General features: G+C 40.7%; 1 long non-coding RNA gene across 3 annotated transcripts; it reads left to right on the top strand.

Annotated features, from left to right (window-relative positions):
- Positions 1 to 14505: 14505 nt before the first annotated feature.
- Positions 14506 to 49708, top strand: LOC122462341. 3 transcript variants are annotated; one of them, XR_006284829.1, is made up of 6 exons: positions 14506 to 14517; positions 21767 to 21918; positions 24789 to 24794; positions 28575 to 28584; positions 43546 to 43550; positions 49696 to 49708. It is a non-coding gene; the product is annotated as an uncharacterized LOC122462341 (long non-coding RNA). The 3 variants fall into 3 exon arrangements; XR_006284830.1 differs by lacking the exons at positions 24789 to 24794; positions 28575 to 28584; positions 43546 to 43550; positions 49696 to 49708 and adding an exon at positions 38662 to 38672 and having other exon boundaries at positions 21767 to 21932; XR_006284828.1 differs by lacking the exons at positions 24789 to 24794; positions 28575 to 28584; positions 43546 to 43550; positions 49696 to 49708 and adding an exon at positions 19496 to 19498 and having other exon boundaries at positions 21767 to 21955.
- Positions 49709 to 72089: the final 22381 nt, after the last annotated feature.

Raw genomic sequence — 72089 nt, 5'->3', positions numbered from 1 at the left:
TTTCCACAATTTTTCTAAATAAAGATTTGGGAGATTTTCCATCTTTTTCCAGCTTCTTAAGGTTTTCTGTACCTCAAGTGGCCAAAGCAGTTAAAGTTAATACTTAATGCAACACAGTTTAAGAGATAGGCATTTCTTGCAGTCAGGTCTCAATTAAGAGATAAAAGACAAAAAGTGTAAAGCACTTGATAAAGCTAAGAATACAAGGACCGGCATGGAAGTGCTTGAAGCTGTCCATAGCGATAACTGGATAGTCAGCTGGAATCTTCTTGAAATGAAGTGGGTGCTCTAACTTATCAAATTCCACATATGGGGAAATTACTCGTGCCTACAGGGGTGATTAACACTAACTGAGTGGGTCAGAAACAAGCTGGGATAAAGGTGAAAACTGTATCTGACTATCAACACCAAATACATCCATTTAGAGAAAGATAGTGTGTCTCTCTCTTTCCTCCCCCCTCCCCGCCCATATATCTTCAGTTGTGCAGGTTGTCAGGGTAGTCACACAGTAGAAGCTGCAAATATAGAGGGTTCTGTATAATGCACAAATTGCAGTGCACATTAAAATGTAATCTATTTTAATAAGTCATATCATGATTACATTTTAGATAATTGTGTTTATCTTATACAACAAATATTTTCCCTGCTATATATAATATAAATATATATACACACATTCTCTCTCTCTCTCTCTCTCTCTCTCTCTCTCTCAATTACAGCTATTAACACCACAAGAAAAAGCAACACAGACATTTAAATGATGTTATGATACAAAATCAACAAAGCCTGGAAATTCAAAGTTAGAACTCAGGGATTGCCTGTAAGTCACTCATTGTGCCCAAGATTCCTGAAATAACAATGCATGTTGATCTCAATTTATCTCTGGGGTAACTCCATTAGCTTCAGGAGACCTCTTTTTGGACTGAATTTGGCCTATTAAGAATGCAGGATCAAGAAGTCATACCAGCTGAAAGTAGGCACTACTTCATTGACATCAAATACAAATTATTTGTTTTCACTTTTCCCTTAACTTTGCTTAAATCAGCTTCTCTGCTAGATGACTGGAAAATAGCTAATGTAACGCTGACTTTTAAAAAAGAGTCCAGAAGCAATCCTGGCAATTACAGGCTGGTAATCCTAACTTCAGTACTAGGCAATTTTTTTGGAATTATAGTAAAGAACAAAATTATCAGGCACATGTATGAACATATGCTGGGGAAGAGTCAACATGGTTTTTGTAAAGAGAAATCATGCCTCACCAATCTATTAGAATTCTTTGAGGGTGTCAACAAGCATGTAGACAAGGGTGATCAAGTTGATACAGTGTATTTGGACTTTCAGAAATCCTTTGACAAGGTCCCACACCAAAGCTCTTGAGTAAGCAATCATGGGATAAGACGGAAGGTCCTCTCATGGATCAGTAACTGATTAAAATATAGAAAAATGGGTAGGAATAAGGGTGGTCAGTTTTCAGAATGGAGAGAGGTAAATAGCAGGGTCCTCCAAGGATCTGTAATGGGACCAGTACTGTTCAACATACTCATAAATGATCTGGAAAGGGGGTTAAAAAGTGAGGTGGCAAAGTTTGCAGACAATACAAGATTATTCAAGGTAAGTCCAAAGCTGACTGCGAAGAGTTATACAAGGATCTTTGGGGCAGGGAATCTCTCTTTGTTATGTGTTTGTACAGTGCTTAGTGCAAGAGGGCTGGGGACTGTAGGTGCTGCTACTGCTATACAAAGAAATAATGAAGTAATGGAGTTGCACCCACTCACACTGGGACTGTGCTGTGTGCCTTCACTTTAAATTTTTCCTGTCAGAAATTGGTTTGTTGTCATATAAGCATGTATTCCTTTTCTGTGTGAAAGAAAACCCTTAATAAAATACAATAGTATTATGAAGTACTGGCCCCAAAGCCCTGTAGTGGCACTGCTGTAGTTCCTGAAGGTTCTGATGTACCTTCAGTCTGCCTTTGGTAATGGTGACGTTGGGAGCTACTCTTCTGTGTAGTGTGGAAAGCACAGTGTTGTGTATTTATGCGCTGCAATAATGCCTCATTAATTCCAAGGTCCAACTGAAATGAAATAAGAATCAGAGTATATACTCTTGGGGCTAAATCCTGCTCTTTTGACTCAGGCAGTATTTGCTGCTGAAACCAAAAGGGAGTATTGCCTGAGTAACGAATATAGGACTGAACTCTGTGGATTGTTTCTTTGCTGCTGATCCACCTGAAGCTGAATGGTTCAGATGTTATAGACAAATTCAGACTTTACAATGAGCAGATAACCAGCCCCTTAAAATTGCATAGATTAAAATGTTCACATACTTTCCTAGTGATATTTCAGCCCATTTCTACCATGTATCTTATAACTCTCCTGTTCTCTGTCGCCCCTTAGGCTAATTAATGGTCCTTTTGTATATTACTCTCCCTTCCTTCCTTTTAGCTATTGTATATGGCCCTTTAAAAGAAAAATGAGATTTTACTGATACAGGAAAATTGTGAATGATATATTAGAGAGATGTAAAGAAGTTTGACAGCTGAAGTCTTTCCCTTTCCATGGGAAGGAAGATTGTAATTTTATATACTGCCTATTTCTAGCCTTAAGTGATCATTCACTTTACTTCTAATTCTTCATGTATCCCATTAGAGATGGTCCTGAACCAAATCTCTGAATCCAACCATCCCTCCCTCCCTCTATAGACTTGGGGATGTTTGATCTGTATACCTTGGCTCCATCTTTAATCCTTATGAGGGAAATTCTTTCTCCTCCCCCACAACTGCACCAGAGCTCAGAGGTAGCAAAATCAGCAGTATCACAATCCTGAGTGGTATTCAGGGAGCTGCACCCCCTGTGCACAGCCTTGAAGGGCTCTCTGTGTGGTGTTTAGGTGCCATGGCTGGGTGGGCTACAGGTGGAGTTAGTAGTAGCCTCACCCCTAGGAAGATTTTTCTAGTCATTGTTCCCAATGAAGTGAGAGTACAAGAGTGTCAGGTTTACTGCAGCCCAGTGTTGTAGTTATGGATCCAGGGTCACTCTATGATTTGTTTGGGAGGAACCTCTGTGTCCAAAGTCTGGCTTCTCAAGTATGGCACACAGAATAGGATTTAGCCTTTATAGACTATTACTTTCCTGAACCAACAGTTTTGAAGGCTAATTTATTAAGAACCCAAAGTATCTTCTCCAAACTCAATAAAATCAGGAAATTCACAACTAACACCAAACTGTGGTTCAATGCTCTGTCTTTAACTCACCCTTTCTTGCCAAAGCTAGATAGGCCAGGGGGTCAGAGCAGGTGGTGAGGTCACATATGTTGTGTAGTTGGCTGCAATATCCGTTGACCCAAGAGGTTGGGTTGAGGATACTTAATTCTGAACTTCCTTAATTTTCTGTGTGGGAATCAAGTCTTTAGGGTGCATATGTATTGCATATGTGGTTTACTTATTATTTGAATCACTAACTTTTCCTGTGGTTACTATTGCTCATTGCATTTGTATTTCTTTCTGAAAGTTGCTAAAATGTTTGGTTTTTATTTTCTACATTAATAAAAGAAATAAAAATAGCAGCAGTTGATATCTAAAACATTACATTTAAAATATGTATAGAAAATATATAGTACTCTAATATTCTAGAGTAATGGTCCAGATCATGGGTTTAAAATGGTGTTACACCTGTGTTTTTGACCATTATTGTAGAATTTCTTAATGTGTGCTTTATCATGGTTGGCAAAAGGCAGTGTTTAGATACTGGTGGTTGGAATGTTCTACAGTTGTATATGCCTGTTCCTTAGTGGAACATCACAAAAGTTGGAGCCTGTTGAGAGCTGGAGTTATGGGTGAATACCTCTGTCTTGGGTGTGTATCACAAATGCTCCTAAAGGCCAAGTACGTAACTTACTGAGACCCAGATTCTGCCAGCATTACTCAGGTTTATTATTACCTTACTCTATGAATAGTTCCACTGAGACCATTTGTGGAATGAGATGATACTTACTGCAACTATGTGGCAGAAACTAGACCTCAGAATTCTCTACCCTTTTTGAAATTTCCTAATTACATCCATGTAGATTTTTTTATACCTTCTCACCTACACAGTATTTTTTACTCAAATTGCATTTGTTCAATTGATTACAAGTTTGTCATTTGGTCTAATGAATGAAGATCTGATCAAGTTTAAACAAATGGTTTTATAAGGCTATGTTTTGGCACAATCAGCTGAACAACCATGTGACGAGTTTCATGCACTGAAACGGAGAGTGATATTACACTCTAGTGGGGCCTACCTGTCTATGGTCTTCTATTCTTATGCCAGAGATGCTGCCTCTTCTTACAGCGTCACCCTTTCAAGGCCATGGATGCAGAGGAGCACCTCTGATGTCTCCTTTTACCTCAGGACTGTGTGGGGACTTGCAGAGCATTATGTGCCTTTTCTGCCAACCACAGACAACCCCACAAATTCAGGGAGGTTGGGTAAATCTGCACCTTCACCTCCCTGAACTTCCAGTGATCACCACAAGGATATGTCTTTAGCCCTCTCAGCTGCAGGGGACTCAGGAAGGACTGAATTCTGTTCTACAGGATACCAGCAAGACATGTTTCCCTTTATTAGTTCTCCTCCTCTCCCCACTGTCTGAGAGAGGGGGAAAGAGGAGGTGTTAGTCCCTGATAATCTCATTTCAGTGCAGCACTTCACACCCATCAAATTAGATTCAGATTACTGACTGGACAAAATGTGCAAGAACCAAAGAGAGAGCTAGGTTTCATCAGGAATATTAAATACATTAATTTTATATGTAGCAAACACTGTAGCCCCTCTCCTGATGACTGAAAAGGGGTTCAGATATAAATCTCTATTTTTAATATCTTGTAACATTTATTTTTGTGGTGTTCCTTTTTATCTGTCTTAGCTTCCATGTTTTTTTGCTGTGTGGAAAAACTACTTGAATGTAATGTTAAATTTGAGAAATTAAGCACCCAAAAGTCAAGAGATGTTGGATGAATGTTAACAACCTGATTTTGTGTACTTCATTTATTGTATGTAACATTGCATCATTAACCCCATTACCTCTGATTTTAAAAAATGTTTCAATTAGCTGGAGCTGATGGGGAAAAGAATGGGTGGAAACACTGTCTATACTGCTGTCCCAGCACAATGCTAATGTGAAGCAATAAAATATTAACATCGGGTTTTTATGGAATAATCAATTACATTAGGCCTAGTAGTTACTCAGCACTCAATGTAAATGTAAAGTTTAGCTGGTGTTGGTGTTTGGGGACATACCGTCCCTCCTCCTAAAAAAAGAGAGAACATCTTTAAGCAGAAAACTGTAACACATGATTACTAGCAATAACATGCTGAGTAAGCCAATGGTGAACCAAAGTGATAGGTGGCTAGAAAAGAGGTAGGGCGCTTAGCTGTACCCATTCCATTTGTGGCCAGAGCTGGGGGAACCCAAGAAACCTTTTTGGTATTACTTCAGACATTTGTGAAAGGGAACATTGGTGGTTGCCCATCGGAGGATGTAATTACCCAGCAAATCCATTTGCCATTCACTTACTGATGCTCTCCAAATTCACTCCTACCCACTTATGCACCCCCATATCTTCTCACCATCCAGTACCAACAATACTGGAAGCAAGGGAAAGGGGAACTGTCTAGAGTCTTTTTATCCCCGGCATGCAGGAGGTAGAACTCAGGGGGTATTGTGGGGCTAACCCATGTCTTCATCCAACAAAAATGGGTGGTGAAATAGGAAGCGTCCTTCCCTGCAACTGTCCAATTAGTCCAAAACCCTCAGAGTCCTCCAGCTTGGTTTTTCCAGCCCCTCCGCCAGCCCTGCTGTAGTCTCTGATTATGTCCTTGTCTCCCAATAGCGCCCCATTTCCTCCCCAGAACCCTTCCACCTTTGAAGATCTGGTTGTGGATAATGGCAGCTCTGATAGCCAGCCTCCTGCACGCCGGCAAATATTACATTAAAATTTTGTTTCATTATGCTGCATGGAGCATTGACTGAACAACATTTTAATTGGGGCATTGAGGTCCAGAGAGAAGTTATCAGGCCTACTGCTGATGTGTCCAGAAAGTGGGGTGGGAGGAAGGGAACTGACCTCAAAAACTGATGTGTGGTGTATGGCAGGTTTTGAGGGGAAGGTGAAAGCTGAAGCCCTGTTGAATATTGCCAGGGAAGGGAAGCTGCTGTCAGGAAGATTACAGGATGAAACTCCAAAAAGTTTTCGTGGACTGTTCTCAGTGGTAGCAGATGACAGAACAAGGAGTAATGGTCTCTAGTTGGAGTGGGGGAAGTTTAGGTTGGATATTACGAAAAACTTTTTCACTAGGAGGGTGGTGAAGCACTGGAATGGGTTACCTAGGGAGGTGGTGGAATCTCCTTCCTTAGAGGTTTTTAAGGTCAGACTTGACAAAGCCTTGGCTGGGATGATTTAGTTGGGGATTGGTCCTGCGTTGAGCAGGGGGTTGTACTAGATGGCCTCCTAAGGTCCCTTCCAACCCTGATATTCTATGATTCTGTGATTCCTTGTTAGTTATCTGAACTAATGCCCTTTGAGGTCCATCTGAAGAGTATAAATCTCCAAATGAGCCATCAGGACTTGAGTATTTACTAACACCTGACAAGAGATCTTGAAGTGTCAAGTTCCTGTAATCCACACAAGCCAAACACAGATGGTTTACTCACTTCTAGCAGTGGCCCATGTAAAGAGAGCATATGAAGTAATGAGTAGCTGCGTGCACAAGTGCTATTTTGTGTGCTCGATACTTGATTAGTTAGTACAGATGCATGGGTCATACAATTATTTGCTTTTGCTACATCCACAAAATTTGTGGGAGCAACTTCATCACCAGCCTTTGAAAGTATCTCAGTAATTCAAGGATCCCTGCTATCTGGGACTCATTGCCACCCATCCCTTGGAGAAATAGTGTCAAGCATACTGTTGACCCTGATGGCAAAACTGAACCAGAACAGTAATGTAACTGAATTAGCGCTATAAATGGCCTTTTGGGAAGGTGTCATGGCCTCGTAGTTAGAGCCTGAGACTTGAGTTCTTTTCCTGATATTGCTGTTGTATGACCTTGAATCAAAAACATAACTTATCTGGGCCTCAATAAAATGGGGATAATAATTCTCGCCTTTACCTTCTGTAAAGTCCTTTGAGATCTTTGGATGTATTCATGAAAAGAATTGGGTTAATCTGACAGGTGCTGAGCACAGTGAAGTCAATAGGAATTACAGGTATTCAATTCCAATAAGAATTTTGCCTAATGTTGTTGTTTGTTATCATAAGGGGAACGTCAGACAGGTTGCAACATGTGATATAGATTGCAGGGCTGCTAGGTGCTCACGAGCCTGAGACCAGACCCACTTTCTAGGTGGCAGGTTTCTTTCTTTAACTTTTACTCCTTGGTTTTGATGGAAGTTTATCACTAAAATTAAAGAAATATTCCCCAGCAGATGGAGAAAATAGTCATTTAGTATTTTTTTAAAAGCTAATCTTCCCCGTTAGTGTAACATGCTGTCATTTTTCTTTATCTTAATTATTTATTACTTCAAACAATCTGGACTGGCACTTTTAACATCACAGCTAATATGGAAATCTACATAGGCACTTTCTTTCTTTCTTTCTTTCTTTCTTTCTTTCTTTCTTTCTTTCTTTCTTTCTCTTTCTTTCTTTCTTTCTCTTTCTTTCTTTCTCTTTCTTTCTCTTTCTTTCTTTCTTTCTTTCTTTCTTTCTTTCTTTCTTTCTTAGTGTAGGGCAGAAAGACAACTTGAATTCAAGGGCCTGTTTGATAGCATGCCACAACTCAAGTTAAGCAGGTGGCAGGGTGAAATATAAAAGGCATGCTAAACAAAGAACTTTTATTTCCTGGTTTGTGACTGCAGGGGGGGAATTATGAAAGCAAAGCAGAAACTTGATAGGCAAAGAGCAGCCACAATTTTTAAATGAAGTGTTTTGTGTTTATTAAAAGCTATGCAAATGAATTACAATTTACAAATAAAAGCAGGCCTTTGCGAGCAATGAACTGTTTACAAAAATTAATAATTCATAAAATACTACAATATACTGAATAAGAGCCTGGTACTTATAATGGCTTGGTGTGCACTGTATTTGACCAAACTCATCAAGTGGCTAATCTTGGTGAGACTGCAAGCTTTTTTCTCAAAAAAGTGTGAAATTATATACAAATAATTTGATCTTCTGAGTGATAAAATATATTTTTCAGTTACCCATTGTGTTTGCAATTGTATAGAAAATGTGGGGGCACTTTGGGGACGACTCACCTGCTTAAGCTGTTAGTGCCAAAATCAGAAACCTTAGTTTTATATTCTTTCATAATAACCTAATATACAAATCCGTAACTGCACAGTGATCTCCAGTGTTGGAGCCACACCATATAAGCAATAAGTACCCCTTGCATTTCTGAAATTAATAAAGTTACTTTGAGCCTCAAATGTCACTTATTTGCTTTCCTGTTTTCATAGGTGATTTCACTAAGCAGAAGCACTTGCTAATCCTACGTTCACATAGATAGAAGGTCAAAGTTGGTCAGTGAGCCAAGAAATACCATATCAGGGTTTCTTTCCTCTCCAATTGAAAGAAGTATAAATTGTGGAATTAGTGTATTGATTGAAGGCTACAACTTCAAGCAATCAGTTTTTCTGGCTTGACAAGATTATTTTATCCTACTTTTCTTTTATTATTATGTGTTGTATTTGAGTCATCCTTCAGGCAGATGAAGTGACAGCTTGATTTAACTCAATAAAATCCACCAGTTAGGAAACCTACTGAGCCGAACAAAAGATGAAAACGACTGCAAGGGGAAGGTGCACAGTTAGTGTAAGCAAGCATAGCACTCTGAAAGAAGAAAATATTAACTGAAATTATGCTCTAATCAATGCATTTCTATGGAAACTTGGGAGAAATTTGTAAGACCTTCTTGCTGGGCCAGTAAGCAGATAATGCCATCTTTCTTTATTTAAAAGAACCTCACCTCTGCCCCCCAGTCTTTAAAAGGAGCAAATGTGTAGTGAAAACAACAGTTTCATAATGACTGTGCTTTAGTCTAATGGCAGCAAGTCAGATAGTATTATTTCCTTGGCATGCTGGGAAAGAAAATGCTAAACCACAGATTTCTGATAATTTGGTAATTAAAACAATCATTTGTATATCATGCCTTTTGTTATTGACCCTTTACTTTCCTATAGCTTAACAAACTGGCAGTCTTTGTCTCTAACAGGTACAGGATGCTTCTACATGGGAGTACTATTTCTGGGTCCACTCCTGTGTGTGTGCAATATGGAAGGGGGAAGGAGGAGTTAGGGACAAATGGGGCTTAGGGAATTCTTCCTTCTCGCTCTCCTCCCTTCCAGTTTGCACGCCAACTCAGTACCTGCTGCTTGAGTGTCATTAGCCCGAAGCAGAGTGTGTTGGCACCACCACAGAGACTAGATCCTCCAGTAGGGGCATGTGTGTTTGGATGGGGAGGGGAGGGACATGGGCCCAGCCTCTGCTGCACAGGGATGATTGAGGCCAGTGGAGGAGGAGCACTTTTATCCTTACAGAGTGTTTGTGCCTGTGTGTGATCTCTGCAGTGTGTCTCTGGGGACTGTTTGCCCCTCTGCATGTTTGCTTAACAGTGTGTGGCTGTAAAAGTTATGATTTTACTCTTACTGTTTGAATGACTTCCTTGGGGTAATTTGGGGTCATTTCAGAACTTATCTGTGAGTTTATCCCAATACACACACACAGAGGTTGCCTGTCTTTTTGATCATGGGACTATGAGTGATGGCCCCCTCCACTGGGCCATAAATTGGGAAGGCGGCTCCTTTGTGTCACATCCATGTACACTTGCGCAGAGCCAGCGCCAGAGTGCGTATATAAGGACTCACTCTACCTGTCACTGAAATTCAGCAACCGTTAGGAAGAAATGCAGAAGCTGTTTAAAGGCTCATGCTGCCAGGTGCTGAACATTCCAGTCATGATCCAATGAAGTGTTTCAAACAGGTGGTTAACTTTTAAGCATGTGAGTAATCTTCTTGACCTCAAATCCATCAGAGCCCAAAGAAAGACTTTATAATACCTTAGGACAGGACGTGAAGAAGAATACCATATCTAATTGAAACCTCAAGGGAATTTTAGGTAGGCAGAATGTAACTATCTGTATTTGAATTTTGGCAGGATACCAGGGTGAATAGCCCCAACTTACAGTAAGAGTTACTGGGTCTTTCATGACCACAAGTGATCAGGAGGAACGGCTGCTTTAAAATATATAAATGTGTTACACATTATCTGATCTATCTAAATCAACTTCTAATGAGCATCTCCTAATCTTGAAATATATCCTTGTAGCTGAGAAATTAGAGCTAGACAGATGTATAATATAATGTAAATTTTCTATCTTTCCATGAATGACTTAAAAAAATCATTTTTCTTAACTCTTTGTGAGTTGGGCTTAGTGACAAAATAATGCAGTAAAGGACTAGATAAAGTTATATCCTCTAAATACCTTGCTGGATCAGAATCTTAATTTTCAAATATCTTGTTGAATTGAGAGCTAAATAAATAATGCAATAAATACATAATTTATGTGCATGGGAAACAAACAAGTACTAAAAAGTGCTACTGAATGACACACATCATGATTTAATAGGAGTAATAGAAATTTACTTTGGTGATTCTCACAATTGGAATCTCATTGGTTATCTGTGAGTGGGTGTGTATCTCTGGACAACCTTGTGAGTGAATTGTGGTATATTTGAGCTGGTGCATGCTGCTGAATTCCAATGACATTGCACTGTCTACCCTTTATTGTTGGATATTGCAGTGGGCATGATTAGGAAAAATGTATTGAAGTAAAACAAAAAGTCAGAAAATCTTGTTTAGAAAGACTTATTAAGATAAGACAGTTTGAGACAGATGAGTTTATAATTTTTATCCCATTTGAAACTGTTACATCATGCTTCCAGTGAAGGCCACTAAATAGCTTCCTAATATTGAACTAACAGGATTATTCACTTGGTATTTTTCTCCCTTACTGTGTTGACACCTGTTATCATCTTGTTATCGGCAGGGTAATGTGATTGCTTTCCAGTGGAGTAGTGAGAATAGTTACTTCCAGTTGCCTTTATTTCGTTTAGAAATAATGTCTCTGATAACTGTGGCCTGACCACTTCTGTGGTTGACATCAGATGGTAGCAGGTAAGATAATGTGTGTTGCAAATGTAGCATTTTATGCTTCTTTCCACTAGCTATTAGCAAAGTGCACATGACCTAATAAATCATAATTGTGGTACACATCACATTCTGCAAGCTTTTCCAGATTGCTGGTAGGTTCCTTAGCAATTGGACCTTGATTTCCTTTGGGATCATGTTATTGTTTGTCACAATTATAGAGATATAAAATTTGGCACTTCACTCATCCTAGTTAGAGGTTTTAGAAAGCAGAAATAAGCTTGCAAGCTAAATTCTAACCATTAGCAGAATATCAGTGTCTCACTCCTACCGGGCTAGGGGGACAATGAAATTCTGCCACAAGTTAGACTCAAAAGAACAATGAGGTTTTTTGCTAAAGAACGATAAATAGGAGGGGGCAAATTTTGCTGTTGTTTAGTGGTATCATTGGAGTTAAGCTAGGAATGCTTTTCGCCTTGGGTATATAGTTGTCCAAGGGACCCTAAGAAAAACATCTCACAACTAGTAGCTTTAAGGCATTAAAGCTACAACTTTAATAAATAACATTAAACGCTGCTGTAAGTAATAACTGGTGGGAAGCATGGTCTTTAAAACAAATGAAGCTATAGCTAAGTGCCCTAATCTTAAGCTACCTTTGTTAGTCTGACACCAGGGTCTGGGGCGACTAATTTAAACCATTCACTCCTCCCACACCTAGATGATTGGCTTGGAGTCAGTCAAAATCTTTACCACTACAAAAGGATTAGAGCAGCCTCTGAGCCAGTCTCTGCCAGTGGATTTCACTTCCCTGTTGCAATGACTGACGTCAAGCCCCTCAGTTAATTCTGGAGTTAATGACCCACTCCCCCTAATCCTGGCCCCAAACAGGCCTAAACATTTCCCCCATGTAAAGGCTACTAATTAAGTTGGTAGCAAACTTGGCAGAGCACAGGTTTTAGTTCATTTACTCAAACACGTAGGTGGATGAGAGGGAAAAAAATTGTTACAGCTGCAATGCTAATGTAAAACAACTTTACATTTTCATGGTGGGAGGTGGCAGCTCAGTTGTCTCAGCCAATCAGAGAACTGCTTGGGATCCCATGGTCTAACGCACCTGAGTTGGGAGACAGCCCCCATCCTTTCAGCACAAGCAACCTGACCAGCCATTGCTGCACTCTGTATATTTGAGGCGGAGGTGGTGTAGGTAGGCCAACTTCTCTCTGTTACTCCTGTGCCACACCACTGACTTCAATTTATATAAAATAAGGTAGAATTTGACTAATACCCCTGGCAAGTCCAGAAGCCCCTTCCAAGGCATATTTTCCCCTCTGTCTTCCGAAGCTTAGTACACACACACTGATGACTACTTTTTTGGGGGTGAGAAACACCAAACTGAAATTGTCATGGATAATTAATTTCATCATCTGCCGAGAAGTTATTTTTCAGAATACATGCCATTTGTAAACAGTTTCTAATTCTCTTACTGCTATTTAGTAGAATAGTCTGCTCCTGGACTCTTAGGATAAAAATTTTGATGTGTTAAACATAATTAACTGCTTACATTTGGTAGAATTATTAATGTTGTGTCTTATATAGTATATATAAATGGTTAGTCCCATGCCAGTAGAAAGATATTACTCCCTCCCTGGCCCTAATAATAATACTTTCAAATCGACTGTAAAACATTCATGTAGTACCTGTTACTTTGATGCAAATGATTTTTGGATTTATGGTTTTCTTGCATGTTTGATTTATGTTTCAGTCTTTAAGGTGATGTAAAATCATGAAAAGGACATTTCTCAGTTAAGAGTCCATAGGAAAGACCAGATTGATGTGTGACCATTTTGAAATCATAGCTTGTAATATTAGGGAGGGTTACGGCCATACATTAACGTCTGTGTATAATTTTCCCCCACCCAACACTTCTTTACCATTTAAAGTTGTTTTCATTTTTTGTAGGAAGTGCATATACCATCATGATCTCTTTAAACCACAATTTGGTAAATGACTTGTTTAAATTTAAGGAAAAGGGGTTGTTAATAAGTATAGTTTTCTAGTACTTCCTCAGCTGTCATTTACTTTGACTAAATTTATTTAAACCACCTTAACCTTTCTGAGAAAGGCCAGGAGATGTTTAGAAGAATAATATGTGTCTGACATTCTGGTTTACCAAAAGGACGCCATCATCATTCTGTAGTGCCTCTGTTAAAAATAAGCAAAACAAAGGAAGATAAAAATCTTTGTCTTTATTTTCTGCTTAATTTCAAAAGAGCAGATGGAGATTTGAGCAATAGTGGCATTAAAAAGTGACTTGCAAAAGTAAGCACCAAATCCATTGACTAGTCACTTCCCCAAGGTACGCTGAGTGTCCTTGGTATACAAGTAAAGAGGGACATCCAGCACATTAGTAACTAAGAACATACTTGTTGGGATTATTTTTGTCCTATGATGTTCATCCTTGCCAGGACCCCCATATTGATGGGTTACTCTCAGATACGCTATAACACGAAGTCACAGCTACTCTGGGATCCTGCTGGAGCTTGGAATTGGGCATATTGAGGATTATTTAAAGACACACAGTGGTTTTTGTATTTTACAATTTTTTCATTACTGTTCTTTTATTATTGTATGATTTCAATAATTTTATTATTGATGCATGACCCAGAGCCCTGGCAAATAGAATATATATGATTACAAATGCCTAAAGTGGATTGATAACTGGAACTAATGAAGAGAACACTTTGGAATTCAGCTTGTAAGGTCTTTCTGCAACAAGACTGACTAATAGTTTGCTTAATGTCTTCAATTAGGCTAGAGATTTTTTTTGTCTGCTTTAAGATGGGAATGCAACCATTGTTCTACCAACTTAATAGATAATTTGAACTAGAGTAGCCTGTGCTCAGAACCTTTTCTCTTAATGGATATTCCCAGTTTTCAGGAACTTACAGTCATAAATCCTTGTTCTCTCACTGCTGGAATTGTGCAGCTTCTCTTTTACTCCCTCTGTTGTTCTGGAACAATCCCCCTAGCCCAGCTGTGAATCAACAGAGAGCAGCAAGCACAAAAGTGAAAACCCACATGCTGTGCAGTTATTCAGTCATAAGAGTTAAAGAAAAAAATATTTCAGGTAAATTCAATTAAATTTCCACTATTTTTCTTGTGTTTGGACAGATTTTGGATTCATATCTCATAATAAAAGGAGGGAAAGGTGGGTAAGGAAAAGGAAGGACATTGTTATGAGTTTTTCTGTGGGGATTCCAATGAGTTTATTATCCATCACACTTATAACCAACATAATTGGCAATTTGGATAGCCTGAAGGTGCTCTTCCAAGTGAAAATGCTGCCTTTCTGTAGAAATCCACATGCCATTCCACATATCTTATCTAGATTAGAAGAACATATGTAAGAAAAAAAATAAACACATAGTTACCAGGGACTGCTTCAATTTGTCTTTGGCTCTGAGTTAGACAAGTGTTTGGTGTTCGGTTACAAAAGAAAACTAACACCTTTTAAATGCTTATTATTGCAGATAGTATTGTTTATAGTGGTCCCACGATGTGAGAGAGACAAGGTAAAAAGTTTGAAAGCTTCTCCACCAACAGAAGCTGGTCCAGTAAAAGATATTACTTCACCTGCCTTGTTTCCATTATTGCGGATAGCAGGACAGTTTACCTAATAACGTTGCAAGCAGTCATATATATCTGAATATCCTACAAGAAGATCTGGATGACCTTGAAAACTGGGTAATAGAAATGGGATGAAATTTAATAGCGCAAAGTGCAGGGTCACGCACTTAGGGACTAACAAGAATTTTTTGCTATAAGCTGGGGTCTTATCATTTGGAAGTGACAGAGGAGGAGAAAGACTTGGGTGTGTTGCCTGATCACAGGAGAACTGTGAGCTGCCAATGTGATGTGGCTGTGAAAAATGCTAATACAATCTTAGGATATATCAGGCAAGGTATTTGCAGTAGAGGTAGAGAAGTAACTGCATGGGTCACTTGCAGGTGCAAACTAGTGTAAATGGTGGATACTCTGTAACTTGAAGTCTTTAAATCGTGATCTGAGGACTTCACTAACTCAACCAGAGGTTATGGATCGATTACTGGAATGGGTGGGTGAGGTTCTGTGACCTGCAATATGCAGGAGGTCAGACTAGATGATCATGATGGTCCCTTCTGGCCTTAAAGTCTATCAGACTAGAGGCACTGAAAGCAAAGTCAGATAATAAATGTATCAGAATAGTGGAGTATATTCCTTCCTGCTAAGTGGACTACATCAAAGGTCTTCAAACTTTTTTCATAATGTGGAACATACTTTAATACAGAGATTGTCCTGTGGACCACCAGCCTCCCCATTCATAAGTGAGCAGACCATTTCTTCTGAATAATTATATGATATTCCTACAGTATTTGCTAACATGGAAAAATTCTTATATTTTTAATGGAGTTTAGCAGGTGGAAACAGGAAGGAAAGGTCACTGTGTGACTAGCTAGATCTTCTTAGAGCACCAGCAAGTGCTCTACAGATCACAAATTAGACACTTCTGGGTTAAAATCCCACATGCATGATCCTGCCTCCTGTCTGTACCCAAATTTAAGCACCAGCATGTTAGTTATGTATTTTAAAGGAGCTAAACCTATATTCAGTGAAAAAGATAAAATCAGTATGTTGAAAAAAAGATTACACAAATAGCACCTATATTCTCTCTCACAGTTTGTGTTTGCATGATAAAATGTATCATCTCCAGGTCCAATCCTGCAAACCTAGAGCTTACTACTACGAGCAATCCCATTAAAATAAATAGGGCTACATACTAACTAAGTAGACATTGAGCATGATAGTAAGTGTCTTCAGCATGGGACCCTCTGATTGCATAATTGATAAAGGCTTGTTGAAGGTACTACTTATTTTCATTTTTGAGATGTGTTTCAGTACTCTTCTGTAGCTGGATACCAGCCTGAGAATAATAGGGAGAATACTGACTTTTCCTTGAATCGATGTTTTGTTGTTGTTGCCTTTGTGTGGGGGGGCGTTTTATACACTGTTGTTCCAAAGGCTCAGCTTTGCACATAACATTTTGATTGTACTGTATTTCTTGGGCAAGAGGTTTTATTTTTCATTTCTTTTATAACATTCAAAAGTCACAGTGATGTCAAAGGCACATATCCTATCCCACACAAACATTCACATTATTATTATTTTATTTGTACAGTAGAACTGCTGTAGTGAATACCTTGATATGGTGAACAGTTTGTGAGGTTCTGCTTTTTCCACTGTGTACCTCAGTGAAATAATAATCCTGTTCTACTGTGAAATCACTGGCCAGAAGGCATTATTTTAATGTACACATCATTTCATACTAAACTAAGATTTCCTCATGTGTTCTGCCCTCACTAATAAATGCAAAAGATCATATAATTCATAATTGCATGACAAAAATGAGGTAGAATAGCATGTGTCTGTTCTCTGTGCAGTGCAATCTGTCTCCCTGATATAGTGATATTTTCATTTACTGTAAAAAGGCTTTGCTGTCTTAGAATATATAAATGATTAGCTAGCAGGTGTTTGAATTTGGGCAGAGAAAATGAGTGGGACTTTCAGGTGTTTTGTGGAAATGAGATTGGATGTCTATGACAATGACACAGCTCTCTCTCTCTCTCTCTCTCTCTCTTTTCAAGCATTACTATTTCATTATTGTTAATGTAGGGAGAGATTCTTAAAAACACAAATAGGAATTTGGAGCCCACTCCCTTGGTACCTAACCTGAGTTTTGTTTCTTTGAAAATGTACATTACTGTAGCAACTTGAAGTGCTGCATATTTATACAGTGTCTCTTTGTCCTAGGTGCTGTACAAATATACTGGTAGGCCAGAGAGTTTACAATCTTAATTGAGCAACATAAAACGTGGTGGACAGGAACACAGCTGCATGCACATTTTTAATATACATTTGATCATATACATGTACTGTATTTATGTACCCCCCCCCCACATATTATGGCCATGAGTAAAAGTTCATTTTCATTATGGGAGATATTACAGGTTTCAGAGAAGTTCCCAATACTTATAATAGGAGAATACTGATAGAATCAATATTAACTTTTAAAGTATGCCCGCTGTATGTGTCTCTGTGTCTTGCTCTCTCTCTCTCTCTCTCTGTGCACATATGCACATAGACAATGTTTTGAAATTCTATAAATAAATATTTCCTTTCCCAACTCCCCTTAGCCTAGCCATCAAGCATCGACTGATTTCTTGTAGGCCCTATGACAGAAGGGGGTCTTGAGAAGGGATTTGAAGGAGATAATGGTAGTTTTAGGCATAAGCCTAAACCCAAGACCTAAGGCCTTGTCTATATGGGTGGTTTCCTGCACATTGAGTTGTAGCTCCCTGGCTGGTGGACAGTGTATGTGCTGCAGTGATAGCATACACAGCTTAGTGAGGGTGTTCTATGCATGGAAGAAAGCGGCATGGAAGAAACTGTGGAGATGTTTGTGGGAGGAATGGATAAGTAGAGGGTCAGGGTTGATGTCGTTTGTGAAGCAGAGAAGGAAAGGATTATGTCATAAGGGGCAAGAGTGGATAAATAGGGTGGGAATGGACTGTGAAGAACCTTGGAGGTTGACAAGAAGAATGAATTTGGTACAGTGGATGAGAGGAAGCCAGTGAGGTGACGAGGTCAGAGTGATTGGCAAGGAAGATGATTTTAGGAGTTGTGTTTTGTAAAGATAAGTGGTGATGCAAGTGTCTGGGAGATCAGAGAACAAAAGTAGGTTACATTAATCAAGGTGAAAAGGTGATGAGGGTGTAGATAAGAGTTTTATCATGTGTAAACGGAAAGAAAAAGTCAGGTATTAGAAATGTTTGGGAGGCAAAATGGCAAGATTTGGAGGCAGCCTGGATATGAGAGAGGGAGGAACTGAAGGTGACTTCCATATCACAGCCTGATTGACAAGAAGCATTGCAGCATTGTTGACAGTGGCAGAGAAATTATTCATGGCACCAGGTGACATGACACATCCTTATCCTTCACTCATAATTTTTACTTCATTCTTTCGGCAAAATCTTGAAAGGGAGTGGAGGTGGGTGTTCTTGCTGTGGACACAACAAGGATACTGGCAGAATGTAACAGTTTATTGTTGCTTTATGGGTAACATACAATTGTCACTTTTTATGGTGTAGTACAGTATGAACTTCAGTGAAGTCCTGGCTTCCTTGTTCACTGACAAAATCTGCTTGTCTGGAACAAAATATTCAAACTTAGAAACAGACTAAAAAGAGGGTGACTATTCACAGAAACTCCTGTGGGTTCTGCTTCTGCATTCTTGTGAGCAGTTGAATCTAGGAGGCTTTGAATACCAGAATGAATTTGGAACACCCCCAAACTCCATTATGTGCCAGGGCCACAGCTCACCTGGGAATTCCATAGCATGGCCCAGCACACATGCAGCTGGGCCTCCAAGTAATGTTTAAAGCAAGGAGCATGGCAATACAAGGGAAGGCTGAATTATGGTTGGGCGGCCCAGGTACCAATTCCGGAGTCACTGGAGTTACACAGGCTTCCTTGCAGGCTACTAGCTGGCTAAAGTCAATGAGTTACAAGACTGTTGTCTGAGGAACTGTGGCCTTTGGAAGGGACGATGGTGTTCTGTTTTTAGCTTTGCCAGTGACTCAGTATTTGTGCCATTTCACCTTTCTCTTCATGCACTCTCAGAGACAATAAGCCTTCCACACTCATAGGATTGCTGTATTACTAAATAGTACTTGCAAAGTATTTTGTAATATTCAAAAGAAAATGTACATAGATGTGATAAAATAATTTTGGAATTGTCACATATTTCATAGTTCCTAGGTAAAAAAGACTATTTAGAGAGACGTGTATGTGCATTTATGTGGGTGGGAAAAGGTTCTATATGGTGTGTGTACATTATGAGTCACGTTACTTCCCTTGCTGCTAGCATGTATCCAGCCAAAGGACAAAGAACAACATGTCTTAGAGCTATTGTAACACCCGGATGAGCCCCCACTTGTAGCGCTGACAGACCCCAGTTGTCAAACGTGGCTTTTAGCTCATGTCGTAGAGGCTCATGCATTTAGCTTCAGAGATTCTAGGTTCATCCCACTCACTAACTACTGGGATCTGTTGGTGTTACGCTATGTGATACCACAAAGGGCCCAAACTCCTAGTTTATTTTCCTATGTGCTGGTTGCAGTTATTTGTTAGTAATTCAATTATGCTTCTATTCAGAATAAGGGTACAGATGCTTAGCAACTCAAGTCAGTTCCTGCAAATGCCTCTCATAATCAGTCTGTCCTCTCTTCTAAGTATTCACTTCTTGGTGTTAGATGCCTCTATCCACAAATTGTATGATGGGAGGAAGATCTAGTAGTTAGGGCATTGGATTGGCACTTGAGAGATTTGCCACAAACTGCTTGTGTGACCTTGAGCAAGTCACTTATCTCTGTCTCCATTCTCCGTCCATTGAATGGTGATTAATATTTCCTTGAGCCTACCCTTTGACTGTCTATTTCAATTGTAAGTTGCTCATGTCAGAGATTGTCTCTTATAACGTCCGTGGAGAACGTCCAGGCACAGTGTGGTTCTAGTCTCTGAGGAGGCCTCTACACACTACAAATAATTAGTAATAACAATAGTTCCTGGCTCTAGACTCAATGTACACTTCCCTCACTGAGCAAACTACAAGAGTAAAATGTAAAGGAGAAGATTTGAAGACCAAAATCCTGAACAACGAACTTGATATAGGTGTAGTAATAGAGAAGGTGAATAGTGATGAAACTAATAAAGTTCGGTAGTAATTTACAATTTTCTAAAAATTACTCTAAGAAATTATAGAACTTAAAAGAAAATGATAAGCTTTTGAAAGTTTCAAGCCATCCTGTAGAATTCTGTAGAATTTTCTATTGAATTCTGGAGCCTATGGAAAGATTATCATCATCTATTAAATACTATAGAATTTTTTCCAGAAGGGTAATCGGACAGTCAGTTGGTATCACTGTTATTGTGGCAGGACTCCCAGCAGTATCAGAGTTTTTAAATGCAAGGAAGAAATTGCAGAAGAGACAACACAACAGAGAACACACTTACTAAACTGCGGTAGAAAGATATCTCTAGTTCATTTACGGTTGACCAGAAATACAAAGACAGCGTTTATTTTTAAAGCCTAATGCTTGAATCAGTTCTTCTAGTGTTTTAACACAGAGCAACACTATAGTTCAACCAAAACAGTCTCGCATCCAACTTTGGAAGGAGGGTGGGAGTGCAAGAGTGAGAGTTAGAGGTTCAGGCACTGAGACAGTGGTAGAGAATTAGTAGGCTGTGTGCAGTGTCTGTGGGATTACTACATACTGTCAAATGAAAGTCAAAAACTTGTGTGCCTGATATACAGAGCCAGCTGTGTGTGTATTGTGACAAATAATGCAACTCCATGCTGTATCTTTGGGGACCATTTTATTAAATGTATGAGTGGCTTATGCCTGATTGTGACCTACACCATAAGGGAGAGTTACCCACAGCTGCTATAGGAACTAAGGCAGTAGGGGGTGATTACCCCAGAGATTGTAAACAACTCCAGAGAAGTTCCGCCCCTTGGGGTGATTTGCATAGACTGGTTCAGGCTTGGTTTTTCAGAGACTAGGACATAAAGGGCTTCTGGACTAAAAGGATGAGCTTGAGCAGACTTTCATTTTGATTCAGCAAATGGACATGACTCTTTGTCCAAGGAGAGGCTCCAACCTTTCTGAAGGGTTGGAAGGCGCACTGGCATATCTGACTCCCCAGGTGGAAGATGGGTGATTTCTGGTATATTTAGTGTGGGGTTTAAAGCGGTTTGTTGTTTTTATATGTTTTCTCTGTAATGCTTTTGCCCTGTGAATAAATGTGCTTGTGTGGAAGAGCAGTGAGAGTACTGGTAAAAACACCATCATTTTCCTTGGAGAGAAAGCACAGCTCAGGTGCTGGCCTTTAGGAAGACTGGCTTGCTAGGGGTATCACAATGTAAGACAGGGAGCTATGTGACCTTAAAACTGCCAAGGATCTCTGTGCAGAGACAGGTGATGACTGGAGACCTGCCTGAGCATTCCTGGAGTGGATCACGGAGGGCATGTACGGGGCAGTTGACCTGAAACTGCGACATGTATCACCTCTCTGATCTATCTGCAGAATTGTGTCATTTGCTTTGCATTGAATGGAGAGAGATCACAGCACAGTTAATAAGCATTCTTTTTACTGATCTTTTTCTTCTCCACATTTTTCTTTCATTCTTTTTTGTTCAATGGCATTTGTTCTGAGTGCTTATTAGGGATCAGTGATCTAATGGGCTGCATTATTCCCATGACCTGCCGGGCAGCTTACAGGAAACCAGAGTCTTTAGGTTCCAGGGGGAGTATGGTTGCAAAGCTGAAATTTAAAGGAATTGACACCACCAGGAGTGGAACCTGTGGCTTAATTTGACTCAACACGGGAAACCTCACCCGGCCCGGACACGGAAAGGATTGACAGATTGATAGCTCTTTTTCAATTCTATGGGTGGTGGTGCATGGCCGTTCTTAGTGGGTGGAGTGATTTTTCTGGTTAATTCCGATAACGAACGAGACTCTGGCATGCTAACGAATTATGCGACCCCCGAGCAGTCGGCGTCCAACTTCTTAGAGGGACAAGTGGCGTTCAGCCACCCGAGATTGAGCAATAACAGGTCTGTGATGCCCTTAGATGTCCGGGGCTGCATGTGTGCTACACTGACTGGCTCAGCATGTGATGGGGATCGGTGATTGCAGTTATTCCCCATGAATGAGGAATTCCCAGTAAGCGTGGGTCATAAGCTCGTGTTGATTAAGTCCCTGCCCTTTGTACACACCGCCCGTCGCTACTACAGATTGGATGGTTTAGTGAGGTTCTCGGATCGGCCCTGCTGGGGTTGGTCACGGCCCTGGTGGAGTGCCGAGAAGATGCTCGAACTTGACTATCTAGAGGAAGTAGAAGTCGTAACAAGGTTTCTGTAGGTGAACCTGCTGAAGGATCATTAACAGGGTTGCGCTTGGCTGGCTTGGGGTCCCCTGATGGTGGCACAGCTGATGACCGAGGCCTCGGATGCCTCCCCGCATGCAGGATGGGACCCTGGCGGCGGGGTCCTGGGCGCGGGGAGGGCCGGGCGCCCCCTCCGCACTCGCTCTGTCCCCACTCCCAGGTGGCTGGGAGGGGCCGGGATTGAGGTCGGCGGAGGGGGTCTCCTCCATCCACTGCCGGACCACTGTCACACCTTCCCCTCTGTGCGTGTACCTGAGCCACCCCCTCAGAGATGCTGCCCACCCGTGCGGTCTTTCCCGGTCGCTGGGACCGTCCTCCACGCCGCTTCGGCGACCGACCCTGGACAGGGAGCTCGACGTGGGTGTGCGGCCGGGATGGCGCGCATGGGGCGGAAGCAAAAACAGCGGTGGCCCCAGTCCCGTCTGCCTCCCAGGCACACCGTGAATGGAAGGAAACCCCAGATCCCTGGGAGCGGGCGAGGCCGTGGCAGTGGTTTCCCAGTGTGCCTTCTGGGACGATGCCCCTCCCAAGGTAATGCGGAGCCGGCTGGCAGGTGCCAGGCACCACTCTGTGTGCCATCCATCACTCGCTTGCCTACCCTGTAGGCTGAAAGTGGTGGCGGCGGGGGGGCGGGGAAGACGCCCCAGAGGGATTGGAACTGTTTCCCTCACCCAGGAGCCAGGTACCCAGTGCTCTCCGTGAGCCTCGTGGCCCGGGGAAGGCGGTGGTTCAAAGACTTGTATGGCCTGAGGTGGCCCATGGATGCCCATGAGGGGGCCCTGGGGAGGGCAGAGGGGGGACCGCCCAGGAGGGAAGGACATCTGAGGATGCCCATGCCCCCCTCGGTACACCCATGCCACCCATCCCAGCCACCCCGATCCACGGGAAGCCCAGGACGGAGAGGGGCTACTCTGCCTCCCTCTCTGCTTTGGGGCCAAAAGGCCGGGACCCATTTTGCCTCTCCCCCCTCCCCCCAGACTCCCACCCCATGGTCTGCGAGGGGAGAACGGAAAGGGCTGGGGCTGGGGAGTTGGTCTGCACATGGCTGTGGCCGCCTGGCCCCTCCGAGCCAAGCGAAAAAATTTTTTGGAGGGGGGAGGGATAGCTCAATGGTTTGAGCATTGGCCTGCTAAACCCAGGGTTGTGAGTTCAATCCTTGAGGGGGTCATTTAGGGATCTTGGGCAAAAATTGGGGATTGGTCCTGCTTTGAGCAGGGGGTTGGACTAGATGACCTCCTGAGGTCCCTTCCAACCCTGATATTCAATGATTCTATGATCTGGTTCAGATAAAAAAAAGAATTTGCCCAAACCTTTGCCCAAAACTTGAGAAGGGAATAATTTACAGATTTTATTATAAACTCACTTCTTGTGGTCATTTTGGAGGAGAGATTTGAATCGGATGGTAGGTTGTCTTTTTAGGGGCATCTTAATGCATGCTTACCCTGATCTACTGTGTCTCTAACCACAGGGACTTTGAGAGGTCAACTCCCCACCCCGATTCTTTGTGTTTCTTTAGGAAGCAGCTAATTTCCCACTTCCCTGTTCATGACCTCTCTCCGAAAAACAAAACAAAAAACCCCACTAACCTTGTCCATATCCCTGCTGCCAAGAATAAGAACATAAGAACAGCTATATTGTGTCAGATCAATGGGCCATCTAGCCCAGTATCCTGTCTTCTGCCAGTGGCTGCTGCCAGATGCTTCAGAGGGAATGATGGTTCTCATTGCCAGGGAAGGAGTAATTTCACATGTTCAAAGTTTTTTGTATCTCTTGGGGTCCCATAGTATGGTAGGACTCTCAGGTGGGATGGTCAGAGAAAAGGAGGGAATGAATGGTGCATAGGCTACCTTGCAGCCATCTGAAGAGAATTACCTAATGTAAGGGTAACTCCACTGTAATACATGTGAGAGACACAGAGGTGCTGGTAAGAGAAGAGACTATTCTTCATTTCTGCACCCAGTCACCTGACATGGCTCAGGGTTACAAAAGGTTACACCTCCAGTGGCTACTGTTACACAAGCTATATTCCCCTCCATCCAGTGACAGTGTAACAGAGAGGGAGATTTGGGACCTTTTGGCAGAAGGGAGTTTGTGTCGGGAGGGAGAGAGCTGGGTATGGTGGGTGAGGTATTGGGGATAATTTCAGTAAGTTTCAAATATGTATTTCCCGTGTTGATGAGAAAACTGTCAAAGGTCTGCATGGTTATGTGAAATGTCTCATTAGCTGGGGTCTGCAAATTGAGCTGGAAATATTGCGAGAACAGGCTTTATTGTTTCAAAGTAACAGCCGTGTTAGTCTGTATTCACAAAAAGAAAAGGAGTACTTGTGGCACCTTAGAGACTAACCAATTTATTTGAGCATAAGCTTTCGTGAGCTACAGCTCACTTCATCGGATGCATACTGTGGAAAGTGGAGAAGATCTTTTTATATACACACAAAGCATGAAAAGGCTTTATTGTGAAATTTCACAACTTTCTGTTGTTGGCATGCAATAGCATGCAAACGACCGCACCACACCTGAAGCGGGGTGGGGTGGGGGTTGTCTGGGCTTGCCAGAGGAAGGTAGCAGTGCTTTATGGCAGAGGTTGGGGAGGGGACGACAAGAAGGAGGATGGAACCTGGTGCAAAAAGGTGTGTGGTGGTGGTTAGCTTTGCAGTGCTAACTCACCCCCTAGGAATTTGAGGGTGGAAGGCTTTAAAAGTGTAACCCTGGGCATTGGAACCCTTTCTCCACAAAGCAGACAAGGCAGAACCCACCCTCCCTCCTCTTGAGGTGTGAATATCAGGTTAGGTTTAGGATCTGCTGTGGGCATTACTGTAGTTGCTTCTTTGTAGGGGGATTGGGAAGGAATTTTTCTCACCACCATATTGGCTTTGGTGAAGTGGGGTTTTTCACCTTCCCCACAGTGGGTGTCAGGGAGAACCTATTATGCTGAGGAGAAAAGTGGTTAGGCTATTTGTCACAACTTATTTTGTAAGTGTGGGGTGAATGTCCAGGTCAGGTACTTCATAGGGAAGGCATCCAGTGGCCAGGTAAATGGCCTGGTAATCGACTTGAAAAGGAGGTGCTGGTTAATGGAATGGGGTGGGAGATTTGGGGCTCCTATGATTGGTATGGCAGGGAGCCAAGTCCCCTTTTCTTATAGCCCACCTTAACCCTCCTATGAGGGGGAGAGGTGGATGGTAAGGTCCTAGCCAGTGGTTCCCAACCTTTTTACCATTGTGTGATGCATCCAATACTACCTGCATGTCCCTGAGGATGTTAAATGGGTTGCAGCTCTGTGCTGATTGGGCCACAGGTTGAGACCCACTGGTCAAAGCCCTGGGCTGGCTGTGGGATAAGGATGGAAAATGACAGGAGCTGGTGGAAGTCCCGGGTAATTATTTGAATGAACATGGAGTTGCTTGCACTGTATACTTTTATCTGCCGGGTAGTCCCAGACATCTAATAATAAAGTTGCCGCCTGTTTAAATCCATATCAAGCGTCTCCTATCCTTGGTTTTGCCAGACAGTAGCTTTCCTCACTGTAATTCAGCAGTTCTTTGTCTAGCCACATTCCAACAGTGCAGAAAAACCAGCAAAAGTGAGAACCAAGTAAATTCTTTCAAACCTCAAAAGAGATTCAGTTTGAGTTTTGGGGAAAAGTTTGGGTCAATGCTTCATCTGAACCATTCTGCTTCTCTCTAACCTGGATTTATGCATGCTTACTGGCATCAGACTAAACCTCCAGACTCATCACTAATGCTACACTTGGTTCAATCTCTGTATTTAATTTTGAAGAAACTCAGACTGGATTTTTAGCTCCCAGATTAATGTTTGCTGATAATTGGTGACTAGCTGGTTTACGTTGGGGCAAGTTTTGTCCTGTCTTTGTCATCACTGGCGAGTAGATATGTTGAACGTATCTTGAATATGTTTCAACCCTATGTTTGAAAAATGTGTGGATTTAATGAATCTCCATTCATATGACTTAAATTTTCTTTTTCTTTTAAAAATATTGTTTAATATTCCCCACTGATAAATGAACTGGAAAGTAGTTCCTTATTTTTCTTCAGAAACATACAAAAATTCAAATTCTGAACTGGAAACTTCTAGTTTTGAAGACAACTTTTAGGAATGAGTCTGTTTTCTCTCAAAAATTGGCTCGTTTCATGGGGAAAAGTCCATTTTCAAGCAAAAGCTTCATGAAAAATGGCAAACTTTTTGCAGAATGTGTTGCTTTCTATGTTCATAATGAAATGCAACCCCCCTTCCCAAAATTAGAAGTATTCATATCTTTTGTTGTGAATTGTTCATACACTTCTACATCAAAACAGTATTGTTCTGGCATATTGGTAGCAACCTCATGACATGGGAGGATCAGTGGACAATGGATTGACAATCAGAATCCCTGAGTTTAGGGTATTTCCATGGATTTCTCAGGCTGTGTTCTTAAGTTTCCCTGCATTCATCATAGTAGAAGTGATCTTTCTAGCCATTTCCATGTACATCTTTTTTTTGTATATAAAACAATACATTGTTACCACCTTAAAGGAGCTCTGCAGAAAATTATTTGTACTCAGAAAAGCAAAAGCAGTAGCGTAGGAATGAGCTTAATTCTCCATTACCTCAATGACATATTAACTATCAAGGTTTAGTTGGGTCTATTTAAATGTTGACATAATGAAGGAAGACCATCTAAAAAGCAAGCACTCCGTTGAGTTAGTGAAGTTTTTTATGTAAACCTTGGGCCAAATTCAACCCAAGTGTAACTCTGTCAGCTGAGTTTGTGCCAAGGATGAGTTTCAGATATTGTCTTTATATTCAGTTGTACCTTCATTTTGACCAGGCTTCCACACATGCCTATTAATTGCCTTTTGAAAGACATTTCAGCAATGGAACCCTACAGACAACTATATACAAGAAACCCACAGATCGCCACACATCCCTTCACAGATCCAGTAACCACTGCAAACACACCAACAAATCTGTTATCTACAGCCAGGCACTCAGATTCAACAGAATATGTTCCAAGGAGAAAGTCTGGGATACGCACCTTAACATACTTAAAATTCCCTTCACCAATCAAGGACACTCCCCCAGAGAAGTAGATTGCATCATGGAACAGGCCACCCAAATACCTGCTTCAATACAGAAATAAAATCCCCTTTCATTGCACATCTCTAGTTGTCACCTACGACTCCATATCATTAAACAATTACAACCCATACTCAATAGGGACCACATCCTGAAAGAAATCTTTACTGAATCCCCTCTTCTGGCCTTCAAACAACCCCCAACCTCTCCAAGCTCATCATCAGAAACAAGCTTCCCACAGACCAGGACACACCAACTTAAAGTGGCACCAGACCCTGCCAGAACAAGAAATGCAAAACCTGTGGATATATCTCCACAGCTATGATGATCAGCACACCGTATAATACACCTTTCAAGATCCATGGGTCTTACACATGCCTATCACATCATGTGGAATACGTCATCCAGTACACTAAATGCCCCAATAACAACTGTGTAGGTGAAATGTGCACAGGAAAATGATAAAAGACAAAAACATCCTGCTGTTGGTGAACACTTTTCACAAAACAATCACTCTATTTCTGAATCTCTGTCCTTCTCCTCAGAGGAAATCTGCACAGCACTAAAAGACGAGCCGGGGAGCTTAAATTCATAACTTTGCTAGAGACTGAAAATCATGGACTGAATAGAAACACTGGATTTATGACTTATTACAACAATCTATAACTCACTAACAACCCCCCACCGCAACCTGTCTTTTGCCCCCCTTTCCTTCCCATGATTCGAGGAGTGTTAATGGACCACTTCACCTCGAATGATCCCTTGAAATATATGTTAACTACTTATGCTAAACAATCTGTTCCACCTTGTGTTTAGCTACCACACTTGGAGTATGGTTCCCAGACCTGAGGAAGTGCTCTGTGTAGGCTCGAAAACTTGTCTCTCTCACTAACAGAAGTTAAGCTGGTCCAATAAAAGATATTACCTCACTCGCCTTTTGTTTGTCTAATTTCCGAAGGATCTCATTTGCTGAGCTAATTATTTACACAACAAGCAATAATTGCTTCTGCAAAAATAGGTAGAAGTAACTTCAAAAGAGACAGTCTGGACTGTTAGAAGATGAATTCATTATTTTGATTGAGCCGTGTTCAAAGGCTGATTTTGATCATGAGTGGGGATGACTGGTTTATCTATGGCTAGCTCCTAAGCCTCTGTCTAAATCGCAAAATTGCCAGGTATTTTGGTGTGATTGGAAGGCTTCTCAGAATAGGCTCAGAATTTAAATACCACGGGTGTTGCAGCTTAGTATAGTGGTGTACTGGCAGAGCTTTGTGTGTGTGTGTTGGATGGGATGGGGTCTTGGGAAAGGAGGTCTGGTCTACACACAGTTTTTCTGCTGGTATAACTTTGTCAGTTAGAGATGTGATTTTTTTTTTTTACTGATACAGTTATACTAGTACGAACCCAAATGTAGACACTAATATGTGTATAAAGGTGCCTGTTACTGATATAATTTATTTCCCTTCCCCTAAAGATATAGATTATATTGGTATAAGCACTTTTATATTGAGGTTACTGCATCCACATTGGGGGTGGACACCGCTTTTACAACTTTTGTGTGGTGACAAGCCATTGGACAGTGCCTTCTTGAAATATGCTTAGCTTTAGACAAGACGATTAGTTTCTCATTTCAGAACATAAGAAAATCCTATAAAATAAACCCATCCACCTGTGAAGCGACCCTAAAGGAACTGTTTGAGTCTAGTGATGAGTAAAGTGCAATTGATAATCTTCCATGAAAATTTTCCTTTGTATTTTTTTTAAAAAAGGCTAAACTGAATTAATGTGTTTTAAGAGTTGTGGGTTTTTGTTAAAGGCATGGACACAAAATGTCAAGAATAAAAGAATTTGAACTTAGGATTGTTACTGGGTCTTTAAACTACACTCTCGCCATCCCCACTCCTCTTCTCCCCACCCTGTTATGAATTAAGGAGAGAGTGTCAGCTGTGCCTTTGGATTTCCTTGCTTTTGTCAGTTTGTGTCACAGCCTTATATTATGCAAGTGTACTTTTTGTATTTAATATTCATATCCAGGTATTCAAGCTGTAATTTCTGTTAGTAAAAGTGACATTTCTTAAAGTTCATTATTTTTTCACACAGAAATCTCAGGCATTTAAAAAAACCCAGACTTTAAATAATAGAATGGCAGTGTCTTCAGGCTAACAGCCACCCCTATGATTTGTCATTTTAATACTTGAATAGTTGGGAGAGAGAAGTTTGATAATACCTGGGTCATTTAGCATGACTTCTTGGAAACTACAGCCGTCAAAATCACTGTGTCACAGTGGCTTCATAGAGACTTTAGCATCCAATGGAAACCCCGTGGACTTTTTTTCTTGACATTTTTGCCTGGCATTTTCAAGCCATAGTGCACTATATAAACCTCTGTCAAATTTATCCTCATTTTTGATGTCACAGAAATGTAAAGCACCGGCATGCACATAGTTAAGTGACTTATCGATGGAATAGAACCACCAGAATGTGTCACATATCTAGTATTTTGCAAATAAAATATGTGACTGACTCATGTAAGTTAGTTCACATGGATTGTGGCCTTTGGGAGATGCCACAAAATAAATGTTTGTTATTAGTATTGTGCATCCTTGAGAAAAGTCAGATAATGGACGAGGTAGAGGACAAATGCAAGAGGCCTGCACATTACTGAAAGAATATTGTATAAAACTGCAGTACTTCCTGTATTGAGCACTTTGTAGTACACTACAGTATAGCCCTTACCCACTTCCAGATAATACTTTTCTTTTTTCCTTCAAGGAATTTTACTGTTTTTCTATTAATTCATACTTTTCCCCTTCCTCAGGATAAACTTGAGCATTTGCACCTCTAGCTACCTGATTTACACCGGCAACGAGGATCAACTACTCAGATTTGCACTTGTAGATTTTGTGGGTGCAAATTTTGCATGAAAAACAGAGACCATGCTTCTGCAAATTTACCCTAGCATTATTTTGGAAAAAATAATCAAAATGTGACAGTTTTATGTGTTTGTGAAATAGTTTATTGGGGAATTAATTATAATGTGAAATTCACCATAGTTCAGAAAGCCCATAAGGACATCACCACTCTTTGCATAGTTAGCTGGAAATTTTTGCTCTGTATTTGAATGCTCATAGTACTTGATAGCTCTTTGAATAATAAAAGAATCCTTACTCCTCTTCAGAATTTACTTTTCTAACTGTACCTTTATTTTCTCTGTAACTTAGTGTTTGTTTGTTTTTATCAAGAGCAGTTCATCTGTTACATGCAGGTTATGCAACTTTATTAAGAACATAAAACCTGCTGTTATAATGTGAGACTCAGTGTCTGAGCTCTTTTATGTTTTCCCTCTCAGAAAGCAGCTAACCTATGTAAATAATCCCCTTAACCACTGATAAACCAATATGAAGTGTTCAGAACACGATTGCTTGTGCACTAGTTTAAAAACATGATATAATCAAGAATATGTGCTGGTGAATCGCTGTAACACGTAATGATGTGCTTTTCTATTAAATTTAATTTCATATTTTAATTTATCGTCTCTTTCTTGGCAAGATTTAGAAGAAAAATTTGGGTTGTTAAGTTTCTCATAAGGTATAATAACTCCTTACCTTTGTTAAGTTCTTATGTCTCATTTAGAGAAAATGACAGCCAGAGTGCATATTGTAGTCTTGGATTCAATATAAAATAGCAACATACTACTACTGAGTACTAGTGGAAAAGGCTGCATCATCTAGCTCGGAGCATTTTCCTTTCTGTATATGTGTGTGTCAGTTCAGATGGTAACTTCCATACTATTAATTCTGTTCTCCACCCATTCACTTTATTCTGTTTTTCCAGCTCTTTGTCCAGGGAAGGAATTTACTTCCTTCACTGGTGTCCCAATGCGTGACAATATTTGCTCCATGCCTACCATCTTTCCTCCTGGCTTACTAACACTTTCTGCTTCTACTTCTTCCCCTCCCTTCTCTCAAGTAACTTGTCCCCCGTGGACATTTCTGACATCTAGTTCCTAAAGGAAACCACCTCTCTCTTGATCCCATTTCTTTGTTCTGCTTCTTTCCTGGTTGTTCTCCACATTACTACCATTTTAAATAATTCCTTCACTCTCTCAAATCTGCTGCAAGCAACTCCCTTCTTGAAGAACCATGCTTGATTATTACACTCTAACCACTGCCCTGTTCCTTACCTCAGGAAACAGCCTTCCTCCATCCCCCCAGTATCCTCTGTCAGGACAATAGCATTTAATTGTTTTCAGTCTGAGGTTTGCTATGGCCAAATCACAGAAATGCGTCTTTTCCATGTAGTTAATGACCTTTCTGCTAGGAAGGAGGCTCCTTCTAATTCGCAGTGCAGCCTTCAGTACTATAGACTAATCCATTCTGCCGGACCCTACTGCCTTTTGTTAAACAACTACTTGCTTAATTTGTTCATTTTTATCATTATTTGAAAATATAAAGTACTATACAGATGCTAACTATAGTCCCTATTGTGTTTTTTGTAATTCTTAAAGATAAATTGTAAGGTTAGAATCTTATGTCATTTTTAAGCAATCCCTTACACACCTTACAGACAGTGCTTGGATTATTTGAATAGAAACAACTTTAAAAATCTGCTTTACACCATCTATGACATATGTTTGATTTCCACACTTGATTCAGCTTGTATGATGAAAATAGTCCACTTTCATTTTTGTTTCAAGACTAGACAGTTTCTCTTCCTGGCTGTCATGCACTACCACAGTGCTACAATACTTGGGATTGTAAACATTGGAGCGGAATATTGAAATCTAAAGAAAAACCTGCTTTCATTCATTTCTTCTGTGTTAGATGTCGGATGCATATACTGTGGCCACTTCACCTGCCTTTCAGGGATTTTGCTACACTCAATGGGCCACAAGATAGAACTGTACTAACACTGGGTCAGCAGTGTCATCTGGCAACAGTACACCTTCAGAGAGGTCAGTGAGCTTCCAGTATCTAAAGCAGATGGGACAGAAAGTCATTCCTTAGGTTCTAGGCTTCTGAGACACTGCGGCGACGAGAACACTGAGTATGGTCTTCAGTGTTTACGATGAATTAGTGAATGTGATATTTATTGATGAATCCATTATTTCATAAACTTTTTCACTCATCTTTATTAATGGTGGTACATGTGTTGTATGTTTGCTTCAGTCTCTCTTTTGCCTGTTTGTTTATTTTATTGGCTGCAAACATTTATTGGAATATACTCTAGATCAAATATTTTACGCTTTCTTTAAAAGTTCTCTCTGGTAGGATATTCCCTGATGTTCACTCACTGTACATCATTTCCCAAATCTATTATAAAATTTCTTTAAAAACATGCACCTAATTTAAAATAGGCAAATCACTTGGCTCCTCCTATTATAGGTTCCATTAACAAAGCATTAAAGTGTGTTCTTACGGCCTTTGCTGAATTGGAGTGATAGTTTGAAAGGAGAGGAATCCTGTACAGTTCTCACTTACTAACTCATGAATTTAGTTACTGGCAATTCGTTTGCCAGCATGAAGCGGACGGATGGTGACACACTGCGAGTACAATATGGATATTACAAAGAAGTAGTGCATCTGACTTTTCCAAGACAGAAACCATATTGTCTAGTGGTTAAAGCAGGGACTGGCATGCAGGACTTTGGCGTTCTCTTCCCAGCTCAACCACTGAGTTAGTGTGTGACTTTGAACAAATCACTTAAACTTTGTGTTTCAGTTTAGCCATCTATAAAATGGCATAATACCACCATCCTCACAGTTGGGGAGTGTGAAGCTTAATCATCTAATGTGTCTAAAGTGCTTTGAGGTGTTTGGATGGAAGGTGCTATTAAAGTTCAATTATTATTTACTGTTTACAGTATTTTTTTCACAGTGGTATACTCCACCTGGTACCAGAAAATGTGAAAAAATTTAATGAAAAGACTGAAACATTAGCTTAGAAATAAGGGGCCACAATGCTACTGATGTTAAGAGTTGCACTCTCTTTCTTCAAGGCTGAATGTGTCACCCCTACTTCTGATTTTCCGGTCTTAAACCATTCTGTGTCTTTTTAAGAAAAGGCATTTTTATATTTAGTTGCCTTTTAAAAAAATATTTTATGAAGTGTTATTGAGAAAAAACTGTTATTTAGCCATGAGCCATTCCTGTCTCGCAGGTAAATATGTATTTAAGATAATATGCACGTATTTAGGATTAGTGAATTATATATTTAGGCATTTTAATGGGATATTATTTTGCTGATCAAATATGTATTTTGGCAAGCATGACATATGTATATATTTTGTTTTGCATCTAGTTTTCCTGTGTTCTTTAATAGCATTTTTGGAACCTAATTTGCTGTGTCCCAAGGAGATGGGTTACTCTATTGTATACTTTCTTCCTGATGGGCCATTATGACTTCTCAAAGCTGTTGTGGTTTCTTGTTTTAATCCTGCTCTTATGCAAGAGCATCACATTCTCATACTGCAAAGCCTTTTCAAAAAGATTGTTGAAAAAAATGAACTATACATTTGCTTAAAATCAAATTTCTAAGTGAAATATTTTCAATTTTGTTCTCCCCACAGCTCCAAGTAATTCCTAAGGAGGCCATATAGGAAGGCAGCTATTTTCTCTGATCTTCTAAAGTGGCAAGGAGTGCCAAAAACATGACTTCTTGCATTGATGTCAGTTCTAATTGTATGGGCAAATCCCTACACATGCAGTTCAAAAATGTTGTGTTAATTAATGTCCTACAGTACTGTAGTGTGAAAAACAGCAAAGCTATTTTTGAGTTTCAGGAGTACAAAAAGCATGAGGAATGGATATTAAATTATGTTAAAGCTACAGACAAAAAATGGTCAAATACTATAGCTGGAGCTTGAGACTAGATGTGCCAATGTGATTTTCTGCTAGAGTAGCATGAAAAAAATCATAATGCTGGTTAAAGTGGCACATGGGAGGGGGAGGAATTCTTGGTTTTGTGAAATTTTATTCTTTAGCTCCGAAAATTGCTTATTCACGTAAGGCGATACATTGTGTGACATTCAGAATGAATACAATTCTAAAAATTCCATCTTTTTGAGACTTCATGAATATCTAAAAGATATGCTTTAGAAAGTATTTTGGGGAAGTTATATGGCCTGTGTTATACAGGAAGTCCGACTAGATAATCACAATAGTCCCCTCTGTCCTTGGAATCTGTGACTCAGAGGCTCAGGACTTGTTACCTGTTTTTTTGTTTTTAAACCTTGCCTTGCCTACTTACAACGTCTGTCTGTCTGTCTAGGATTTCCTTAAACCAGATCGTTCTATACTGAGGAGATGTTTTGTTTCCCTGTTTGATTCTCTGTGCGGTGCACTTATGCGTGAAAGCAGGAATGGAATGCATTTCTGGCCTCTCTTCCATCTGGCTTCAGGTGAACAAAACACTGTCTGAGGTCTCTGATTCTGATTTAGTAGTGAAATAGGGACCATTATGAAATCAGTACTACCAGCCTCCTATTTAACAGTTGGGACAGACTTATGTATAGATTCTTTAGGTGATCTACAATCCAAACTAAATACCCAGAATAGTATTTTAAAAATTCCTAACTGACTAGATCAGCCCTTCAAATTGTCTCCCTAAAATGAAGTGTCCGAATAGGAAGAAACCCCCAGAACACCCCCTGAATGAAATATATGTACAAAGAAGCATTTGGCTCTCTTTGCAACCTTTAATGCACCTGAGGTCCCTGTGAAAATGAGCTGAACTGAAAATGTGGATGCCTCTCACAAGATAGGAAGGGATGACAGGTAGGATTGATAGATTTTCTGTTATCTTAAGTGAAGACTTGCTAAATATCGCATGATGCTTCTAAAGCAATCAAGTCTCCAATAGCTTGATAGACCTAGAACTCCATCCTCCCTTTTCATGTCTAGTTCCCAGGTAAGCCGAAAACTGTAGGCATTTCCAAGTCACTTTATAAGACAAATCTATAAAAGCAATCAGCACTTACTAGGTATGTCTTTGAATTGGGAGGTGTGATTCCCAGCTTGTGTAGATGTACCCATGCGAGGTCTGCTTGAGCTAGTGCACTAAAAATAGGTGTGTAACCAGGATAGCATGGGCAGTGGCAGGGAGTCTGGGCAGGTATATACTCAGGCAGCTAGTCTAATCCGCCACTCGTGCTATCCCAGCTACACTGCTATTTACAGTGCGAGGTATGTCTACGCAAGCTGGGAATCAAACCTATTATCTCCTCAAATAGTGAGGAGCCCACCTTGGCACTTATAAGTGATAATTAAAGATGATAGTGAAATTGGCTGGAGTCAGAGCAGTCATGTACGATTGTGTTCAGTGAATGAAATCAATTGCTTACCCCTAACTTGGACCATAGTCTCCCAGTTATTCAGCAACTGGCATGAAAAGACTGAGGGAAGCTAACCAGAATGATCAGTCCTATCCTAACCACAGCAGCAGGTTAGAAATATGCTTGGTCAGTAGAGGTGGCTCTCATAGGCAACATCACCCAGATATTTTGTGAAAAAGCTTGCTTCTTCGCATAGGGGTGACCCAAGAAAGAGGTCAGAACAGGTAATCATGGGAAAGGGGCTGTCCCCAAATACTTACTGTCTGCCTTTGAGGAAAGAGACTCTGAAGATTTCCTACCTCAGTTACCAAAGATTCCTGCAGGTTGTATTGGCTGCTCTGACCTACTACTATGTTCATGGTAAAGTGGAACTTGAAGTACAGAACCGTGCATTTAAGAATGAAGCACAAGAGGAGTTGTAGTCATTTGATCAGTGCCCGAGACAAGCAACTGACATGTAACCCAGAGCTCCTTCTGTGAAGTGAGCAAGTACTATATTAAATGAAATATAGACCTTTCCATTATAGTTATCAATATGTGCATAGGATTTTCTTATTATTATTAGTGTTATTTATTATGTGTATTATGATAGATAGATTGGAGCCCATTGTGCTAAGAGCTAAATACACAGAAAACAATACTTTCCCAGTGAACTTACAGTCTAAGACAGGGACTACAGGTGGATGTAACAAATGAAGGGAGAATGGGGAAAAAAACAATAACACAAACACAATGTTGCATGGCTAAGCCCACTGTTTATAGGGAGCAGCTTTTTAGAAGAGAGAACTCAACTTGGCAGGGTCAGTAGTCCTCGTCAACCACCTGCCTAGCTATTTAAGGTTAAAACTCAGCAAAAAACTGATGCTCGGCCTCTGGGAGAGGGAGATCTCTGGCACCAGAGTCCAGTGGACAAAGGAAATATAGTGCACTCGAAGTCGATGCACTCCTTGAGGCAGTCATCTGCCTGGGCATGACCAGTGACTCCAGTACCAGCACAGGCACCATTGAGCTCAGTGCTGCCATCTGTGTTGTTCCACCAGCAAGAGGCTATCCTGGTGTCATCAACTCTGGAAGCTTATGCTGTGGTGAGGGACTTATTGAGTCTATCTGGTACTGGTTTTGCCAACGGTACAGGAGTCCTTTCGCCCGATATCTATGACTGCAGATCAAGCATTGCTGACTCTTACGACTCAGCATTTGGTACTGTGGGCCCCTCTGGATATCCTCATCATTTGTTGTTGTCCAGAGGGAAGCTGTTGCTGATCTCTCTGGTGCCGTCTTCTCTGGACTCTCAGCACCGATTGCTGGAGTCAATAAGAACAGCCCCCCTTGGTGGGAGGAAGCTGATTCATGTTTGGACTCAGAGGTTGGCTCATATGTTTCACAGTCTTGTACCTCACAGTTCCCCTCTGAGGGCTTACCACCACTGGTACCCACTGGAGGGCCTGTCTTAGGCAGCCAGTAGGAATCCAGGGCCTGAAAGCAATTGAGCTCCAGGGCCTTACCAGGCTGTTTTGGAACCGTTGGGGGTTTCTGCCTGCCTTCAGGTCATCTCTTTGCCCTCCCCACTTGGCTTCATCAAGTAGATGTCAAGATCCACGTCACCAATTACAGTGAGAGGCCATGCCCATTACTAGGTGCAGTACTGAATAGAAGGACATTGCTAGGGTAAATCCTCCCTTGGAAGTGCCCCTTGGAAGCTCTACGACAGCCGATTTTGGCTTCTTCCTTTGATGAGGACATGGTGTCAGAAGGTTCCTCACCCCACCTGAACTTGAGAGGACCTAAGGAGAATGTGTTTTTTCCTGGCTGGTCCATGTTGTAATAATACAGGGATGCTCTCTATCAAAGATCACTCTTCTTTGATAAACTGCTGAGCTCCAGCATGATTACTCCAGTCAAGATGGAGGCATTCTTAGTGAACGGCTGAAAAATGGGAATGTATGGTGGCCAAGTTGTGAAGGGTCAAACCTCAGGAAGTTCCATACTTCAGTCTCTGTAAATATCCAGAAGTACAAATGCTTATGTAAGCCTCTTGGATTTGAAAACTTGTACTGAAAATCTTCTAAGAGCAAGTGTTGTTCTGGGGTTTTTTGGTTCTTTCAGTGCACAGCTCAGTCACAAATAAAGTGGGAACAGACTGTTTTATAGTACATAGGCACTTCGATTTCCAATCTTACTTCATGATGCCAGCCAGGGAAACATACAGATATATAAAACATGGTATGGGGGGAATATAGTCAAACCAAAATTATATATAATTTTCAGTGAAAAAACATTTTGTGAAAAAAGAAGTTTCACAAGTAAGGGTACAGGTGAGGAGTAATATGAAATAAACTGGCTAAAAAAATTCATGATTTTTCACGAAACCTTTATCAAAGGCTGGTTTTTGTTGCAACAGGTATTTCTGGTACTATATTTGTAAAGCTGCATTCTGGGATATCTTCAGAGTAGCAGAAGGTACCCAGAGAATTTCAGAAAATGGGGAAAGAACTTTAAAAACTTATTTCTCTGCATTATGCCTTCTCTTTCACCCCTTTCCTCAGGTCTCCCCCACACACAGCTTGGCTAATGGGGTAACTCAGTTTTGCTTACAGTCACCCTTAAACAGCTTTTGTTTAGCCCATGTTGCAGAGAATAAGTTGCAGATTCAGAAAGAGATATCTACCTAATTATGTTGTTTATACAGTCCAGATAATGCCAGACAGGTTTTATATTTACTTACTTAGATTTATTCTCATGCTATGTGTACAATGGTATTTTTATCTACAATTGACACTGCAGGGACTCCATCACAATGTGTGTCTGTGAACAACACTGTCTAAACATCTTAAATGCTTCTAATATAAATACAGAAGAACTCCATGTACTAATTATGAAAATAACATGAACGTTTTTCTGATTTTAACTACATTCAAGTGATAGGTTTTCCTGCACTTAGCTAAACAATTAAACTAATTCGAATGCCATAAAAAGATTTGCGTGTAATAAGAGAATCCGGGAACCTTGCCAGTTTACAGAGATCAGAAGAAAACTGTCTGGGGGAAAAAAACCCCACACAAACACATGTGCGCACGTAAATCTTGCACTGGATTTGGATCCTAAGAAACAAAACTATTGGAAATTTGTGGCTTGAAACTTGTTAAAGGATGAAAATCTGGACAGGGAATTAGAGAATAGATGGGAAAAAATTAAATTGAGCGACTCTTTAAAAATAGTGGAGAGTAGAAAATACTAGTGAAGGGCTGACGATTTCAAGATTGTTGTTATTTCTTGATTATTTGCATTACCAGATTGCAACACAGACCCAGTTTTGCTATGCACTGTATAAACATAAGAAATACTCCTCCTTTCCCCAAAGAACTTATATATTAAATAGTCAAGCCTGACATTGGGTAGAATGGGAAAAAGAAGCATAGAGAGGTGAAGAGACTTGCCCAGGGTCATACAGCAGGTCAGAGGCAGAGCTAAGAACAGAACCAGGTAGTCTTAGTCCTAGTTTGGTGCCCTCTCCATTAGATCACGCTGCTTGAGATGCAATCCTTTCACAGGCAGAATTCCCATAATCTTTTTTTTGTAGGGATTGAGGTCTAGGCCTTGGATAATTTCCACATTTAAAAGGACCAAAGAGGTTTCACTTGAAAATAAGCATAATTTAATGCAAAAGGGAAGCTAACATCTTCCTTGTTCATATTAGGTAGTGACATTACTCCTTGCTCTATATGGCAACTAGAATTCACTGTGCAAGAGAGAGGAGGGTATTTCCCACGAGAGAGGCTGTGTAGAATAGATAAGTTGCTGAGGACATGTTTTTCCTCTTTATAAAAAAACAAAAACAAAAAATGAGCAAATTTATTGGTGAGGAAACAACATAAATAAATGCTCTAAAAAGTGCTAGGTAAATCCCTGTGAAGAGTCATTCATAGAATCATAGAATATCAGGGTTGGAAGGGACCTCAGGAGGTCATCTAGTCCAACCCCCTGCTCGAAGCAGGACCAATCCCCAACTAAATCATCCCAGCCAGGGCTTTGTCAAGCCTGACCTTAAAAACTTCTAAGGAAGGAGATTCCACCACCTCCCTAGGTAACGCATTTCAGTGTTTCACCACCCTCCTACTGGAAAAGTTTTTCCTAATATCCAACCTAAACCTCCCCGACTGCAATTTGAGACCATTACTCTTTGTTCTGTCATCCGCTACCACTGAGAACAGTCTAGATCCATCCTCTTTCGAACCTTTCTTCAGTTAGTTGAAAGCAGCTATCAAATCCCCCCTCATTCTTCTCTTCCGCAGACTAAACAATCCCAGTTCCCTCAGCCTCTCCTCATAAGTCATGTGTTCCAGTCCCCTAATAATTTTTGTTGCCCTCCGCTGGACGTTTTCCAATTTTTCCACATCCTTCTTGTAGCGTGGGGCCCAAAACTGGACAGAGTACTCCAGATGAGGCCTCACCAATGTTGAATAGAGGGGAACAATCACGTCCCTCGATCTGCTGGCAATGCCCCTACTTATACATCCCAAAATGCCATTGGCCTTCTTGGCAACAAGGGCACACTGTTGACTTACATCCAGCTTCTCGTCCACTGTAACCCCTAGGTCCTTTTCTGCAGAACTGCTGCCTAGCGATTCGGTCCCTAGTCTGTATCAGTGCATGGGATTCTTCCATCCTAAGTGCAGGACTCTGCACTTGTCCTTGTTGAACCTCATCAAATTTCTTTTGGCCCAATCCTCTAATTTGTCTAGGGTCCTCTGTATCCTATCCCTACCCTCCAGCGTATCTACCTCTCCTCCCAGTTTAGTGTCATCTGCAAACTTGCTGAGGGTGCAGTCCACGCCATCCTCCAGATCATTTATGAAGATATTGAACAAAACCGGCCCAAGGACCGACCCTTGGGACACTCCACTTGATACCGGCTGCCAACTAGACATGGAGCCATTGATCACTACCCATTGAGCCCAACAATCTAGCAAGCCTTCTATTCACCTTATCGTCCATTCATCCAGAGCCACATAGTCTGCAGTGATCCACTCAAGGTCATTCTTGGCAGTATCATTGGTGCCCATGTGGAGAAGCAGGAAGGGGTAGCGATCCGAGGGCTTGATGAGTCTCGGCAATCTCTCCGTCACATCATGAATCCTAGCTCCTGGCAAGATGCAGACTTCTCGGTTTTCCCGATCGGGGCAGCAGGTAGATGACTCAGTCCCCCTGAGGAGAGAGTCCCTGACCACCACCACCCACCTCCTCCTCTTGTGAGCGGTGGTCGTGGAACCCCCATTCCTAGGACAGTTCATCTCATGCCTTCCAATCGGCCGAGTCACCTTCTGTTCCCTTCCTTCAGATGAATCATCTAGTCCACTCTCCGCATTAGTACCATTGGAGAGAACATGAAAACGGTTGCTTACCTGTATCTGCGCTGCTGGTACATGGACGCTTCCCTTTCTTCTTCTGGAGGTCACATGCTGCCAAATTTCTTCAGTGTCCTCCTGTCTGCATTGCACGGCCTGCTCTGAATCTTCAGAACATTGTGCCCGTAGAAGCATATCCTGACGTGTCTGTCCAGGAAGTCTTCAGTTTCTCTTATGCAACGCAGGGTCAATACTTGTTTCTCCAGACCTTGAACCTTCTCTTCCAATGTGGAGACCAGCTTGCACTTTGTACAGACAAAGTCGCTTCCGTCCTGTGGAAAAAAAGACAAACATGGCACATCCAGTATAGGTCACAACAGCTGAACGCTCCCCATCCATATTACCTTCCTTCTACGAGCTTCCTCAGGAGTTGTAGTAACTACTCAGAGAAGCCGGCAAGATGTAAGCCTCAGTGGGCTCTCCCTGGGCGAACTCCCAGGCAAACTCCCTCTGTTAGCCTCTCTGCTGTTCACCGCTCAGCTGGTTTGCAGCTGATTGGCTTTTTATAACAGTCAGACCCACTCAAGGCTCACCAACACAGCCTCTCTAATGCAGCCCTTAGCATACCTCCTCTCAGACAGATCCCAGGCAAACTCCCTCTGTTAGCTTCTCCGCTGTTCGCCGCTCAGCTGGTTCGCAGCTGACATTGTATGAATAGAATAGGCACCTTCCCACATATCTGACATTGTCCCAGGCCCTCATCCTTAACATATTTTGTGCATTATAAGTAGTCTCATTGACTTCGGTGGGACTACTCTGTGTGCTAAATTAAGCATATGCATAAGTCTTTGCAATTCTGGGGCCTTAGGTGAGCCATACAAGTTGATTCAGGTAGCTGAGGCAAAACATAGTTATCCAGTATGATCTCAAGCTATTTTGTATTCAGACTAAGGCATGCACTCCACACTCACATTGAAGGGGTTAATGTAGGCTGGATGGTCCAATTAACTAATTAGGCTGCAAACTGGGTGACATTTAGGTAGAGAGAACCCCTAATTCAGGGAAGTTCCCTTGTGCAGGAGCAGGTGGGGCTTTAATAAAACCAGGGAATTGGTGGTAGAAAAGAGTTTGCAAGGAGGAGGGCTGCAGTCACTCTCCCTGAGATAAGAGAGAGGAAGGGATTTGGATCCAGGAGGATTTGTCTAGCAGACCAGGAAATGGGGCTCTGTTAGAAGGGTGGAGAATGCGAGCCTGGGAGAGGCAAGATAGGAAGTAGTCCAGGGGAGTGGCAGGAAGGTTTGTGCTACTGCAGACCTTAGCGGTTGGAGAAAGGCCTGTAGAAGGCAGGGCTGTGTTCCCCTAACCAGCAACTGAATGAGTGGCACAATCAGGGAGTGAACTTTAAGGGTGTCTGGGGCTGTTCGTTCCAGTCACTGGGGGAGTGTTTCAGCCAGGGCAGTGGACTTAAGGACTTGATGGGACGGCAGGGAAGACGTTGATAGTACCCCAGAAAGGGAGGACGACTGTGACTTGGCCGGAGGTCTAAGTCACAAAGATGAGGTGTAGTAGCTCCAGAGAGGCAAGAGAGGGGCCACAGAGTGAGATAAGGGGCGAGCAATTGCGAGAAGAGGGTTCCAGGCTGGTAGAGAAATCCCCAGGCACAGACAGGAGGAGGTGCTCCAGTAGTGAGAGGCAAAGTACTTAGTTTGTGTATTTGATCATTTGCGCCATTACACTGTCCCAATATGTACTCATTCTCATGTAAAACCTGTGACTCTTTGGAATGAAGTAGAGACCGTTCCCAAAGTTCTGGTATGAAAATGAAGTGGGTTTTTTTCCCTAAGGCATCACAGTTACGTACAATGCTCCATCACTATAAGGACATAACACCATCCTTGCATATAAAGGATGATAATGTAAAGTATGAACCACATAGAGTATTGACAATAGAAACAAGAGCCCCACAATGGCATAACTACAATGGTACAAGTGGAGGTGCAGTTGTGCCTGGGCCTACAAAATTATGGGGGCTTAGCCAGATATGATTTGGTTGAAACCCAGGAGTCCAGAGAGACAAGGTGTTTGTGTGTGTGTCCGTACCCACCGTCCCCTGTGGGCATGTAAGGGCATTGCACTCCGACTGGTACAGTGGATGGGACCCAGGCATCGGGGAGCCTGTGTGCCCACTGCATGGAGACATAACTAGATTGTATATATGGATTACCCCCAGTGGATGGAAACCAGATGCTTGGCAATTAGGGTGAGTGTGGGGCTGTCTGTGCTGCTGTTGCAGTGGGCTGCTAGCCCTGGAGGGCTCTCAGAACTACCTGCACATGTGTATGCCTTCATGCCTCTGCCAACCCAGCAGAAGTTGATCTGTGCTACGACGGAGAGGGGTTGCCATGGGAGAGTGGGCTTTGCTGGCCCCCCAGGGCCAGAGTGTGGCTGGGATGGGGGGCCTCTTTGGGCAGGGTGACCTCAGGCGTGACCAACTGGAAAGGATGCGTGGAGGTGCAGGGGGTGAAGTGGAGATGGGAGATACGTGCTCCTCACCCCAAGATGGAGTGCAAGATATAAGCATTGGCTGCTTTGAGTGTGGGGAAGCCAGATTAGAGCTCGGGTGGGGGATTGGAGCAGAACTGGGATGCTGGATTGGTGTTGTTGGGGAGGGGGGCTGGAACATAGCTCAAGGGGTCTGAATCAGAGCTGGGGGAATGGAGGGAGTTGAGGAAGGTTGAAGCGGAGCTGGTAGGAATCATGGTGAGGTGCTGGGAGTGGCCTTGGGGGTGGATCAGGGAAATGGGGGGCAGCAGCGAGCTAAAAGGGCCTGGAGGGATGATTGGATTGGGTATAGGTGAAGTGAGGTCTGGACTGAAGGAAGCTGGAGGGGGCTTGAGGGAGAGCGGTGGGGACTGGATCAAAACTAGAGGGGAGTGAGGAGGGACTGTGGGGAGAGCTGGGGGTTCTGTAGAGGACTGTGAGGGGACTGGAGGTAGGGTGACCAGATAGCAAGTGTGAAAAATCCGGACAGGCGGGGCGGGGGGGGGGGAGAGGGTAATATGTGCCTATATAAGGAAAAAAAACCGCAAAATCGGGACTGTCCCTATAAAATTGAGACATCTGGTCACTCTAACTGGAGGGATGCCTAGGCAAGAGCTGGGGGATGGGAAGGCTGGATTGGGGTTGGGGGTAGCTAGGCAGGAACTCCGTGTCTAGAGCAGCTGGGGAGGGGGTTGATTGGCGCTGTGTGTGGCAGGGCTGGATTGGGGATAGTGCACCAAAATATACCCGTGTGGACGTTGTGGCTCTGGTGGAGAGTTGCGCTAGCCGCCCAGCTCAGCCCCAGTGGGTTGGGTAGACTTGAAAGCCCCACCTGCAAAGTCCACGCTGCTATTTTTCGTTCACTAGCTCGAGCCAAGCTAGCGCAAGTCTGTCTAACCAGGCTGGCTCCCAGCTGCAGTGCAGACATACCCTAGTGGATGTTTTAATGGCATGTCACTGGAAAATCTCATGAAATTTAGGTTTATTTTCTCCATAGAGGTGACTGGAACTAAACATATTGTAAGATTATACAATTATAATTGTAATAATTAATCTCTGTTTGAACTACAAGGCTGTATAACTTTGGTAATATTTTATCTGGCAGTTTCCCAGTAAAATTAGTCAGAAAGCTACTAAAAATGGAAAATGTAGATGCGAAATCAGTGCTTTGATAGTTGTGGGTTACAGGAATAATACAGATGCTGACTTACATTGCACAAATTGGTTATTTTGTTTTCATATCTATAACTGTTTTTTAAAAGGAATTCCATTTTTTCCCATGGTGTGCTGTCACCTGTAGGTATCTGCCTGGTAGAATTTAAAAAGTATTTATTATTCTTTTTTCTAGCTTTGTCCAGATGTTTAGCTACAGGGTAGTGTTACTGCATAGATTAGTGCAGCTGGTTAGGAGATACTGTGCTAAATATGGAGAGCATCTGTAGTTTGTCTAGGGAGGTTGAATTTCAATTAATTAAATGTCCACCTAACTTACAAAGATCTTTTGCATTTCAGTTAATCTGACATGCAGAGCAGACATAATGTTTATTCTTGCCTTTTAAACTTATGAAGCAGATCATCCGTTGGTGTAAATTGGTATAGCTCTATTGACTTCAGTATAGCTATGATAGTTTACACCAACTGAGGATCCGGTCCAAAAGGAACAAAATCACTTTTTCCTGTAGCCTCAAACTGTTGTGAATGTGCTATAGAAATAGAACAAGAATAAAGGATTTGTTTCAGTTAAAAACCTCCTCATTAAGCTATTTAAATTTTATGTCCTTTTTTCAGGTATTGCTATAAAATATATTATTGCTTTTCTAAGAGATTACTGTAAAATTAACAAACTGTAAGCTCTCAAAGAAAATTAGTTGAAGGGTTTGTAGTTGACTGCATGTGGGATTGGTGTTGGCTTTTATTTATAAAAATATAAAGAGAGATTTGAGAGTAATCATTCCAACAACATTATACCAACCCAAAATTAATCAGACTTGCGACTACAGTGTACACTCCTTATGATTATGTGTGTGATGTTTAGATGAATTCCCTACCTTAATATTCTGTTAGAAGGTCTTTTGTCATTATTCAGACATTTGGAAAATGGATTTTCTGAAAAAGTATTGGAATTCTGAATGCTTGCAAAACTTCCCCAGAACATCTGGAACAAATTACAGATCCTGGTTTATAAATTGTATGTAATAAATAAGGTAACGTGAAAAGTATAAAACTAAGACTCAACTTTCTTTGGTAAGCTGCAAGTTATTTTATGTAGAATGGTTTTTTTAACATCAGTGGTGTATGTGTCCGATATCTACCTGCTACATGGGACCAACAGACTGATTGATTAATTCTGGCTTTAAAACACATGTGCCCATGCCAATGCTGGATTGAGCATGGTTGATCATCTTAATGTGTAAAAACTCATTAAAAGGCTCTCCCTCAGAAAGCTTCTTTATCCATCTATTTTAACACTGGGGCAATTCTCTATCATTAGAAAAAATCATAAGGTGTGCCAGGTACTTAAAACTCAGGGAAGGGTTTGCCTCAATTCCCTTGACACTTTGAAGTTATCAAGACAACGAAACTTGCCCTTTAAATCATAAGAGAAACTTCCACATGAATTCATAAAAGGATGAACCAGTTCTCAAAGTCTTTACATACTCAAGTCTCCTTGTCTTCGCTCATTTGCATTAGATATAGTTAGCCACTAGGTTTACATGTTCCATAGATGTGGGTAAGCCCCTTATCCAATCCCCTCAAAAGGATAACCAGCCCTTTTCAGGTTCCTTTAAATAGGTATCAATACCTGGCTTTTACAAACAGGAGAAATTAAACTTTGTAGCATTTTGCTATTTGAATGACCTACTCAGTGGAATTACAGCAGCAAACTAATCCTTTAGGAGAGATGGCTCTATCAATCTTTGGATTTTTCTAATGTGGAAGCTACTCAATTGCATCTCAGAAATCAGGGAGGTAATTACTCATGCAGACAGCACAAAATGAAAGAAAAAAAAGGAAGTTCTGCTGAGTATCCCTTTTAGAACAAGCAGTGGAACAAGGAAAACAGCCTCTATAATCAGTCAAATTCTTCCACTAATTTTTCAGGTGTTGAAGGCTATAGTGAGGATACATGCTATGAAAGTTAACAAAGCAAAGTGGCTTTAATAGAGGGTTTTTGAAGAGAAAAATGTCTCTTATTAAGCAAACATACTATTTTTGATGTAGTTCTCGAAGTTATTACTTCATTGTTTTAAATAAACTAGTTCTAGGATAAAGACATTTAGAGATCTCTTCCCAGGCATTTTGCTAAGGTGACTACATTTTAATTATTTAAGGTAATATGTACCATATTAGGGTCTGATCCTATGTGTTGATGAGTGCCCTCAACTCTCTTGTGAATTCAGTAGAGTTGAAGGCACTCAAAACCCTAGAAGAGCGCTCAGCCTTTATAACCAATGAGATCTGAATTTTGAGGAATTTGTTTTTCATTCCCAAGGTACAAAGTACAAAGCTATTAGGAACAAAGCAGAGAAGAGTATTAATATAGAAATGTACTGATTAAAAGATACTGGTAAGAACCTAGTAATTAAATAAATCTTAGATTACTTCTGAATGCTTTTAAAATCTAGAATTTAAGGCCAGATTCTGATACTTTTACTTGGGCAGAATGTGCTTTCTCACTTCAGTGGTCCCATTAAAGTAAATGGAACTCTTTGTGGAGTAAGAATAAGGGTATCAGAGTAGGGCCCTTAATACTTCAGTTTAAAGCTCAATGTTGATCATCAGGAAACACTGGAATCTAAATAGTTAAGGGCCAGATCTTTGCTCTTATGCAGATTGAGTATTCCTATATTCCACTAGATGTCCCATTTTCTTCAGATGGATTATCTGCAGAACAAGGTACTACCCAATCTGAGTAAGTGTGGCAGAATTAAGTACTGATTTAAATGACTTTAGCTTTATCTTATTAAAGTGATAATGTCCACACATGGTGGATCCAATTCTGTTGTCCTTATACTGAGTAGTATGCAAATATTCCTATTAATTTCCACGGACCCACTATCAGACTAAGGCACTACTCAGTGTAAGTAAGGGGAGCAGAATCAGACAGTGAAGTGGGAGATCTGCTGGTTTTGGTGCATTTTAATTGACTTCTGTCATTGTATGTAATATGTGAACATGGATTTCTCCCCCTTCCGCCAGTATTGAAGGTCCTTTGTCCATCAGTGTCACGTTGCTAACCAGAGTTAAATACTCAGGAATGGTACAAGATGTGATGCATTCTATATAATAATATGGAAAAAATCATTTTAAGATGTTTTACATTTTCTTTACTGATTTGCCTTTCTCTGCTTCAGTGTGTCCCTCTAAAGGTAAAGAAGGGCCCTTGTTTTCACTCACACCTCCAATCATATTAGAGGTAATGAGCTGAAAACCAGAAAGAGGGAAGAAGGCTAGTAATTGTAGCCGTGCCTTTTATGGCCTTTGGGAACTGAACAATATTCTGCACTGAATTTCTAGATAGCTCCCAGAGAACGGGACAATATGCCAAACAGCAGGTAGACATTTTTCCAGAATCCAGTCCCAAACTCACTAAACCATTTCCAGAATCCTAAAAAAATGGAAGCCCTTCTCAAAGAATAGCACATGCCGAATATTTTGGGGATAGATCCCAGTCTTCTGGAATTAAGGAATGCCACCTGGATGAAGGACCCTGCAGGATAACCAAGGGATGCCATTCCTGACACAGATATTACATTACAATGGGATATTCAAGAGTTCAAATAATGAAGAGATATATGCATGTTCTAGTCAATAATGAGAAGACATCATCAAAAAACATCATCAGGATAAAGTAAACCATTTGTCACTCAAATTGGATCAAGCCAGCAGAAACTGTAATGCTCTCTTATCTAAAGGCCAAATTTAGACCTGATGGTAATATTGTGAATTCTGACACCAAGTCTGCCTTTGGCCCCTATACACTTGCCAGTTTACTCCACCTCTATTTGCAGGTTCAGATATACCTATTGCTAGAACATTTCAAGCCAACATCTGATTTTTATGCAAAAAATTTGTATACAGTGTTTTCTATGTTTCCTCCTTTTATCGGTTTACATTATGCATGGATATCATTTCAGTGCATAACCCTCACATTGCAATTTTAGTGCAGCTGGGATACAACAATAGTCTTGATACTTCTGTTAAACATTAATCCTTATAATGTACTGAAAAATATCAATGGCAGTGTTTTAAAAATGAACCCTGAAAGGATGTATTTCAGATCTCATAGTGAGAAGATTAGTTTGCTGAGCATCAGTCCTCTCTGGCTATTTTTTCTGCCTCTCAGAAAATGTCCAACTCTTATTTATCCATAAACATTGTGGTATCTGTTGAAGGAGAGAGACAGAAAAATATGTATGGTCTCCAAAGTGAACTCTCAGTGTAGCAAGGTAGAGCAACAAAAAAATCCAGCCCCATCAATTTCATTCTTGTTTTAACAGACACAAATGCCTTTTGATGCTAAAGTAAAGCAGGGCTCTAATCTAGATAGAATAATATTCTTCAGGCTTAAAAGCTGAAATCATACTTCCATACAAACAGAAAACAGTTTAGGACTTGCACATTGCACAAAGAATGTACCGTGTACTATACACGGTAATGTCTGATTGGCCCTCTCAGGAATACAACTTCCTGATGTGACCTGTTACAAAATGAAATCAAAAGTATTTATGCATGCCCCTTTGTAGCCCAGTAGAAAACTATTTTTCGTCCTCTCAGATGTCCCTAACAATCTTGGACTTGTTTTCAGGGTTTTAAACATTTCAGTTTCTCACTAAGTGTTAAATTTAGTAGTATGAGGAATAATGAGTGACAGTAGCAAAGCACAAAAGTTTCTAAAGTTTGAGTCAGTTTGGATAAGTACCTGAAAGTCTGGAGCCAAGATTCTCCTATCTGCTCAACCAGTGTAAATCTGGAGCAACCTCATTTATAGTTACTCCTATTTATACCAATTTGAGAACACAATTTAACCAAACCTCCAAAATTTATGACTCTTCTTGTTGAAGTTGATCTGCTTTTCCTAATGGTATGCAGTTCTTGATGGTCATCAATAAAGTTTTGTTTCTGAAGTTAGCTGCATGTACTCAGCACTTCTGAAAATCTAGTTAGAAGTGTGTAGGAGTAGACTAATAAATCAGTAATGTTCCTGGATTCTCCTACAAAATCTGGAATATTTTACTAAGTATGTTGAGATCCGTTTAGGAGGAAGGAGGATATTTTAGGTTGGAAAAGGACTTTAAGGGTTACTAGGTGATTGGGTGTATTTTAAATTAATTGAGGTGAAAAAAGGAACAAGAATAGTGGAATAAGGACATCATGGATTACAAACAGCTTTGTGTTTCTGGAACTTTATTGTGGCAAAATGGAAAAGAAACTGAGATTTAACTGTAGATTAGGGAGAAAGGACTACAATTTAGATTTTGGGGGTGATGGTGAAGGGAATGATGTATAAAATAGTCTGGGGAAAGCTGGGACATGCAGTTGTGTAAGAGTTTGGTGGTAGTTGGGAGGTTCTGGGGACAGGTGAGAAGTCAGTTGGGTTCCTTAAATTGAGAACATGCATAGTGACTGTGAGGTATAGGGCGAGAGATTGAGTTATAGGGTTAGGGAAGAAACAGGATCCCACATGCATTGTGTGTGGACACATTTGGGCCAGTCAAGATATAAGGTGGTGCTCAGGAGTTTGTAAACAAAATGCATGTGGAATTGTAATGTAATGAAATTTATAAGAATTGTAAGAAGCATAGATTTTATTAATACCTTACAGTTGCACAATATATTAAATTACATGTGGTAAAAATATAGTATGCAATACATTTTATGTAACATTTCTGAAGACATACAGTAGCCATTTCACTTTATCAAATATTGCTCCTTCAGGGTGTGCAAAGAAGAGACTGCAAAGAGATTGCAAGCTGGCTTCAAAAGTAATGTCTAATCGAATAGGGACCATGACAGTGCATGAAGCCCAAGACATATTAGCATGTAACCATCTCCATGTCCACTTTCACATTTTCTAAAAGATTTAAAATATGCTCTTAAGTTAGACCAGGTATTCTTAAACAATAATAAGAGATTAAGCATATACAGAAAGGACAGCATTACTGTATTGTGATGACCAACAATAGACAGGAGACTTTTATTAATGCTGGTGTGGGCACGTCATCTGGTGCAAAGTTTCCTTCAAAATTATATGAAGTCAAAAGTATATGAATTCAAAAGTCTTAGTATTAAAACAAAAAGGAAGCATGATGAGAAAGAACAGGGTAGTAGGGCTGTTTTCAACTGTGCTCCTTCCAGTTAGATAACAAATCAAAGGGACATTTCTGAATAGATGTGAGGACCCAGAGGGTCTCTTACACACATTATGCCAGCTGCTATAATACAGAGGTGAAAGTACATTCCATATTTTAACATGAAAAATTTTAAATAGCACAGATCCTAAATTTTATGGAACTCAGTACAGTATATTTGTTGAACTGTAGTTTGTCATGATGTTTGAAAATATTGATTTAGCAAACTATTAAATACAGAGGGCCAGATTCTTAGCTTAGCTAAGCACAGCAATGAAGCAATTAGCACAGCTTCATTGACTTACACCAGCTGAGGATCTGGTCATGAAAGGTTACAAAAACGCACACAAACAAGTGCAACCACCTTTTTTGTTCAAATCTGTCATTTACACATGTAGTTAGACTTAGGGACAATTTTACATTAGAGCCAAGAATTCCTGGAGCCACATCATATGGTTAATGACTGATCAATCCATTTTATTCTTTAAGCAACGTTAAGGAAACAATTACAGAAATATAAAAATTCCCAATTTACTAGGTCCCTGGGGAGATGTTACTTCAGTTCGTGTCTCACTAACTCTGCCAGATTCTCAAATACAAGGTCTCAGTGTTATGTCTCTTACCTCAAAGATCCCCAACCAAGTTATCCTGTAGTTGACTCCTGCTGTTCTCCCCAAGAACTCACTCTTCCTATGCCCCCCGTCTAGTCTGGCTCCTCTCATGAGGGCTATGGTCTTATCCAGCCTGTTGTTCATGGGTATCCCCAGTCTACTCTGGCTCTTCTTAGGACAGAAATTTTTTTCCTAGCTCAGCTATTTGCAGTGGCTGCTTTACCAGAATGTTATGGCAAAAGTCCCCTTACGGTGGCCACTATCTGCCTTCCATTTGCAGGACTCAATAATCAGCCTCTACTTCTTCAAAAGTTTGGCTTGGTAGATAGCAACAGAAGAGACGTGATGAATGTAGCAAATACAAGATTCATACTGAAAGGGTCTTCTGCTTGGTGGATGGTAGTCTTCTGAAGACTAATGAGTGCTTGGTAGTATTTTTGGCCATGGAGGCCTTAGCATACCTCAGAAATGTATTATTCTTAACCTACAGTCATGCTGTTAATCCCTTAATTCTCTCAACCTAAGAAAGTTGGCCTGGACTGGGATGGTAGTTGAATGGCAAGCCTCCAAGCAAAACTTGGATGGTGCAAGAAGTGCTGCTTTTGTTTCAGTAACTGGTACTCTTCTCTCTGAATCCATGCTGCCCCAAGATGGTGCTATGATACACAGCCCTGATGGAGGTGTTGTCTTTTGGATGACATGGAAAACCAAAGTCCAGACCATAAAACAAGCACTTTCCATAAGAACAGGGATATTAAAATCTATGGCCAAATTCTAACTCAAGCAAAGGCATTCCACCTATCTAAGCTGCTCCTGTGTTTTCAGTTGGAGATGGCTTGCTTCTTTGCGTCCTGTCCTAAACTGTTACTGTATGTAATGCAAAAGTTACTGTCCCGCAGTTCCCTGTATATTCCTTACCTAGCTCACAGGGTGTTTTAAGGCTTAATTATTCAATATTTGTGAAGCACTTTGAGATCTTCAGATGAAAGACACCCTAGAAGTGCAAAGTATTATTTTTATTACCATTTTCTCAGAGAGAGCATGAGAGAGAGAAGCTTAATCTGATAACATTAAAAGCCTGGTGGGCTTGCCAAACTTTAATATCATCTGCTAAACTCAATATTCGTGGGGTGTCTCTGAGTTCATGCAATTGTAGTTCCATGTAGATATAATTCATGTTCATTTCTTGTTATAGTTAAAACTCCTCTTACAATAATATTTCACCGTCAAGAGGTAGGGAGGGGAAAACATTTTCACTGACATTTTCAATTTCTTCTGATTTTTGTCTGTTCGGTGCATCCTTGAAAGTATTCAGGCCGAGTGGGGTTTTTCTAAGGCTTGGCATAAGTACAAATTTTATTTTTAAAGCATCATAAAAAAACCCCCAAGCTGTAGTTAAACAAAACATTTGTCAAATTAGATGGGCATATTCCCCTCTCCAAGCACTGCTGTTGGAGAGCTGTAGTCTTGCTGTGTAAGTAATGCATATAGTATAGGAATATGTTAAAAAAATAAACTCTTTTATTACATAAAATCTAAACAAATGCAAATAATTTTACAGAATTCCTTGAGAAACCAGATTAACAACAAGGATCAATGCTTAAAACCTAATGTTCTGTTAAGAAAGATCACCTCTTTAACACTCTCTTGTATTTAACACATATGTGCTTCAATATATTTGATTGGGACATTAATAAAACCTTATTGCTTATATTAGCATCCACTTGTATAAAACAATTAACAGGGAAGAGGAAACCAGGCACAGTACATTCATTAATCATTTATACAAAACCAGAAAAATTTAAACAATTCTTGAAGATGATAATTTTGATAAAACATGAAAATCAGATGGAACAGTCTTCTGATAATTAGCCCATATGTATAAAAAATAAAGTAAGAGGAAAAAATATCCAGAGGCAATATATTTGGAGAGGATTCTTCCATCCCCAATCACATTCAAATCTTGGTTATGCTCTGTGTGTTGGTAAAAGATTCATGTCTTCATTATAATGATCTATAGTGTATTTAAGAGACTGGCCATGTTTAAAAGTGTTTGTTTATTTTTAAAGAACATTGCATATTTACTGTTTCAGAGTTTTTTAGATTGATCACAGATCACCATAGGAGGAAGCAAACATAGGGGAAAGCAAACAGCCCCAGTGCCTGAAGAAAAAGCTTTGATTTAGAAAAAGGATACTTGGCATGCAAGCCGGCCACTATGTGGTTCCTTTTGTGTTTTAAATAAATGCATCAGAAAAAGTCTGCCACTTTTTCTCATTCTGATCTAAGTTGCACAATATGTCAAAGCTGAATCTATGCCTTTTTCTTTTCTGCTGGTCAAGCTAATGTGCATTTTCTTAGCTAGACTCTCAGTAAATCTAATTGTCAGCATTTCCATCTCAGAAAACTGTATACAACATAAAAACAACATAATTTTATGCTTTTTAATGTTACTCCTATATTTCATTTTCAATTTTGCATTATATTCTAACATCCCAGTCTTCTCGTTCCTAGAATCAAACCAGTAAAAAGAGTTTTCTGCATTTGTTTGAAACTGGCAAGCCCCACAATATTTATCAGTTTGGCTTTTGTTGAGTTCTGAATAGGCTTAGGCTGATGACAGTGCTGTATGCTAGCTGTCTAGCATGGCAGTGTCTGATGCTTACCCTCCTCAAATTCAATGGCAAAACTTACACTGAGTTCAATGGAAGTAGGATTGGGCTTTTTGGGCCTGCTGCTTATGTGCAGAGAGAGTGCATACATCTTTTATTTCTGCAGCTTCAGCTGGATCAGAAGCTGAGAAGATTAATGACGTTTGACTTGATGTGATTATACCTGGAACAGTTTAACACTGGGTAAATCCATTGACACAGACTTCTTAAGGCAGAAGGATCATCATGACCATCTAGTCTGACTCCTGCATGCTGCAGGCCACAGAACCTCACTCCCACTTCTGTAATAGACCCATAACCTCTGGTTGAATTACTGAAGTCCTCAAATCTTGATGTAAAGTTTTCAAGTTACAGAAAATTCACCATTTACTTTAGTTCAAACCAGTAAGTGACCCATGCCCCATGCTGCAAAGGAAGGCAAAAAACTCCCAGGGTCTGTGCCAGTCTGACCTGGGGAAAATCCCTTCCTGACCCCAAACATGGTGATCAGTGGACCCTGAGCAAGTAGGCGAGACCCACAAGACAGACACCTGGGAAAGAATTCACTGTAAAACCTCAGTCTAATTTCAAGCCTAATCTTGTTGATGGCCAGTTCATATCTATTTGTTCTTTTGCCAACATTGGCCCTTAACTTAAATAACTCCTCTCCCTCTCTGGTATTTGTCCTTCTCATGTATTTATAGAGAGTAATCATATCTCTCCCCCCCCCGCCTTCATTTTGTTAGGCTAAACAACCAAAGCTCCTTAAGTCTCCTCTTGTAAGGTAGTTCCTCTGATCATCTTAGTAGCCCTTCTCTGCACTTGTTCCAGTCTGAATTCATCTTAAATATGAGAGACCAGAATTCCACACAGTATTCCAGATGAGGTCTCACTAGTGCTTTGTACAATGATGATATTGCTTCTCTATGTCTACTGAAAATACTTCACCTGTTGGATTCTAACATTGCATTAGCTTTTTTCATGGCCACATCACACTGGTGGATCATAGTCATTCTGTAATTGACAAATGCACACAGGCCTTTTGCTTTCTCTGTTGCTTCCAACAAGTAACTCCTCAGCTTATACAAAGAATTCTTGTTTTTTTAGTCCCTATGTTCATGACCATGCACTTTGTGCTATTAAATTTCATCCCATTTCTGCTACTCCAGTTTTCAGGCTCATCTAAATGTCCTTGGATGATACTCTGGTCCTCCTCCATATTGGCAATACTTCCCAACTTTGTGTCATCTTCAAATTTTATTAGTTCACTCCCATTTTTTTATTTTTTTTCCATTTCATCACTTTTAATTTCTTTAGTCTATCTCATCATTAATATACAATGTTACTCCACCACCTTTACCTTTACTTCTGTCTTTCCTGAACAGCACATACCCTTCAATACCCGTACTCCAGTCATAACTACTATTCCAACATGTTTCAGTTATCCTTATAATATCTGCACCAGTAGTTACAGTTCTTCCATTTTGTTACCCAGGCTCCTTGCATTGGTGTACAGACATCACAGTTGTTTCTGCTTGGCCTTACCCAGATTCCTTGCCAGTCATTAGGTACAGTCATTTTACTGCCAGTATTGCCTACTTGACTTTTACTGTCATTGGTTTTGGCATTGTATTTCATCTTGTCCATTCTCCTACCCTCTATTGTTCCTTTCTCCATTGCGGTATCCTCTTTTACTTGATTTTCCACCCACTCAATATAAGAATCAAGTGTGGCAATTACATGACATCTCGCAACCATCTCCCCTGAATTCTAGTTTAAAGCTCTTTTAATCAGTTGCACCAGCCTCTGTTCCAGAAGTCTATTACTCTCCCTCTTCGGGTTGAGTCCATCCAATGAGAACAGTGCTCTGTGAATGCCTGTCAGTGGTCAAACGTTCTGTAGAATTATTTCTACAAGACATCAAGACATCAGGATCAGTGCCTCTAAACTTATTTAAAGTTTGTTATTCTGATGTCTCCAACTTTGGAGTAGTGCTGTGCACCAACCATCAGACTTTCATATTTTTGTAAATGAATTTGAAGACTGATTGTGTAAATTCAGACTATTCTTTAATTCCTCTACTGAATTCAAGGGCTAGGATTTCACGAGAAGGTTGTCAGCTTCACAATGGCTATATGAATCAGAGATCCATTCGGTGGTGGTAGGATTATGTGTTACCCGCACAAAATTCTCTGTTCCTCTCACACTCTCAGGACACTCACCTTTATCCAGTTCCGAGGGTTCAGGCATAACCCTCTTAATTTAGGCACCTACCCTCACCCTTCTGTGGGCTCAGGTGTAACCTTACACTCTAGGGCACCCACCCTTACCCTGTTCCTAGGTCTCAGGCGTAACCCTGCAGGTTTGCAGGACCTTTTAGCAGTGAAAGAGCCTTACACAGTAATATACTACATAACCTTTATTTATTAACAATCACCAAAAGCAGACTGCACATGCTACACATACAGTGCTCACTGCTCCCAATAAGACAGATGAACTTTTCCCTGTTGGCCAGAGAGAATCAGGTCCATCTGGGGGACTCCAGTTTCTGTACGGTGTCATTGGCAGAGTGTTGCGGTCTGGCAGCTCTGATCTTGGGGCTGTGTCCTGGAGTTGGTTCCCAAAGAACTTCCTTTTGGACCCCAGTTTATATAGTGAAATTTGAGTCTTTTTTAGCTGTACCTTAACCAATCATTATACTAAAATTTTACTAACCAATCCTAACATAGTGTAACAAAATTCTCTAACCAATCCTACTCCCCCACCTTAATTAAATTACATCTAGCAAAATTAATTAATTAACAGACAAACAAAGGACCAGACAGAGACCATACAGATAAACAATAGGGAAGTAGGGACCATAATGACAAAACAATAAAGAAATGAGGATTTCACAACCACAACTATTTCTTGACGGACAGGATGCTATCAAACTAAGTTTTCTTTAACCATCTTAAGATCTGTTTCTTTATCTGGTGATAGTGGGTGCTATTAGGACAGGGTCTCCTCCTTAACAGCCTGATATTACAGTGTTGTAATTTAGATGGAATGTGAGGATGTGGCTTCCTGCTTCTTAGCTAATGGCTGCTGCTCAGCTGCTCTTTCAATCTGGCTGCAGACAAAGGCCTTAGGCCTGACAATATGCCTGCGGACAAAGGCCTTATCCTTGCATATGGAGGGTCAGGGAGACAAGTTTGTTACACTCATCATCCCCCTGGCACCGGTAAGGAATCTTCTGGAAAAGGTAGTATAGCCTAAGCCTGTAGCATCACTTCCCAGAGTCCTTCAATACTGCACGTTGCTATCCATTTAGGGAGAGATACTGTGTCCAGCAGGGAAGGCCCTGTCAACATATCTCTGGGGCTGTTCTTTTCGAGGAGAGTTTCAGGAAACTAACTGCTAAGCTGTGGTCAGGAGATGAGTAACTGTGTCAGAATGCCAGGATGTCAGGGTCAGGCACCAAGTTGCAGGCAGATAGCAGGGTCAGGGCCGGCTCTACCGTTTTTGCCGCCCCAAGCACTGAAAAAGCCTGTCACCGCCGAATTGCCACCACGGACGGCAGGAGAGAGAGACGCTACCACTGCATTGCCGCTGCGGCCGAAGGAACGGAGATGCTGCCGCCGAATTGCCGCTGCCATGGAAACTCTGCTGCCCCTGTCTGACTGCCGCCCCAAGCACTTGCTTGGAACGCTGGTGCCTGGAGCCGGCCCTGGTCGGGGTCACGCTGGGTCAGGATACCAGGAAGTCAGGGTCAGGCAAGCAAATAGCAAAGTTGAGGACAAACCAGAATCAGAAGCCAGAGTCTATGGTCTACAGTAAGCAGAGTCCGGACCAGATAGGCAGTCAGTCAGTCTGCATTTTTGCTCAGACAGCTCCCCACAATGGCTTCCTGGTTTAAATGCTAGCACCAGCCAATTAGTGGACTCTGAGGAGCCACCACATATGCCCTGCTGGGTGGTACTTCCTGTAGAGCCTAGCTTCACAGAGTCTGTGAGTGGAAACCGGGCCTAAGCTTCCAATATTGGTGTGGAAGCATCAGTGGCCCAGAACCTTCTAGGTTCTAGTCCTGCATGTTCTTACACTAGGAGACTGTGAAGAGGCATAGGGCTTCCATGCAGGTTGCCTTGGCCTCTGTTGTATTTTTGAAATCTGCCAGTTCTGGGGGCTAAGTCCCCTACATATTTCACCTTAGATTAATCTACTGGAATCTTTTCTTTGGATTTATATGAGTTTTTGCTTTGCCTTACACCTCTCTCATGAGTTTTTCTATGAGAGGAAATGAACTGACTCAAAATTATAATTATAATGTTCCTTTGTGTTGGAAATTAGTATCAGTTTATCACAATTGTATACACAGCCCTCAGTTACTGAATTTCTCCTGCTGCTGTTTTGAAAACATTGAAAATTGATAATTTCACAGGGATTTGACACACCCCATAAATTGGCCTAGTTGATCAAAGCTAGTCCGAAGAGTATTTGAATAGATCACAGATTTTAGAGTGAGTCCGGCTTTTGTTCTGAATTTGTAACCAAGTGAGCTACACCTTAATTCGTGTAATGTTTGCAATGAAAAACACTGGTCTAACAAATAACGCCTTTTACGTTTTCTTCTCCAGTGACATAATTCCTTAGTTTACAACACATATTGCTCTGTAGCACATTAGTACTTGTCTACACAGACAATGCATGGCAAGCTGGGGTGTAAATCTACAATCTAAGTCTAGCCTGCCATGCATTAAATGGCCATGTGGACTTGGCTGTAGCACATGAAAAGTTCTGTGGTGCATTTTGACGTACTGCTGTTTCATTTAGAACATTTAGTGAATGGTAGCAGAGGCCACGCGGCCACTTAGTGAATGTCAGGGTAGAGGACTGTAGATTTATACCCTGTCTTGCTGGGTGTTAAATCTCTGTGTAGACAAGCCCTTATTGTTTTTCACTTGAGTTACAGTTGCAGAAAGTGGGCCAGATTCACCTCACATCAGTTTCACAGTGGCGTAACTACATAGAATTCAATAGAGTTACTCTTGATTTACACTAATGCAAGAAAAATCAGATTTTCCTTTCCTTTTTTATAAAATTCACCTTAAATGACAAATATATGGAAACTTTTTGGTGATCCAATAACTTCCCTCCTCTTCTCCTTAGCATGAAAAGTTTTTTATTTATGATTGTATCCCTCATCTGCCCTTTACCCGATGTTCAATCCATTTTGTGTTACATTTATGTCCATTCCGCTTCCTTCCTTTCTTTAGACCTCAATCTCTGTACAAAGACCTTAATCTCTGATGTGGAACTTTGTCAAACACTGTCTGAATGCAGGCTATCCACTGCACAGGGACAAAGTCAAAGACCTTTTCTAGAAGCAGAGGTACTGCTGGGCATGGAAATGACCATGTTTTGCTTCAGACAAAAGCTCCACAGCAAAATTAGTTGATTTCAACACCCTCCCCCACCTAAATAATTTATTTTAGATATTATTGCCCATTTCATGTAAATTACCCATCATTTGATACAATTTTGTTGTTCTTTTGGGAGTTTGACATTTATCAACAATACTATTAGGCTAAAATTGAATTTAGAAGGGGTGTTTGGCTCAGTGTTTAATAGGTGTCATGGCTAAGATGGTTGTAAGACCTATCACAGATGTGTGACAGAGGAGAAGAAAGTAAGCAATAGTGCCTCTTGCCCTTCAAATTCACAAAGGCCAAAATTGTCAAACTTGACTATCTGGTATTAGGTGCCTGAATCTATATATAGGCATCTAAACAAGTGGCCTGCTTCTCAGATATACTCACTTTGGCTAGGAGTCAAGTTTTTTGCATTATCTTTCAAGCTTAGTCTTTTGTGTCAAAATATTGCCCTATGAAAAAGTGGATGGTTTAGCTATTTTTAATATTCTTTATTTTTATTGTTTTTATATAGAAATATAAAGATGCAGAGATACAACAGGATGGAATAGACAGTGCCATTCTCCAAATATATCTGGTGAATATTTACTGATTACTTTCTTATTTTTAATACTCTTAAAGTTTTTCAGAAGTATGCTTGGAGAGGAAAGTTAAATTTGGGAGGGACTGAATTAAATAATACTGAAGTTATTTTCCTCTTTACCCTGAATTTACCCTTCTTTAGGAAGCAGTATGGTCAAAAGCATAGAGCAAGGAACTTGGTGTTAGTGCTCCTATGGCCTGTTCTCATCTCTGCCTCTCTGTAACCTTTGGAAAGTCATTTAACCTTTTGGTGCCTCAGCTTTTACTCATTTATGAAACAGGTATAAAAGGTGTGGTTGGGCTTAATTAGCATTTATGAAGTGCTTTGCGGGCTTTGGATGAGAGATGCTATAGAAGTGTAAAGAATATTAACTGGCTTTTCTTCACAACATTTCCATTCTTTTCCTTCTCCTCTATGCCTGTTCTGTGTTTTTTTAAACATTTCTCCTAAACAATAAGGAGAAATATAATAAACAATCCCTTTCACAGGCCTCCACTTCATCACACCCTGATTCCCTTCCCACACGCTCAACCAAACAAAGACAAAACTTTGAGAAGCTGCCTTTTCCAAGACAGAACAACAAAAACTATGAACCAAAAGAAAATGAGGCAATGTAGAACATTTTCATTACTCATCGAGGAATGGTTCTTTGCAGTATTTCCAGCTAGTTTTTCTTCCACACCTACATGAGCTTGCTTGTTCTCTCTCCAAATCCCCCCTCTTGAATCTAAATCCTGCTGATGATCAGGGTATTGATTCAGCCCACGAAAATATGTTGCAAGTGGAATTTACCCTTTGACCTTTAGCTCCCCCTCTCCTATGACCAACAAGTATTGTTTTCACTTGTTTTCCCTTTCCCTAGTGAAAGCTGCTTTTCGCTTATTGAAAAGTCTCTTGAGACTCTAGCAGAGACAAGTTCCCTCCCGTCCCTTTCATGAAACCAAAGAGAAGAAAAATATGCCATTTTTCCCTTCTCCCCATTTGGAGAGAAGGTTAAAAACCTCTCTCCAAAATCCACTCAAAACTCCATTCCAGGCTTTCTTTGTGAGCGACCTGCAGTACAGTCTGGTGAATGAAGAATGCATAAGGGACTCCCTAAGTCTGAGCCAGTGACATCCTCAATGAGGATTCCCCACCACACCCAGAATTCCAGGAAACAGTAATGCATGACATTTTCTGCCTATCTATGTACTTATATGGCCATCAACATGGTAGTGTGTGAGTGCCTCACAATCCTTAATGAACTGTGTCCTCATAAGACCTCTTTGATAAAAGGAACTACTAGCCCCTTTTACAGATTGAGGCACAGGATAGATTTTGTGATGTGCTTGCGCTGGGAATTGAACCTAGATCTCCCAGTCTAGTGCTCCATTCACTTTTCCCCTTTTTCTTTCTCCATTATTGGGAGACATGACTGAAGTATTTACAGCTATGAAGGGCAAAGTAAAAGCTGCTCTGTCTCACCTTTCTTACCTTGTCTCATAATACGAGGAAAAAGAAGCATTTGAAATTAAAGTGCAGTCAATTTAGAACAGATAAAAGGAAGTGCTTCTTTGCATATCCAGCCTGTAGAGTTCACTGCCACAATGGGTCATCAAGTCAGATACAGTGGCTGGATTTAAAAAAGAGCTTGGATAATTTTATGGCCACTAATAAAATTTGTAGCTATACAAGCTAAAGTAATTATAACGGTAATTAAATCTCATGCTTCAAGATATAAACTGATTGACAGTGGGAATCAGGAAAAAATATCCCTCTTGTACAGCAGAATGCAATTGGCTACTGTATTTATATTGAAACAGTTACTGGTCACTGTAGGAGGCAGGATCTGGAATAGATAGATAAATGGTCAGATCTGGTATACGGGCTCTGATTTTTTTTATGTTGAACTACTTTGACCAGACAGGGCAGTGATACTTAATGCAACAGAATGCCTCCTGCAATGGGAGAAGAGGGTACTCACCATCTAGCAGTTTGGGGCATACTGTTTTCACCCCTTCTGCCTCCCCCATTCTTCCCTTTTTAGTCTTTTACAAATATTCTAAGACTCACTGCAATTTATTTCCACTTAAAACTTCTGTGGAGTCACACAATAATGCACTGAAATAGCATGTTGCAATTCTACTGTAAAATTAGACTGATGTTCTATAAAGCTGTGTGAAACACTTCACATACACAGGAAAAAAATGGCTTTTTAACCATCACTTTTGTAATAAGGTGGGGAAAAAAGCCTTTTTCATCTGATGTTGTTTTATCAGTGTTGTGCAGGCATCAGAAAGTGGGGGCTGTGGGAAGGAAACTATAAAGTGAGGAAAAGAATCCACAGAATGAAAGGAAGAGCTCAGCTAAATGTTAGTGATGAGCTGGGGATGACAATTTTGCCTGACCCCCTGCATGATTGAATTGGGGAGTGAGTAATGCTGGTAAAAGGGCATCCTCATTCCACACCCCCAGCACAGCTCTAATTGTCAGTCAGGATCTAGCTCTTTGGGAACAGTATTCCTTGAGCCATGCAGTGTCCAACATGATAATGCACTGCTCAGGGGCCTTGACAACTTGAGTGCAATTCCCTTGTGTTCAAAGATGTTTATGATTGGTGTTGAGCTAGTTTGTAGGTTGTAGCGGGACTCAAAAACCTTTATTATTCTTTTACACCTGTTAAGAAGTTTGGTTTCAAGAGCAGAATGAAAAAGTGGTATGGCATCAGAACATCCCTGTTGTCCTTTTCATTATTCTCCATCAGCGGTCAATGTTTCTGGCTATTGTCTGAACTTTATAACTTCTGAATTTAGACATGCTGGATCAAAGTAATGAAATGATTAACAGGTGACCAGATTAACAGGAATATTAATTGTGTTTGTGTGCTCTTTAATTTATTTATGTTTGAATTTTAACCGTAAAGTTCGTTTTAGGAATGTTTTAACTATATATTTCTGAAGTATATTTTTTTCTAACAGTATTAAAAATAAAATAAAACAAGATATCTGGTGTGATTCCAGAATTGTGTTACTGTCAAAGCTAGCTTTGACAGTATGGCTACATAGCAACTGGGAGGTGTTATTGCAGCCTGCCAGGGCTAGCTTGGATCTAGCTGGCATGCTAAAATTAGCAGTGAAGCTGCGGCAGCATGGGTGGTGGCAGAGGGTCCCAGGCAGACTTGTATTCAAGTCACTAGCTTGTGCTGCTGCAGCTTCGTTGCTCTTTGTAGTGAGCTGTCTAGCTCAAAACTAGCTCAGGTATGCTTAGATAAACACCTCCTGATTGGTGTGTAGACATACCCTCAATTCACACACCATGAGAACCATGCTACACCATTGTATTTCTGCACCAGTGTAACCCCATTGATTTTTACACTGGTGTAAAAACAGAAAACTGTGGTAATGAATCAGATCCTGTGAGGCAGAAAAATAGTGGTTAGAAAATGTTCATTAATGTTCTACAAATGAAATAATATATCCAATAACTCTTATGTGAGCACTACCTATTGTTTGTAGGGTAGTGCGGTATTTTGACTAGCAAAGCACCACTTTAATGTAGACTCAATTAGTTTACAAACACTAAAAGTAAGAGTTTAAAAATCAGTGGCTTTGATGAGATGGAAGTGCAGTGGGTTTCAGAAAACCTTAAATGTGATCCAATTAAAAATCATCCTTGTCTACCTTTGGGAGTTGTGCATGAAAATGAAATATAATTCTGGATCTAATCAAACCAGACTGCAGCAACAGGTGAAAAATAAATGGATAACACAATTTGCCATGCTCTATTTTCATGTGCCAATGTTGCTGAGTTCATATCTCATTCTAATAGAGCTTTAGCCTGTTTCTCTTTCCTTTTATATCACTTTATTATAGAAGATGCTAGCCTGTATTAGCCACTTACTAGATAAATACAAGAAAACTGCTTGCCATTTATTGGTTTATCCATTATCTCAAACATAGGATAGAGTAGTCTGATTTCAAAGTGACAGCTGGTGGTGCCTCTTCCTGATACATGTTAATCCAGTTTTTATTATGGAAAAATTGCCTGTGCTTTGAGACAGCGAAAGGGAGTTACTAAATGTAATCACTGAGGAGGGAACCTTAAAATATCACACGTAAAAGTCTAAAATTGAACAGTTTTCTCACAATGGGATGGTATACTGGAAAAATAAAGAGGCAGATAATTTATAGACATGAACATAGAGCACTGTGCAGTTGTTTTTAAAATATTGTGCTTCCTTTACCATTTAAAATGTAAATAAAAGCAAGTGTCCAATGCTTTGATCAATCTTTTTGTTGGGGTCAGCAGTTTTGTGGGATTGGACAAAAGGGCACAAAACGTTAGATGCAGCGGAAGAGGATCTGGCATAGCCAAGGAAGGGAGGGTACATAATGGTGCTCCATTACTTCTGAGTCCTCTCTGAGCCAGGCTGGTTGCCAAGTACAGGTGAGAGCAGCCTAAAGGAACCTTGCACCATTGGACCCTCACAAAGTGGTAAATATACAGCCCATGTTTGGGACCCAGGGTCTGGAACCACAAAGGGACTTAGGTGCCTACACCATAGATTTAGGCACCTAAATGCCAGTTTTAGGTACCACAGAGGATACACAAGCTCCCTGCTCCTCTGCCACATTTTCCTGTCAGTGCCTAAATTCACTTGATGTCTAAATTTCTGCTGTAAAGTTCTCTCGGGGCCTAAATTTCTACCTCTGGATTTGTGTACTGCTGCATCAGGCAGGTGTCCAGGCCCCTATCTCACATGTAAGCCCCAGTGCAACCCTCAGAGCAGGTGGAGATAGAAGGGGCAATAACTATCTTTGCCTGCAGGGTTCGATGTGGTGTCATGCGCAGAGCATGTCCAACTTCACACAAAGTGGCCCAGGAGTGGGAGGAATGAGGGTTGTTTTCTAAGTGGTGGGGAAACCCTGTTCAAATGCTCCTCATCAGACAGAGGGGAATTTGAACCAGGGTCTCCCACATCTCAGGTGAGTGGCCCTAACTCAGTGAGAGGTTCAGAGCTTAGAACATATCCCTCTCGTTGACATCTGCTATTGGCTGGATCAGGTGACTCCCTGCCTAGCGTACTGGCTTTTGTGGATCCCTTTTCCAGGTGCCTGTCTCTCCCCATGCATTGTATAGGGAGCCTAGGCACCTAACTCTTGGTTTGTGGATTCCAGTGATTTTTTTCGAGGCGCCTACGAGTTAGGCATTGCAACACCTAAATCCCTTTGTGGATCCAAGTCCAGGTATCCTCTAGATTTAGTGTGAGATTTTCACCAGGTATCAGAGATTTTCTGTCATGCTCAAGAATGTCCTGCAGCACAGACATGGAGAAATACTTAATGTCTTTCTTCATCAGTGAGGGATTCTGATCTCACACCAATATGAGTGAACACCTGCACTGAACTAAATAAGGTGATATTAGTGTAATCCTAAGAATCAGGCCCTGAGCAATGATGAGGGTAGGAATTTTACAACCACTAATAAATATCTGCATTTTGTATTGGGACTGTAGGCATTTAAAAGAGTTTTGATCCCCATCCTCTCTGTCAAGTCCCAAATTCTGACAATCTAGATCCTGCTTGTGGAACAGAAATAAACAGCTCTGGAATTTTAACTCCTGTGTGTCAGATAGAAAGGCCACCCAGCTATTTCATTATATCCTAATTAATAATACACCTCAAAAATTATTAATGCAATCACTACATAATACACCAGCATTTCAAATCTCCTGGTAAATATTAGCTTTTCTACAAGAAAGCATTCCTTTTTTCCCCTTTGGAAATACAAGATTTATATTATTCTAACTATCCTAATCAATCTTTGATTTAACACAAACATGCCTGGACTAAAAATCTGAATTGCAGAAATGTTAGTGCTGTGTCAGCCAAACTTATATTCACCTACTTGGGAAAAGCTCTGCCAAAGATCTCACAAAGGATACCAGTTCCTCAAATGTGCAATCCAAAAGGCTTTGCAGACACTTTCCATTCATCATTTGGAATAAAAAACATATTCACAAATGGAAGATAGTGTATCCTAGAGGTTGGAGCATGGTAATGGTAATCAGGATGTCTGGGTTCTGTTCTTGTCTCTGCCTCTGATCTACTCTGCTTTGCACACGTTATTTACCCTGCTTATGCTTATACTTTGGGAAGACTGATATAAAGTAATAACTACCTCAGATGGTTTTTGTGAGGCTTAATTGTATGGATTAATTAATTGTATGCTTGTAAACATGTGTGGTTCACAGAAGAAAAGTTTTATGTAAATGGTAATAAAAGAGGTAAATACTCAAAGTACTGGTGATCAGCTAACTGATCAAAATAAAATGATGGTTTGGGAGTTTTTCTATGCTATGGTTGGAAATTTAGGACCATCTTCTGCTTTTTTTCCACAATCTATGTGATTCTAGTTTACTCTTGTGTCAATTGCTTATCTCTTGGTAATGTCAATGGGAACTAGACACAGAGATCAAGCCCATTCAAAGTAGAGTTCAAGTTCATCTAAAAACAAGGCATTTGTCAGGATCCAACTCTGACTCCACTTACCACAAAACACTGTACGTAGATTAAAGGGATCTATGAAGTTGTATATTGGGAGTCAAGTTCTGCTCTCAGTTGCACCTGTTGTTTTTATTGGGGTCCATGAGTAATTGAGGCACCTAAAAATATTTGGCAGAACATGTCATAAATAATAACATTTGATTTAATTTCAGATCGCTTGTTGCTGCCATGAAGCACCATTGTTCATGCTTACAAGGAAGTATATTACCTAGTGGCATGAACTCTCTACTACAATCCCCCAAACTTCCATTTCCCATGTTACAGTTTTACAGCATTGTATTATTAATAAAAAACGTTTTAAAAACATGCCACATAGAGATGTGGTAAATTAATATTTAAAACAACCATGTCAACCAAGACAAATCCATTTAAAAGGGTGGGGAGAATTTCGTGAATTAATATAATGCATGCCCATTTATGTCACTGTTCTGTAAAGTGGAGCTCCACTTAAGAACTCAGGTGATCCCCTATACTTTTTGAAAAGTGACCAGAGATGGAGGCACTGATAGAAAAGATATGATTTTAATGTTTCTTATGAAGAATGGGTATTCTACTCTATTGTATTTGGAGCTAATATGATTGATGACCTAAAATCTTGGCTCGGATAAGATTTTTTATACCTGGGGTAGTGCAAAGCAGCCTCAAAATTCGTTTATCCAGCAACACATGGATTTCCTTAGCACAGGCATAGCCGGTCCTGTGCCCCACATAGGGTTGCCAGGTGTCCGGTTTTCAACTGGAGCACCTGGTTGAAAAGGGATCCTCCCCAGCCTGGTGAAAATGAGTGAGTGAGTGAGGGTGGGGGAGAGCAAGCGATGGAGGGAGGGGGGATGGAGTGAGCGGGGTGGGGCTTCGGAGAAGGGGCAGGGCAAGGGTGTTTGGTTTTTGGCCAGGTGGGCCAGTGCAGCTGGGCATAATTTATAACAACTCTGAGAATAGAAAGCCTTCACATCCCCCCCTCCCCCCGCCCTTAACTATACTGAACAGAGCTCTGATGCAGCTGAGAATCTGGCCTTGGGATGTTTTAAAATATTTTTATTTATTTTTCTATTCATTAGTTGGTTATTGAAAGCATTTGGGATGCAGTTTGTATGAAAGATGCTATACAGAATTAAGGCCTGATCCTGCAATCCCTTATAAGTCTTAGCAGTCTTTACTCACATGAACAGTCCCATTTACTCCTGAGACGAGTAAAGATACTCACATGACTAAGGGCTTTTAGAATTGGGCTCTAAAGTTGTGCTATAATTTGTTTTGCTGAATGAACAGTTAGTTTCTCAAATACAAATATGATGTAGAGTATTTGATGTCATTTTTTTTAAACAAAACCCCTAAACCTCAGGAAAAATGCATGGAAATATACTGAGGGTCCAATTTAAACTCCCAACAGTAAGAAAATGGAGGGTTAGCTGATCAAAGAGTTGCAGACTTATCTCCATTGTTTCAGAGGCTCCTAATTAGGGCTGATTTCACATATCAGAAGTTCTAAGATACCTAGACACAATAGGGTGAGTTAAGGATGGAGTTTTAGCCTAAACTGAATTTCCTGGCTTTTGTGGATTTAACTTTATTTGAACACAGTTTTCTGTGGTTCAATATAGAATTATTTTAGGGTAAAAATTGGTAGGAAAATAGCTGACACCCTTTTTGCTGCTACTTCCCCTATTTAAAAAAAAAGCTTTATCTTAATTAAAGTTTAATTAAGGATCATGTTTGGCAGTACTTTTCACACCGATCTACACCAGCAGATTTTCTAAGGCTTAACTTTATCGTGCAGAAAATCCTCTTTTATTACTCCCAACCTGTTGTAAAAGCTGTTGGCGCAGAGCGATGGCTGCTTCATTCAGTGGCCTTGTTTGCCGCTGGAAAAATCCCAAGTCTCTAGAGATAGCACCACAGTGGTTCAATTTAATATCTGTCCTATCACTACAAGACTCTAGCTCATTATTAATGATACTATTCATTAATTTCTTGTTGGGCTGATGTTGTTATTTATTAAAATATTAAAGAAAGCTCCTGAGACACATACATAATGAGGGACACCTCTGTTTCATGAGCTTTACCAGCTGAAAGAATGAATATACTGTAGATTTACCCACACCACCAATATCTCCCTCCCTCATTAGTCCTGCTACATCTCTGAGTGACACTGTAAATTCATTTTGTGCACTGTCCAATCGGAGCATAATACAAACGGGGGGCTCTTTTTTAATGAGCTATTCTTATGCAAAATGAATTGACTACTATCTAACTCATCTAATCTGCCTGTATTTTGGGGAAGAACTAAATTGCCTATATTTATATAGGAAATAAATAAAAGTTGACATATTTTTCCCTTTTCAGTCTTGTATTTGAGAAATTTCAACATAATACATTTTAAGAACCTTCCCCCTTAGTTAACTAAATCCCAGCGTGACATTTAAAGGTGCGACAGCTGTATTTAAAAAAGCCTCAACAAGCAGTGAGTGTACTGCAGTGGTCATTTGATGTGCATTTGCATGTGCATTCAGGTACAACCTATAGAAATTCTAAGGACACAAGATGTATTACTTACCCTTTTCATATAGAGATATTTTACATCACATCGGCTTCAAACACACTTAAAATATATACAGTGATATAAAGAAACACAACATATGTCAAAATAAACCAAATAAAGTTGTAACCTTTTTAGGCGTTGTATCACCGTTTTGTTTTGATTATCTGAGAGGTAAAAAAGCCTGTTGTTGTGTCTCTCTTTTGCCTTTTACTGAATGAACATGATGAAATCTGCAGAAGCGTTGTGGTAACGTCTGAAGGTAAAGATTTAATTTGTTCTATATGGTGGTTATTTTCACCCCTGTACAAATAATTACTATGGAGAAGAAATGCCTCACTGTTTTGAGGGGATTAACTGGGCATAATTGCAGCCTGTTTTGATCCCTCTTTTAATAATGGATCCTCTCAATCCATATCCAGTATAGCCGCTTTGTGTGGATTGAAGGCTAATTTCAAAGCATTTATATATACCTAGAAGGTCTTTGTACTATGAATTCACAGTCATTTGTTTCTGAGGAGAAAAATGCATTACATTTGTACTTTAGTGTTCAAAATATATAACTCAGCATCCTTATTCATAGTTAAGGACCAAACAACTACTGATGTCTAGCACAACGAGTTATAACTACATAATCATGGAGACACGTACAACACTGAATGTGTTGATTATATGGCAATAAAATTATTTTAGAGATTAAATTTTTGGAATACATTGTTTTTAGTTTCTGTTCCCCATGTGATGAAATATGACCACTGTAATGTTGTGATCTGAAATAAAGTGAACCCCTGTATTCAGTGAAGTCATCTGTGGTATGTAACCATGAAGAAGAAAACTATTTCCTCATCAAATATTTATAGCAACAAGCCTAAATAGTCTCCATTGATGCTTACCGACCATTTATTGAAAATTAAACAACTTGAATATAAGTGGAGCATTTGTTTTATTTTAATTATGTGTTTTTAAATTTAGAAATGCCACTCCCCTGTTTAAAGAGAGTAAGTCCTTTTGCACACATGTGGGCTGTGTTCCATGGTACTGGTATGGTCAGGATATATGAATTTCTTCTTTGCTTTTGACTTCCTAATTCAAAGTTGACACTCTTTTAATATATTGTAATGTATATTTATAGATCTAATTTTTTTGCATTTAATGGAATATTATTATTTGCAGGGAAATGTATTTATATTATACTCTTGAGTGCAGTAGATCTGTCATTCCATAGATCAAGGTTACAGAAAACTTGAGTTGGGGATATTTACCTCAGCCCTGCAACCATGAAATTCAAAGAGAAATATTCTTTAGAATAGTTTTGTGGAATTGCTATCTTTTACTGCAATTTGATAATCCCATGCAATGTGTTCATGCAGTGACCACTTTGACAAGGTTACAAAAGAGCATTTGCTAAGAGCTAGATTTTTTGCTAAGAGCTAGATAAATTTATAATCTGCTTTAAGTAAAGGAAAAGTGCATAGCTGACCTGCCCCTAGACTTTGAGAATCACAGGTCTCTCCAGGCTCCCCCCCTGGCCCTAGGGGTTGCTACTGGCTTATACCAGTAGCAGATTACATCCTCCTTCACCACTGCAACTGTTCTAGCCAGAGTGTTGGGAAGGGAGAGCCAAGTCTTGGTCTGTTACCTCCTCATGTCTGCCCATCCCCTGTGTAGGAGTAGATGTAGTAGCCCCATAGAAGCTGCTCCCTATTCTCCCCTTCCCCCCCCCCACCGCCCAACCCCAAGCACTGGCACCGGCTGTCACAAAGCATGTCACAGGGGTATACTGCTTTCATACGTTTACCCCAAAGGAGAGGTTCCTTTGTAAAGCACTTTGAGATCTATTGATGAAAAGCACTAAATGCAAGCTAGGTGGTATTATTATTAGAGATGCTGTTTTATCTTAATATCATTTTCTCAAATGTTCTTTGTTTTGTGATTTTTATTCTTTATGTTGGATTATGAACAGGCATAAAAAAGAGGGCCATTTTCTTTTGTTTGGTCGAATTGTTAGTCCTAGGTATGGCCAGGAAATAGCAGTTGCATTTGGAGTTTGCAACTCTGGAGGAAAACATTAGGAGTCAAAATTCTGCTCTTAGTTAAACTGGTGTAAATCTGGAGTGACTCCACTGAAGTAAATGGGAATTACTCCAGAGCCCCAGACCATGGAGGCCCGGCACGCCGAGACCCAGGCAAATACTCGGCTGCCCGTGGAAGCCCACAAGGGGAAGGAGTCATTGGGAGCTTTGCTGGTCAGCTACCCCAGAGATCCAAAGGACCTGTGGTCTACAGCACAGGAAGACAGTAGGAAGTAGCCCAGGGAGCTAGATATTGATCTGATTGTGGAACTGGGGTTTGGCCCAGTGTGTTTTGGATGGATCCCCAGTGACCCAGCAAGGGGTACACTTGCCACTGATAGGGCTCTAGGCTGGAACCTGGTGGAGTAGGGAGGCCCCGGGCCTCCCAGCTTCCAACCCACCCCTTGATGACAGCCCACATCCCGCCTGACCACCAGGCCATACTGCTCTGCTTAGAAGGGCAGTCCTATTCACTTCAGTACCTAGACCCTACCGCCTTGCCTGGCATAGCAGGGCGGCACTATTGACTCTGGCCACTAGGCCACGCTGCCCTGCACAAATGGGTAGCCCCATTGACTCCAGCCACTAGGTGACACTGCCCCACACAGAAGGGTGGCCCTATTTGACTCTGGCTACTAGGCCAGGCTGCCCTGTACAGAAGGGCATCCCTATTGACTCTGGCCACTAGGCCACGCTGCTGCAGGTTGAGAACCACTGATTTAGTTGCATAAGAACTTCCTTGAGGAGGTTTTTAACCCAAGAACCCCACAGTTTTTAACCCAAGAAAATAAACATGTAGAA

The sequence above is a fragment of the Chelonia mydas genome, chromosome 11 (assembly GCF_015237465.2).
Source record: "Chelonia mydas isolate rCheMyd1 chromosome 11, rCheMyd1.pri.v2, whole genome shotgun sequence".
In the NCBI taxonomy this organism is placed as follows: Eukaryota; Metazoa; Chordata; order Testudines; family Cheloniidae; genus Chelonia; species Chelonia mydas.
The sequence above is the reverse complement of the archived record's forward strand: the minus strand, read 5'-3'. Positions and strand labels throughout refer to the sequence as shown.